Genomic DNA, 60948 nt, shown 5'->3' with positions numbered 1-60948 from the left:
AACAGCTCACAGGGGTGGCAGGCTGCATTTTATTCATTGTTAATTTAAACACCCTTCAAGTCCTCTCTTGAAGTGCCGCTCAGAAAAAGAAACGTGTTGTCGAAGAAGCCCTGCATGCTCCACCCCCCTCCTGAGAGACTGAGTAGCATAGAAAATGAGTTGTAAAGCAGGGGCAGCTTCCCTTGGGAGGAAAGGAAAGGGGCCAGTGCAGACCTCTCATGGCTGGCTTGGCATCGAGTGATGACACACCCTGGGTGCCTGAAGGTGACAGAGCTGCTTCAGGGGCAAGAGTCCAGACCCCAAGTCCACACTGCCCAGCCCACCGGGTGTCAGGAATGGCTTCGTTAGCCCCTCTACCCCTTAGGAGGAGGTTTCTGAGTTTCCAAGGCCAGGGTTATTCAACTGCTGCAGCAAACAGAGCCCTGCAGCTGCCCTAAGTCGCAGTCTGGATGTGCTTTCCAGGCGGTGATGTGGAATTGTGCTTTTTATTTTTTAGTGTAAAAGGTTACAGTAAGATGAAACTGCATGGCCCACAGCTCCTCCGCGGCCTCGGTGGACTGTCTTCTGCCTCGGTTCCCCAGGGGGGCTCAGCCACCCTTCACCCCAGAGCCTGCAGGAGGAGGGCTCTGCTGGACAGCCTGAGGGATGGAGACTTCGGGTCAACTGCTGCTCAGGACGCGGCTTGGTTTTGGATGCTGGCTTCTGTGTAAAACAAACACATGCACATGGTACATAAAGCTCCGCCAAGGTAGAGAGGGGCTTTCCAGGCCCTAGCAGATCTCTAGGGAATCAAACATGAGCAATCTTTCTTCTTAAAGCAGCCCAGACTGACTTTTCCTTGCAGAGAAGGGCTAATAGCTCTTTGTAAGGCTGATTGATGTGTGTGCGGGTGCACGTGTGCATGGTACTGTTTGAATGCCCGGGGCTGTCTGACTTTTTCCACAGGCTGAGGGCTGAGACTCCCTGAGCCTTAGGACTCCTTCACCAGGCCTGGGCCTCCGGCTTCACTCAGAGAATGAAGGAATCTGATCACTCACCTTTAGCAAGCAGGTGCACCTTGGTGGCTTCTTAACCTGCCTGCTCAACTCTGAGAGGGCCCAGTACCAAGACCCTGGCTTCTGCATGGTCACAGCTGAATGGCAAGGGCTTCTTGGAGTCATGCTGCCTTGATAGGAGCCCCACAGTCCAGCCTGAGATGGGTGAGTGTGAGCCTGAGGTTAGGAACACTTCCCAGAGCCTGTGCAAGTTGCAGATTGCAGTGAGCTGTGGGGCGTGAGAGCCCTTGGCATCTGGCAGAATAGAGCCCTTCTCAGCCCAAGGTTGGAATCTGCATGAAGGAAAGGGGTCCCTATCAACGTCATTGTTCCTGAAATGATGTGAAGACCCCATCCCATCCCTACTTCTCAGTGAAGGACCTCAAGCAGGATATTTAACTACTCGTCCTTTAGGGGTATGTCTAATGCTCCATCAAGTCCTCTGACCCAGCTTTTCAAGGCAGCAGCCCTGAGCCTTTTGAAGGGAAGGACGACATTGTGCTATATCATCCAATGTCACTGAGATTGGGGTCAAGGGATGGGGACTTGAGGGAAAATGCACACGTGGCCCTGGGTCCTGAGCTACCACTGTACCTTGGAGGATTAATGTTTCTCTGGGAAGATGTGAGGCTTATGGCTCCTTTACATATTTGCTCAGCTGCCCCCAATTGCCTCCCTCCAAAGCCAAAGCGTAGGAAAGGAAGTGAAAACAGCTAAGGCTGTAACATAAGTAACTTAGGATAGACTGTAGGAAGCGCTATTGACAGAGGAGATTGCCAAGGAATGTTTTGTATTTCTCTTCTCTGTAGGCAGTTCCTGGTCCCTCCAGAAGGGGCAGGATTCCATTAGGGCTGTGCACTGGTCGCTGGGTTGGAGACTTGGTGACTGGGCCTTTGGCTCTCTGTGCTGTTGCTGGGGCTGGGGCTGCCTTCCACTACATAGGCAACTATTTTGCCTGTAGATTGAGTCCTCATGTCCAGTTGCCTCTACCATGGGGATCTTTACTTCCTCCTCTGGATAGCTCAGATCTCCAAGTTATTTCCCGTTGCCTAGGTGACATCTCTAATTGGATGCCTTTTAATGGTTTTTTCTTTAAAAGAGATGAACCTGGCACTTTATTTCCATGTCCTGCTAACATGTGCCTCTGAGCACATGCAGTCCCCTTCTATGAATGCAGCCAGCATCCAGACGGGTGCTCACAGGCCTGACCAGACAATCATGGTGGATCCCGGAAGCTGGGTTCTTGGAGGCGCTTACCCCTCAGGATTTAGCAAGACTCACTCCTCTCCTGGCCAGCCATACCTCACTGGTTTCATCTCAGATTAAGTCCCGTGTTTTAAAAACCAATCCCAACCCAAATTAGAAATTACCCAAAGTACCTGGAGAGTCACTCATTAAGATCCTAGCTATTTTTTTCCCTTCTTACCATAAACTGGAAGAGAAGAGAGGAGTTTGATATTTAACATGATTCTTAATGCTGTGTATAGGTGAGTGTGCACGTGTGCATGTTTGGGGGTAGGTATGTGTGTACAAGTGTCTGTACCTTTTGCCAGGGAGGGAGATGTCATAGCATCTCTGGAGCTGGTGGTGAGGTGGTGCTTTTCTAAGACTTCCCATCAGAAGTAGTATACAGCCCAAGCCACCATCCTTTCAATGAAGCCTGGGTAGACAGAGGGCTCTTCTGGGAGAATCTGTCCCTCATCTTGAGGATCATCCAGATCATAACTTCTTTTTTTTTTTCCCCTGGTGCTGGGGATTGAACCCAGGGCCTTGTGCTTGACAGGCAAGCACTCTACCAACTGAGCTGTATCCCCAGCCCCATAACTTTAATCCAAAAATTACTCCAATCCATGGATTCCCCCTGTCTTCCTCCACCTTCAATGAAGACTGTACATGAAAAAAACAAAAACAAAAACTGACTTGATTATTGAGGGGCACTCAGGATTTTGAATGGAACCCTGCCATTACAAACCCCCAAATACATTTGCAGGATGGCTACTGTGGGTTTATGTTGGCACAGGCCCTGGGTTCCCAAAGGTGTAGCTGGCAGAGCCCTGACTTGGGAGGAGGAGGGGCAGCTAGGGGGCCATGCTCTGCACCAACAGGCTCTCTAATAATGGTAAAATGTCAAACTGTCAACAGTTGTTAAAAAAAGAAGAAAATGACAACAACAAATCTTGTCTGTGAAGAGTCAGATATTCTTGGTTAATAATGAAGAGCATTCCTATATGAGGATGAAGCTTGTGAATGAAAGGAGGGTTGGGGGACTTAAGATGTGCCTTGGAGATCTGCCGGTTAAAGCAGAGCAGGGTTCCTGCAGCCTGAGCTCCCCTCCTGCAGCCCACCCTGGGCTTTCCACCATTAGAAGTAGCTGCCCGTGTGCTGTGCTAAGTGGACTAACTCCAGGCTGAGAAAGGCCAACTAAGCCCCTTACCATTTGCAATTTCCAAATCTGGGGGAAATGCCACAGTCTGCAAGTTGTGCTATGTTTCATCTCATTGCATAATACTACACCATTCTCAGTGTGTAGTGGCTGTTCTATATATATACATGGGGAGGCAACATATGGCTCTCCCCACCCCCACCTGTCAAAACTGTGACTATATCACTTCTGACGACCAGAAGGAAGCTGTTAGGCTGGGCCAGGATTCTAAATGCTGAGGAGGTAATTCGGAGCCATGAAAAGCTGCACCATATGCTTTGGGGTTGCCAGCTGCTTATGTGCATGGGGAAGGGTTTAGTGCCGGTCTGCAGACCCCGGGAATGGCATTCTCCTTGCTGCAGTGTGCACTGGATGAGGGGGTCTGGGGTGCCATTTTTTTTCCTCCCTGGAGAAAAATCTCTGGGGGCCATGGTTCTCCAAGAGGGGACTCACAAGGGACACAGGCTCCCCCAAAACCTGCCTTTGATAACATCAGGCCTGGCCAAATAGTATTTCTTTTTTAAAAAATAAAATTTTTTGGTTTCATTTTATTGGATAAAGATTAAGAAAGCGCCAGCTCTGAGAGAAGTGAAGCAAATCACGCCCGGCGGCCCGCAGCCTGGGGAGGGTCCACGGCGCTGGCAGGCGGGCGGGCGGTCTACCTGGAGGCGCTGGTCTCCGCCAGCCGGTTGTTCATGATGCCCAGCGCGCCCACGCCGCCTGAGAAGCCGTTCTGGCGCGTGTTGACGCACACGCTGCGCGGGTAGCCGTTGGCCGTCTCGGACAGCTGCTTCTGCAGCAGCGCCAGCGACACTTTGTTGGAGGCCGTGAGGTCGCGCATGGAGATGAGCTCGCCCGACAGGCGACGGCCCTCGGTATCGCTGTCGCGGGCCGCGGGGTCTGCGCCGAGCGCGGCCAGGCGGCGACGCAGCCGCGAGCCGGGTGTGATGGCGTTGCGCCGGGCCAGGGGCGCGCCGGGCGCCGGGCAGCAGTGCGCGCAGCAGCGGCAGCTCAGCTTGCGCAGCATCCAGTTGAGCACCTGCTTGATGAGGATGGAGATGACGTTGAAGAGGGAGTAGATGCAGCACACGCCGAGAAGGATGAAGAGGAAGTTGCCCAGGCGGTAGAGCCCCTGGTTCCGGTAGGCGGCGTGCTGGCTGCTCACCAGGTCCCCGAAGCCGATGGTGCTGAAGGTGACGAAGCAGAAGTAGAGCGAGTCCACGTAGTCCCAGCCCTCCACGCTGGTGTACATGGCCGAGGCGCAGCACGACAGCAGCACGGCGAACAGGCCCAGGATGAGCAGCACGTGGTACACTGAGGGCTTCCAGCCCGCCAGGCTGTCGGCCTCCGAGAGCGCCGAGCCGCGGCGGAAGGTGGCGGGCAGCAGGCCGCTGCGGCGCAGCTGGCGCTCCCTGCACGTGCGCATGATGAAGGCCAGCAGAGAGATGATGCGCTCCAGAAAGAGGTTGAAGAAAAGGATGGTCCCCGCGCAGCCAAAGAGCCCGTAGGCGATGAGGAAGGCCTTTCCACCCACTGTTGCAGGGGTGGTCATGCCGAAACCTGTGGAGACACAGAGCGGGTCAGCAAGGGCAGGTGGACCCTACCTGGGTGTGTGTGGCAGGAGAATGCAAGTACCCACTTGGCAGCCATTCTGAATGGCTCCACTTAGGTGTGTACTTTTCTCTCCTTTGGTGACACTAGATATGGTTCCTAATCTTGGCAGCCCCCAAACTATAAATGAACATGGTGAGGCAGAATAGTCACTAGGAAAGACTACTCAGGGCACACAAAGCAGAAACCACTGCTCAGACATGCCCAAAGGCCAACAAGTGACACCTGTTCTCCCACCTCCTTCACCATCTTTGGGGTTGCTCACTCTGGAACGAGACAGTGTGCTCAGGTAGCTACAGTTTATGGTCACTGGAAAAGGCTTTGTGAAGCCGACAAAAGGAAAGTGAGTCCACCCACAGCCTTCAGAGTGCCAGCGTGGCTCTGGCCCTGGTGGTCAGCTCCTACCCTTCCAAGGATCATTATCAATCACCCTTGCACACACTGTGGCCAAGGTGAAGGTTGGGGCCTAGCTGCTGACTGTGCATATGGGCTTTGTCCTGGGAGGTCTGACCTGTACCTGGGCAGCTGCTTATTGCTTTTAAATCTTATATAACTTTTAAGCTACCCACTTGTTTAAATCACAGGCTTTCAAGGAGTCTTTATCAATTGATTTCTACAGAAGGTCCCTTGGGTACTCACTCCTGACATCCAGGGCGAGCAGAGGCTGATCTACCCCAGCAACCTGAGCTCTGCCTGTGCTGGCTATGATCTCTTTGTGGGACCCAAGGGGAGGGGGCTGCTATTTGGAGTCTGAGCTGAAAATGGGCCCTCTGCCTAAGAAGCATGATAGCGCCTTCCGGTACCTCTGGCAGCAAAACTTCAGGGGCATTTCTGCCCAATTCATGCCCAATGGTAGGAGGCCAAGCTGCCAATGGAGTAGGCCAACGCTGGGAAATGGGTGGAGAAGAGTTTGGTTCCATTTGCCAGTTTTCCTAAGCAGACCAAGAAAACATCTCGTATAATACTTTCATAGTAAATTTCTTAAACCTGTATTCTAATCATTCTGCAGATTCCCTGGAGGAAATGCCTAAATTTCTGACTATGGTGTTCATCTTATGCTTACTGACTCAAATTCGGGGAAAATCCTACTATATTACCCATGTTAAAGAAGATGGGTTATGCTCCTACATCCAGACCTTGACCACAGAAGAGTGAAAAACAAAACAAACAAAAAACAGCAATGAAAACCAATCTCAAACTAGCAGTTTACCCAAGAACTTGATAGAGGGATTGCTATACTGTAAAGCCAAACTCAAGTCCTTGACTCATAAAGAAATCACCTCTGGACTGGGCATGGTGGTGCATGCCTGTAATCCCAGGCAAACGGGAGGTTGAGGCAGGAGAGTCAAAAGTTTGAGGCCGTCCTCACCGACTTAGTGAGACCTTCAGCATCTTAACAAGACCCTATCCAAAAACAAATGAAAAAGAACTGGGCATGTACCATGTAGGCCATAGATAAAGTGCCCCTGGGTTCAATCCTTAGCAAACACTCCCCCCAAAAGAAAGAAATCACCTCTAAATTTGTATGGCTACATGTGGAGCAGGACTATGTGTTTGTATTTTTAAAAAGTTCTAACTTGATAGCCAAAGTGTCTGGCAACATAAGGGAATACTATACAGCCATAAAAATACAAACCACAGCTACTTACAGCAACATGGATGAGTCTCACAAAAAGAATGTTAAACAAAAGAAGCTGGACACTTAAGAATACATTCTGCATTATTTCACTAATATAAAATCTAAGGTCAGGTAAAAACAAACTAAAATCCCAGATTTTTTTTTTTAGGGAAACAGACTTTGTTGGTCAAATTATCATTATTATTTGTGGTAGTGGGGATTGAACCCAGAGGTACTCTATCACTGAGCCATATCTGTATCCCTTTTTATTTTTGATTTTGAAACAGGGTCTCACAAAGTTGCCAAGATTGACTTTGAACTTGCCTCAGCCTCCTATTGTGAGATTACAGGTATGCACCATTGTGCCTGGCTTGATGTCAAATTATAAGAAAAAATGAAAGAGTGATTTTTTTTTTTTTTTTTTTTTTGGCAACAAGCATTGAACCCAGAGGCACTGAGACATATCCCCAGCCCTTTTAATATTTTACTTAGAGACAGGGTCTTGCTAAGTTGCTTAGGGCCTTGCTAAGTTGCTGAGACTAGACTTGAACTTGCCATCCTCCTGCCTTGGCCACTCAAGACACTGGGATTATAGGCACGGGCCACCATGCCCAGCTTTGAAAGAGTGATTTTGATAAAAGTCAGAGTTGGGGTTTCCTCTGGGGGTGGCAGGGAACATAGGGAATTTCTAGGGTGTTAGAAATGTTCTGCTGACCTGGTGGCAGTTACATGGTGCTAGCTGTGTAAAATTTAACTGTGTTTTATGAATTTTCTTGCACTCGTGATAAGAAAAACTTGTTAAAAATTTATAGACTGTGAGAACTGTAAGGGACCTTAATTCTGGTCTACCCCTCATTGTATGGGTGAAGAAGGAGGCCGGGCAAAGAGGAGTGACTTCCAGCTTGACTGGGCACCGCTGCCCTCCATTCGCCCTGTTCCAGCCAGTTGCTTAGACAGGGTACACAACACTGCTTCTGCTCACTGAGGGAAATCAACCTCTAGTAGAGGGATGGCTGGGTTAAATTCCTAAAGAAATGGAAAATCCTGAGCCTGGAACATTAATATTTTGCTTATGTTGAATTGAATGTTGTTGCAAATGTTGGATTGAATTTTCCTATATTTTTAGGATTTTCACTCACGGTCTCAAAGCCAAGGACAGTATGTGGTTTGTAACTCCCATTTTATTTATTTATTTTTTGGGGTGTGGGGATCGAACCCAGGGCCTTGTGCTTACAATGCAAGCACTCTACCAACTGAGCGATCTCCCCAGCCCCTGTAACTCCCATTTTAAAGAGAAAATTCCAGACACATCCTGGCTGACTTAGCAAATCAGCAAAATGGGTCTGCAGTCTAGTAACCCCAGCACCACCTCCAGGCTGGGCTGGAAGGCTAGAGATTATCCAGGGCTTGGCGGATGATGGGCATAGGTAGAGTTGAGGTGGTGGGGAGTACGGAGGCATCCTCCGCCCACCCCCAGGATGCAATGGTTTTTGGGGGACGTTGAGAACTTCTGGGGCCATAGTAAGAAGGGAACCAGGCAGCTTGACTCCCAGTGGAGAGCCAACTGAGCCACAGACACCCTCTGGCACCCAGGGCGCTGGAGCAGAATATGGAGAGAGCTCCAGGGGAACCAGAGAGTGTCTCCTGGAATCTGAAACTTTGCCTGCAAATTGGGTGAGAAGCTGATGGAGGTGGGTCCGGCCACAGAGGTAGGGGAGGAAGGGCAGGGAAGGGATCTGTGCTTCTAGGGTGCTGTAACTGGATTTTTTTAATTAATTTTTTTGGTACTGGGGATTGAACCCAGGGGTGCTCAACCACTGAGCCACATCCCCAGTCCTTTTAAAAATATTTTATTTAGAGACAGAGTCTTGCTGAGTTGCTTAGGGTCTTGCTAAGTTGCTGAGGCTGGCTTTGTACTCCTAAGATTATTTGTTTGTTTATTGTGGCATTATTAAACCCAGGGACACTCTATCACTCAGCTACATTCCTGGCCCTTCTTACTTTTTATTTTGAGACAGGGTCTCCCTAAGTTACCTGGGCTAGCCTTGACCTTGTGATCCTCCAGCCTCAGCCTCTAAGTAACTGGTATTACAGGCCTACCTCACCATGTCTCACTTGTAGTTTGGACCTTAAATATCCCTGAAAGGCCCGTATGTTAAAGGCCTTGTCCCCAGGGTGATGCTGCTGGGAGGTGGTGGAATCTTTGAGAAGCGGAGTCTTAGTTGGAGGTCTTTAGATCGTGGGGGCATGTCCTTGAAGGAGATGGTGGGACCCGGCCCCGTTCCTTCCTTTCGCTCCTTGGCCATGAAGTGAGCGTCCTTTTGTTTGTTTCTTTGGTTTTTGGTGCTCAGGACAGAACTCAGGGCCTTGTACATGCTAAGCACATGCCACACGACAGAGCTGGCTCCCTGGGTAAGCCGCTTTGCTCCACCGTGCTTTTCCACCACAATGTGCTGCCTCATCACAGGCCCGAAGCAGTGGAGCCAACGATTGAGGACTGAAGCCTACAAAACCGTGAGCCAAAACACACCATTTCTTTTTATAAGTTGATAAGTTTATGTATTTTGCTATTGTAACACAACGTTGAGGAGGGCTTGCAACCTCAGGATGCATGAGAGTGACAAAGTCGAGGACACTGGAAGGAAGAGATCTGGAGATTGTCCAGGAGGGCTGTATGCTGGAACAAGGGGCCTTAGCAGTAAGAGGTGAAGGGGCAGAGGGCTGGGGACCCTATGAGGGGGAATCACAGGAGAGACAATAGAAGGTGAACATCCACTCAAGGAATGGGGTGGTGGGCAGGGGACTCCAAAGGACCCATAGACAAGCTCCGTGAAAGGCATGCTGTCTAAACAGTGGGCACTGCAGCCCCACTTGCAAAAGCTGACAACAGTGGCTCCAGGGATGTAGGCCCAGGGCAAGCCTTACCATGCCCACCATGCACTGTAGGTCCTGCACCACAGGTCAGGCCAGAGCTGGGGAGGAGGCTAGGCTTCCATTAGCAGCAAATGTGCAGGTTGGAGTTAACATCCAAGGATGAACCTCAACCTCAGACTGGTGTTTAAAACTTGGGCTTCTAACACAGAGGTTGTTAAGGGATTGGAAGGGGAGTTCCTAAAGACGATAGATGAAGACAAAGCTGCATCCATCTTGGCCTGTTTAACAAAATGCTCCCATCTGGATTTGCTCTGCAGTGGGTTGAAGACCACCACCTAACAGTGCCACACACTGTGCCAGCCTCGCATGCACCATCTCACTTCATCTCCACAACCTGTGAAGGAGGCAGGCACCGCTCAACAGACGAGGAAACCACAGCTGGGAAATAGAGCAGAGGCTGAAGCCCCTGTCTGCTGACATCTATAGTCCATGCTGCCCACCACATAAGACTGTCCTCTCGGAGCAATCCAGGGACCTCCATTGCTCTTAGGAAACAAATTGCAGTCCTCCAGGGCTGCTACCAGGAGAGTATTTTCATGGGGGAGTGGTTGTTCCCAAGTCCTCTGTCCATTATGGCTCTTTTCACTGATCACTGCTGCTTCCTTGACCAGGATTGGGGCCCTGCTTTTCCCTCAATGCTCCTATCAACATGGGTCCATTGGCTGAGAGAATCTGGCCATTTAGATGAGAAGGACCCAGGGCCTAGGTGTAGCACACAGGAGAAGAGGATACTACAGCTCCTGGTTAACAGCCTGGGTGACCACAGTGTGGTACTCATCTGTCCCTTGGCATCCCCACAGTCCCGCCCTGCCTGACCTACTTCCACATAGCCAAGGCCATCTCTTCTACCACCAGGGGCATCCTCAGACTCTAGAATCCTCCATCCCTGGACTCCTAGCTTGTGCCTAAGGCCTCCTTTGAATTTGGGGATTCCCGTTGAAGATCTGCCTTTTGCCTAGATAACTGAACCTAGGAGATCTGCCTCTCCCCCCACCATTCTACCCCACCCCCTGCCATGTGGGGTGGCCTTATCAGTGCCTCAGCAAGATGACAATCCCAGGTATGCAGCTGTTAACCCCAATCTCCACCCATTCATTCCTTCAGCAAACATTTACCAAGGACCAAGGTTGGCGGAGGCAAGCTAGGTTCAAAGACATGATGCAAAGTCAGACAATGCTGCTCCTGTCCTCACAGAGGATATGGGCTGCCTGCTTGGAGGCCCCTTGCAACATTTTTTAGGGTTTTTTACCGACCCCATCTATGCTGCCAGCGGGCTCAGCCGTGAGACAGGGCACAGCTTTTCCCTGCTGTCCCACAGTTTTGGCTGGAATTTGTCTTGGGGTCTTGTGACTCTGGCTCAGCTTACATTCAGCACAACCTCTTGATCAAGTGGTGACCGCGGACCCCACGTGATGCCAGATGTGCGACCAGACATGGGGTATTCGCTGCCCACAACAAAGGGACAGTCAGGTTTGGAGTTTCTCTGATAAGAGTAGGAAGCAGAAAGTTTCTCTGCCTGATTCCTGAGGTCTGGCTCCTGTGCCTGCTTCTCCTCCTCTCTTTCCTGTATAGAGGCAGTTCAGCTCCGGGGACGAGGAGGGAATCGTCCATTCTCTTTCCCCATCAATATCAATAGGCACAGAGCTCAGGATGCCAGGGTCCTGGGTCAGGTCTGTGTGTGGTGCTACTGCCTAGTCAGTTGCTTCCCAGAGTTGGGGAGTACGCCCCCAAGCATTAACAACTTGTGGGAGTCTAGATCCGATCTAGAGAGAGGTCTTGAAGCTTCAGCCAGACAAAAGGCAAACCCTGCCACCCTGAGAATCTCCTCCTCCCAGTCACACCCTGCAGAGGTGTAATCTGTCCCTGGGTTCACACCACGCCTGCTATTTTGTTTATGCCACAATTGATCTGCCATTACAGTCTGCAAAGAGCAGACACTTGGGGGCTTTATTATGCCACTTTGACAAAAGCTGTGAAGTTGTTCCCACAGCCTGTCTGGTGCTGCCTTCGCAAATAGGCCCTGGTGACAGGGCCTTTGGAGTTCAGCTCAAGGAGCCTGGGAGTGAGACGGGATGCAGGTGCTGGTTTGCACTGTGCATCCCTGGGTGGCAGCCTCTGTGGGATACTTAGCATGCACCTCCTATCCAATCCTCCAACCTCCTACAGGGAAGGCACTGTTTCATCAACTGCTGAGCAAGCACGTGGGCCAAGAGATGAAGGTTGTCACCGATTTAGCTTGTAAGAGGCTGAGCCGCCCCTGAAGTCCATGCCCTTTCTGCTGGGCCAGACAGATGGGAAGTCTTGGCTCATTACCCTCTGGGTCCTTTTCCTGCTGGGCTCTGCACTGTCAACTCCAAGGGGGGATATATAATTTATAGTCCAATCTGAAGTATTTTTGAGAGTAAAACTGGCACTACTCATAATTGCCCCAGGACAGCATGTGTGAGCCAGGGCTGTGCCAAGCAATGAAGCTGTATAGTTAAAATGCAGATTTCAAAGTTGGTCCCACTCCAGAGGGTGTATTTAGTAGGTCAGAGAAGGGACTCAGGAATCTGCATTCTAATTCCCCAGATAAACCTGATGTAAATAAATTATTTTGAGATACGATGTTAATAAGGCATCCCTGATAACCCTCCTGGTTGGAATATGTCCAACTGCTACTATCTGACTTGAATTTCCATTGACCTAACACCCTAGTGGCAGACTTTGTATCATCTCCTAACAATCATTCCCCAACCCTTTACTGAGTAGCAAGCCAGGCTACTTGCAGAGCTGACCCAACTCCAGGAAAGAGCACGATTAGTCCAGGTTATCAGAATAATCCAGTCCCTTACCATGATTGGCTCAAGGATGGGAAGCCCAAGCCAATCAGTGCAGGGCATTTTTGTGGCTACAGAGATTGCCCTAGGAATTGGCATGTGACCTCCTTCAGGCCAAAGAGAAGAGAATTTTTCTGAGTTAAAGATTTCTCCCTCTTACCAGAGCTGTCTTGGACCCAGGGAGCAGGAGATGGTCCCAAGAATGACTGGCAGCCTTCAGGAGCCAGGAGGAGAACCAGCTTTAGCACGAAGCTGACACTATAGAAAGTGGATTGGGAGGGAGGCGATCTTGAGATCTTGATGGTCCTAGTATCTCGTCAAACAAGGAGACTTGTAGCTTGGTCTACCTCTGGAATCCCATCTCCATGAGCACATGAATCTCCTTTCCTCCTTCAGCTTTTTGTGGCACAAACCCAGACACATTCCAGGACACATTGATGGTTCAGGGACCTGGCTAAGCAGTCCAGTGTTCAGGAAAAGCACTAGACTAAATTCAGAAGTTTGAGTTCTGATGTGGCCTCCATCAGTGAAGTGATTGAAGCAAGTCACTATCACTTCTCTGAGCCTCGATTTTTTTTATCTGTAAACCTCCCAATGTGATCCTGTTTGTAATCTGCATACACTATGCCAAAATGTGTTCTTAGGATGAGAAAAAGATGGAATGGGGGTGAGGGGTGGAGAGAATTCCCCCGATTAAAGAAAGATGACTTAAAGTGAGACAAGTTTATTTGTTTTGGGACTTTTCAGAGTGCTTATGTGATGATGTACCCCATGTGATGTGTGGATTTTAACACTACCTGAGGTCCCCCAACTATGTTGACCAGAGTGTATTTGGTGTTTAGTGGTTAAGATCACTTTAATCTTTGGGAAATGCTGCACTTCACCCTCATGAAGAAGTAAGGATGATTCATGTTAAAACATAGGAGGATGTCTCACGTTTGAAAAAATCACTGTGACCCTGCAGTGCCTGAAACCGTGCCTGGTATGCAGAATGGGCACCAGCCACATTTGTTGAGTGAATAAATAGACATCTCATTCTACTTGTTTGGAGCAATGATTCTTAAATCAGTGTGCCTAGGACCCCCCTGAGGATCTCAGCTGAACAACCTGGATAATTCCAGACCTTTTAAGAGGCCAAGTGCTAAAGGATGCTAGGAAAAGTCATGAAAGGGTTGAAATGTGGAGGAAAGAGAGCTGACGCTGATGGAACCCTATGCTGAGCGCTTCACACATAGCAATTCATTGAATTCCTGCAACAACTCTAGGAGGTGCTGACCATGTGATAGTCTCAAATCACAATGTATGTTACAATCAATGGCCTGAGTGGTTTATTTAGCAGCATTTAAAATTCTTCATGGGGGCTGGGGTTGTGGCTCAGTGGTAAAGCGCTTGCCTTACAAGTGTGAGGAACTGGGTTTCATCCTCAGCACCACATAAATATAAATTTAAAAAATAAAGATATTGTGTGCATTTACAACTAAAAAATATTTTTAAAAAATTCTTATGGTACATATAATGCTAATGCATTTATAATGGATGGGGTCTTAGATTTGATGAATGACAGTGAGTGTTCTTATCATCCCCATTTGTGAGATTTGTAAACTGGGTCTGTGTAATAGATAGACATTGAGGTCACCAAGTGGAGCAACGGGCACAGTGCATATCTGCGAATAGAGGAAGGAGCTTGTGTTGTGATAAGGGAAAGAGGCAGATACACAAGTTTGGCAGTTCTCAACTCTGGCTGCTTAACAGAATCACCTGGGGAATTTAAAACAATCCAAACCCTTTGGTGCAGCCAGATCAGTTAAGGAGAGAATCAAGGCTGAGGTCCTCCTGGTGGAGTGATTGGGAAAGACCTTGAAGATGGGGTGGGATTTCAAGAGCAAAGAAGAGAAACAGGACCTTGTGAAAGTCATTCCTGCTGTAAGTGCCGTGCACAGGGCCTGGGATGAGTGTGAGGTTTAGCCTGCCAGTACCCACATGTGGCTCAGCGTTCAGTAACTCTGGCTGATGGAGAGAGTGAATCTGTGGAAGAGGGAAACACTGGAGGAAGCTTCCATCCACCTTGCACTCAGCCTGAACCTGCCGGTATTTTGTGAGCACTGCCTGCCATCTCTAGGAGCTTCTCCAGCAACCCACCCTGCTTTGGAGAAACTAGGAAGCCCTGGGAACCTGCCCGTCAGGCCACAGGGGCACATTATTCTCTCTAACCCTCACCTTTTCCCTCTAAGATGGTCCGTGCTTGCTTATCTCTGAATGTTGTGAGGATTAAGGACACTCCTCCCGCAGGACTTGGGAAGTGTCTCCAAAGCACCAAGCTGAATTGGCAAAGCATGACCCATCACAGCCAAACTGCCCCAGGTGAAGCATACAAGGAACGGGCACATCCTGACATCGTGGAGGAATTTTGGTGGCAAGGAAAAAGCCCTGTGCACGTGCTCAAACCTGGCTCTACCTGTCTTGTCACCGCACCATGCCTCAGTTTCTCCACTTCCAGGCTCCCTTCCAGCTTTGGCCCCTGCACGGGGTAGGAGGCCTAGCTAGAGGTAGGCACCAAATTCAGTGAGTGTGTGTGTGTGTGTGTTTGTAGGGTGTATTTAAAAATGGGGCTGTTGGTGGAAAAGCTGCAACTGTAGGCTGCTCTATTTGTTGGCATTTATGGATTTGTCTAATTTGCAGCACTAGCTGGCTCATTCCCTGAGGGCAGAAGCCCGTGGTTGCCTTCCCTCCACAATAGGGGTGGGACTGGCGCTCCATCTCACCCTGCATGCTCAGAATAAAGACACCAGTCAGCAAGACATGTGGAGAAAGTGCCCCTTCCCCAGTTCTGCATGCATTTGGCTTGTTCTTTGAGGCCTCTGGGATGATTTTCTTTGTTTAATGACAGCAGGAGGGGAGGCGGGGATGGCTGAGGGGGCAGGAAGCTAGGAAAACAGGACTGAACTCAGCAGGTGCAGGCCAGTGATTTTTTTTTTCTTCTTTGGTGCTGGGGTCTTGCCCAGGGCCTCGTGCATGCGAAGCAAAAGCTCTACCACTGGCCACCCTCCCACAAACACATTGGCCGGTGATTTGTTAACATGGGAAGGGTTTTGATAAACTGTGGGCAAAGGCTAGTGACTCCCTCTGCATAACACAGCCTTCCTGCCGGCGGGGCTGCCTTCTACCCCCACTCTGTGCTTCATCTCTGGGATTAAGCTCTTCTCTCCTCACCAGAAATCATTCAGCAAAATGAGTTATTAAAAGCCGGTTAACTACTCCTGCCTCAGGGTAGCTCCCGCTTAACAACCTCGCCTGGGGAGCAGCTGTCAAGAGCAGGCCCGTGGAGCTGGCGGGAAGATGACTCATTTACAAGGCGCTGGGCTCCATCCTGCCCCCCAGATCTGTCTCTGCCTCTCTGATGACTAATCCTCTTCGGGGGATGAGATCACACCCCTTCTGCGCCTCCGCCCCCCAACAAAAAGAGCAGAGCCCTTAGCCCCAGCCCAGGACCCTGGGAGAAAACTGAATCCAAGACCAGAGAAGGCCTTTGATGGGACAAGACCTGGCAACAGGAGCCCTAACTAACTAGGAGCACTAACTAACTCAGATGCATATGCAGACGCTCCGGCCAGCCTCCTCTGCTCCTCACTCTTCCGTCTCAGGGCTGTAATGGGGCAGCACTGGGAAAAGCTCTGAGTTGGGGCCACCCCTCAGAAGGAGGTGCACTGGGCTTCGGGGAGAAAGCAGGTCCATCATCCCATGTCAGTACAATCACATTTACTCCAATGCTGTCGTAGAGGAGCAGGTTTTTAAAGAGGGTGGTTCTGGGAAGCAAGGAAGCCTGCTCTCAGTGGGAGTTCAACTCTTCTCAATCAGATCGGGTTTTATATCCCTGGAGAAGCAGACCCCAGTCACACCCATTCAACCACGAGCCCCATTGAGGGCCTCTATGTGCAGGCTGAGGGGACACATGGGGAAGACAGAGCCCTGACAGGCTAGATATGGAGGGTGGAGGAGCCCTCAGGGACAGCCTGCTAGTGCAGAGACCAGTCCTCAGGGGTCTGGCTCCATCTGACCGAGGTGTCCTGGAACTTGGCCTTCTCCCCGAGCCTTGTCCCACAGATAAGAAGGCATGATGAAACAAGCCTGTGATTTAAAGCTGCAGCTAGGGAAGAACCCTGGAGGATTCACAGAGAGCTTGGTGTTTGCCCTGCTAACCGGCTGACATGCCCTTCAACAGGCTGAAGGGCTGCCCCCCCGCACTTCAGTACCAGGGTCTCTGTTGGGGCCTGGCAGGGATTCACAGCTTCTGGACTGTGGTGGCAGAGTGAGGTTGAGGCTGAGGTGTGACCCTCCTCCCAGTGGGCCAGGCTGCTTCTGACTGTACAGTCTGCTCCCAGCTGACATGGCCGGGAAGGTAGACGCCTGGTGCACAGGAGGTGACGGGGGAGGGAACTGGAGTGATGGGGCTCCTTTCCCAGGCACCCTGCTGGCGTTCCTAAAGGTGCAGGCTCCAGGACAACTTGAGCAGGTGTCATCATTATACAGGCGAGGAAGCCAGAAATCAGAGAAGTCAGGTGATACGAGGGAAAGAACCAGAGTGCAGGTCCCAGGCCCCACAGCTGCAGCTCCTGCCATGACACCCTTTGAGGCCCCACCCAGCCTTAGGTTCAGAGAATGCAACTGTGATTCTGCTCTGAAACACGCCCCCAGTTGTACTGTGTGGGGCGGGGCAGGTCTTGGTGTGGTTAAAATGCCTGCCCTGAGTCTGCAGTCTGAGTTTGTACCACCTCCCAGGTGATAAAAGGTCATGGAAGGGGCTGGGGCTGTAGCTCAGTCACAGAGTGCTTGCCTCCCCTGTGTGAGGTACTGGGTTCAATCCTCAGCATCACATAAAAATAAAATAGAAAGACATTGTGTCCATCCACAACAACAACAAAAGACCACGGAAGCTGGAGGTTCAGAGCCGTTAATGACCTTGTTCAAGGTCACAGAAAACAGCACCACCAGGGTTGCCACTCAGGTCTGCCCAACTCCACATTTGTTCACTGCAGTTGCTTGGCCTTTAGCCCCTCTGCTTATGCACAGAGGCCCTGATGTCTGGGAGCGCTGTGCCTTTTTTAGGTACAGTCTGTACACAGCTGCACAGTGGCGTCACTGAAGCACAGCCCTGCTGGTGTCACTTTCCTGCTCAAGCCTCCCTGGGCTCCCATGACTCACCTTACCAAGTCAGGAGTGACTTACTTCCTTTTCCTTTCACCGCCTGACTCCTTTTCCTCACCTGGCAGCACTTTCAGCTCATCAGGCACTTGGTTAGGTGCAGCCTTCTGCCCCTGTCCTGTTGACTCTTGTCCCAGAGTACGATTTAGCCCTTTGTGTTTTACCCTGTTGCCTTGCCAGGAGAATGTGGCCCATGTCTTAGATGTTCTCCCACCGTCTACATCACAGGGGTGTGGGGGACAACTGCCACATTCCTGACAGAGCTGGCTCCTTGTCTAGTGACCACCAGGATGGTGGCTGCCATCTTGGTTTTAGTTTCATTCTTTTAGCATTTTTCTAAGATACGGGGGCAGGGAAGGAATACCATGACGAGTAATACTGCCCATGCTCCACAACCAGACACCACTAGGAAGACACCTGTGGTTGAACAATATTGGATTTATTGACTCATGGTGACAAGAGCTCATTACCCACCATGGGAGGCTGTGCAGCATCAGTAAGTGCTAATTCTGGGATTTGGGCTTGAGTTAGATGACGGGGGGAGGGCTCAAGGAAGCAGGCTTTACCCTGGATTGGATGCTGCCAGGGAGCAGGCTGATTCTCTGATTGGACACCTTAATAATTCTTGCCTAGAAGGTAGAACAACAGAGCATGGCCAATTACTCATATTAGCCATACAAGAAAATGTTCAGTCATTTTTGTGGCTTGGGGGATGTTCTTTTTTTTGGCCAGGGTTTGGAATTGAATATGGGAGGAAGTCTTGTTTTTAGCTCACTCCATCATGGCAGAACCTGACCTTGTCTGATGAAGGTGTTCTGTGGAATCCTCTGTGTCCTATATCTGAAGTGAGTGCCCAGCTCCTGGTTCTCAGGGACTGCCTTCATCTTTCTCCAAATGACTCTGCCCTCAGCATCCTTTCACAGCATCTTAGTGGATGCCATTCATTATGTTTTGTAAAGGATTCTTTCCCAGTCTTCCAATTTATTGGGTGATGGATGTACACGTGTGTGGTCCTGTACATATTCGATTCCATATGTGGAATGTGCTTCTAAGTTGGGGAAATATGGATTTTTATTTTGTTTCTTCTGTATGCTTTTATACGTATTTCACATTTTCTGTGGTACAAATGGGGTAGTTCCTATTTTTGAAACCATAACTTCACTCAACACACACTGCTATTTTTTTCAAATTAATGAATAAAAATGAATAAGGTTCCTGTCCTGAAGATAAACAATGACCACAGTATCTTAAGAGGGATGGCAGGGGAAGCAAGAGAAGAGGCCAGAAGGGCTTCCCAGCAGAGGTGCTGGAGCTGAGTAGTGAAGACCTCTTAGCCAAGCAGGTGGAGGTATTGGGGGACAGTGTTGGGACAATGATCAGGGTTCACATGGATAAGACTTCCCAGGGAGCATGTATGGTATGAGAAGAGTCCCTGGGGAATCCCAGCACTTAAAGGGTTAAAGCCTAAGGAGAAGGTGTCATTCATTTGACAATGTTTACCCAGGGCCTTCTGTGGGCCAGGCATTGTGTGCTAGGCCCTTGAGATTCATCAGTGATCCAAAGTTCCCTGCCCTCATGAAGCTTCCATTGCAGCATGGAAGATGGGCACAAAACTATGAATAATACACAAGTGAATTAGGTGGCATGACAAAAAATGCTACAGAAAACCAGACCCCCCCCCCCCCCCAAACAACAACAACAAAAAACCCAACCAGGCATAGGAGGTATGTTGTGGTCATTCTGTGGGGTGGATCAGGGCAGGTTTTATTACAGAAGTGACATTTGATCAAGGACTGGAAGAAGGTGACATCTAGGAGAGTCCCAATCAATAGCCAGAGCAAAGGTCCTGAAGCAGGAGGGCTAAGACAGAGAAAAGGGAAAAAGAAAGAAAATACTGCACAGAGAGGAGTCAGGAAGTCCCCTCTACCCGCCACACTTTCTCGGGTGGGGCAAAGCTCAGGTGATATGGATGCCCCAGGGAGAACACCTGTCATTCTTATTGCTTTTAGCATGAAAGATAAACAGATAAGCCAGTGGTTTTATATGTAATAAAGAAAGAAATATAATAAATATCCAAGCAAATTTCAAGCAATAACGGAGATGCTGAATATATTTGATAAATGTCTTTTTTTCCTCTGACAGCGGAATCTCATGCAATTTTCAAAGGAAATTAGATTATAACAACAGCCATCAACATTTTTAATAGCTCTGGACAGTGTGGAGCAAATTTCCCTGTCTTATCTAATTTAGTCATCACTATAACCCAGTAAAGACAATGTCATCACTGTCCCCATTTGGTAGATGAGGAAATTGAATCCATAAGAAATAATGTAGCTTACAGGACATGTAACTTCCTTGAACCTGAGCCAGCATTTGTCTCTCCCTTCCCAGCGCCATCTCTCAAGTCTAGAATCTTTCAATTACACGACAGCTATTTGAAGAAATATCAGTTTGTATTTTGTACTTGGTATTTTATGCTTTCCATCAAGGGTTATCTGTTAAAATTTTTAAGCGGAAGGATAAAAAAGCATGTTTCAGCTGCTGTGTGGACAATTGCAGAGGCAGGATCAGGGAGTCCAGTTCAAGGCTGCAGATGGCAAAGGCAGGGGTGGCCCAGACCAGGGCAAGAGCTGGAAGGGGCTAAGGAAGGGAGCCCAAGGAAGGGAGTTCAAGGAAGGCCACAAAACACCTAGAGGAACCTACAAGAAGCAGGTGGATTAAGAAGAAAGGGAGGGAGCAACTATGTGATGGAAGCACCCACTGGGAGCAGGGTTGGCGTCTGCAGGAGCAGGATAAGTAGTATCTGTGGCGTCCAAGATGGAGAATTCGTGCTAGAGCAAGGAATCCTTTGCCTACCTTTCAGGTGCAATGAAGAGGACAGGAATGGGCAAGATTGTTTCAGATTGTGACTGGAAGATGGGAATTTTATTTTAAAACATTCAATGGTGAAACATAGAGCAACAGCATAATGAAGTTTAAAGTCTTTGTTCTGAGTGAATTTATAGTGTATTGGGGAACAAAACAATGATTATTAAAGGTGCTACACAAGTCTTGGTGTATGAAAAAAAAAAAAAAGAAGAAGAAAGAAGGGGACAGAAACCTCTAGAAGGGTCTAGTAAGATGGAAACCTCTTGGTTCCCCTGGGATTTGGCAACTGGAAGGAAGCCAGCTGGAGGCCCGAGGGGAGGGGACGCAACCTCACAGATGTCAGACTGCACAGTGCTGCAGAAGGTGTTGGAAGGGGAAAAAATGGGTACAGATAAGCCTCTGCAACCACTTCCTGCTGAGGCCAAGGACACCCGACCAGGGAATTGCTCAGGACCAGGACAGTCACATGGCTTATTTTACTTCAGAAAGGTTGAGTACCCTGCCCTTGTTTCAGGGTACAGTGGCTAAATCATAGGCTCTGGGCTTTGGATCCAAGCAGCCTCCATTACTCTCTTCAGCAAGCACTCACTAGGCTCGGTTTCCTCTTCTATCAAACGGAGACGGTAAGACCTCAAAGGCACTGGAGAGTTAGTTGGGCAGTTCTTTGAGTGCTTGGCACAGAGTAAACCTCAGTGTCACAGCTCATCAGCTCACTGTGCAGGGTAGGCACCCTGCAAACGGCAGCGTGGGCAGGAAGGAGAAGGCCTCCCTGGGCAGCCTCCATGAACCACAATGGACCACCTGTCAGCTCCTCATCTGTGCCCTCACCTGCGACTCACTTTCCCAGCATTAGGAAGATGTGCCAATCATGAGGTGAGGTCCCATGCTAAGGGGCTCGAGTCTGGTCTGGGATGTGAGAGGGCACAGGCTCACCCCTCCCCTCGGGGTTTGCATGAGAGCCTGGCGACCATGGGCAGTGGGTCTCCCCTGGCGGGAACTTCAAATGCCATCTCTGTATTTAGACAGGCAAGTCAGAAAACAGCAACTGTGGACTGTGGTGTCATGTCCTTGCTCCCGAAAGAAATGTCTTCTCTATGATTAAGTGTTACCCCTTCTGCTTTATGAAGGGATAGTAGAGACATTCATTTCAAGACCATTCTGTCTTCTGCAAATCCAAAAAAAGCCATTTTGCCCACTAGCTGGGTGTGGTGGTGCATGTCTATAATCCCAGTGACTTGGGAGGCTGAGGCAGGAGGACCATGAGTTTAAAGCCAGCCCCAGCAATGTAGTGAGGCCCTAAGCAACTTAGTGAGACCCTATCTCAAAAAAAAAAATTTTTTTTTAAATTTTTTAAAGCCTGGGGATGTGGTTCAGTGGTTAAGTGGCCCTGGGTTCAATCCCTGGTATTAAAAAAAAAAAAAAAATCCATGAGATTGGGGCTTGGGTATAGCTCAATTGTAGAGCATGTCCTTAGCAGGCACAAGGCCCCGAGTTTCATCCCCAAGGGGGGAAAAAAAAATCCAAGATTCCTTCCTCCTGGAACTTGGTATCCGAAGCATTGGTTTCCAAGGGCACTTGTTCACTTGCTTCCTTTATGGAACCCAGGCTGGGCTCCCTTGTGCCCAGTTTGATGGTTCCAGTGGGAAGCTCAAGCCAGTGAGCAATGGATTGCTGTTGTGCAGTGTCCCAGATGTGATCCATCTCTCACTCCTTTTTTTTATTTTTTGGACTAGGGATTGAACCCAGGGGCACTTTATCACTGAGCTATATCCCCAGCCCTTTTTATTTTTTGAGACAGGTGTAGCTAAGTTGCTGAGGCTTGCCTGGAATTCGTGATCCTCCTGCATCAGCTTCCCAAGTAGCTGGGGTTAGAGGCCTGCTCCACCACACCTGGTGTCTAAACACCTGCCTTTTAAGCCATCCAGTCAAGGTGCTGCTACAGCAGCCAAGCGAAGCCATGCAGCGTGCTTGCTGGACTGCAGAAGTGCCACATCCCTGCACCCTCTCTCATTTGTTTCCTGCAGCAGTAGAGGCAGCAGGAAGCCCAGGATGCGAAGCTTAGTTCCTGAGCTGATGGGGAGGCTGTGTTTATATTTATCCTGCTAACTGCAGGGGACTGTTTATACCCAGAGAAATAACCTCCTCTGCAAGATGGGAGCAGGCAAGCAACCAGCTGCTTCCGTGAGTCCGACTGGGCTCAGGTTCTCCTGCCACCTCCCCCCAGGCTTGCTCTGATGCTGGTCTCCTTACCCCATCTGTGGGGTGGGCTTGGGGTCCAGTCTTCCTGGAGATACTGGGATACACTGTGTGCCACAAGCACCCTGGCCCCACGCAGGGTAGCCCAATGACTACTGCCTTGAGAAACAAGTCAAGGTTTTGGTCTCTTTTACCTTCAACACAATACCAGATACTTAGCAGGTGCTCAATAAACAGAAAAACAAAGACTTTTTTACTTTTTAAAAATTAGTCTACTTATACCTTAACAAGTCTGTTAAATGCCTCAGCTGCCCACCCTACTTTCTTTCTTTCTTTTTTATTTTTTGGTACTGGGAATTGAACCCAGGCATGCATAATTACTGAGCCATATCCTCAGTCTTTTTTTTTGTTTTGTTTTGTTTTTTACTTTTTGTTATTTTGAGACTGAGTCTTGCTAAGTGGTTTAGGGCCTCACTAAGTTGCTGAGGCTGGCTTTGAACTCATGATCCTCTTGCCTCAGCCTCCCAAGTTGCTGGGATGACAGGCACGCACCACCATGCCTAGCTCCACCCTCCTTCCTTGTTCCCTTTCCTGGGAGCTCTGAGAGGAAGGGCTCCTGAGATGGGTTCTGGCAACCTAGGCTTGTTCTGGGGTCTTGCAGCAAGGGGACTTTCAGGTACCTGTAAGAGATAATAGCTGGGTCCTCAACATACTGCCTAGATTTTTGTTTTATTGGAGAAATCACTGCCACACGGTGACCCTTGAGATGCTCAGCAGGGATGGTGTGAGGTTAGAGTACCCAGGCCAAGTGAGCTGAGGGCACGGGGGCTCTTTTAGCCTTTGAATGTGCGGGAAGTCAACGCCGGCCAGAGCGACAAGGAAGAAAAGACATGCCAAAGCTTACAGGTTTCAGGGCGGGCTAGTGGATAAATACACGGGTCAGTTCACACACTGACACGGACGGTGCTCTATTTTTTAAAAAGTTATTTGAGGTGGCACCTTGACTTGAGCAGATGTGTGCACACCACTGTGAAAAAGAGCCATCAGGATACCTTGTCACAGACCCATCACCACCACCATAACCAACAGCAGCAACGACCTCTACAACCAGTGCAGATGACACTACGTTTTTTTCCCTAGGTCTGATCACTGTGCTGTGACGCTTTCTTCACCCAGCTTTGTGCAGATTTTGCGGTTTACAGATCATTTTCACACACGGCTTATTTGCCTTTTTCAGGTTTCAGAAGCACATTCTGAGGCTCAGAAAGGCGTGGTCTCGGGTCACTTGGTGAGTGCGTGGTAGAGGTGGTGTCTGAATTCAGGGCAGGGACTCCACAGTGGCTGACCACCCTGTCTGGGGCATCTGTTGCAAGCTTGGCTGCACCGCTAGGTGCTTCTGCTCCTTGGCTGAATGCTGCCCCCACATCCCTCCAAAACAGCAGGTTGTGTCCCCCAAGGTGTGTGTTCTGTTGGATCTTTAGGGAAAAGAACAGAAGGCAGGATTGGGACAATTGTGAGGCCCTGGACGATATCCATGGACTGGTCTGTCAGGGCTCTAAAGGTGAGCAAGGGGCATGAGTCAGGTCCTCCTCTCCACTCTTAGAGCTCTGTAAAGGGACTTTTAATTAATTAATTAACTTTTGGTAGTACTGGGGATTGAACCCAGGGGCATATTACCACTGAGCTCTATCCCAGCCCCTTTTGAGACAGGGCCTCACTAAGTTGCCCATACTGGCCTAGAACTTGCAGTCCTCTTGCCTCAGCCCCTCAGAGCTGCTGGGATTACAAGCATGTGCCATTGTGTCAGGCTGATGTTTACAATTTTTAGTTGTCAATGGACCTTTATTTCATTTATTTATATGTGGTGCTGAGAATCGAACCCAGCGCCTCACACGTGCTAGGCAAGTGCTCTACCACTAAGCCACAACCCCAGCCCCTGATGTTTGCAATTTTTAAATCTGTTTCCTGTCCTTTTGCCAGGAGGGAGGCATTGCCCACTGAGGTTCAGTTCTCACAGTGATTCCGGTCTCGGGTGGAAAGAGGGCAGAGGTTCTTCCTCCTGAGGAGCCGGTCACTGCTCCTAGGAGTGGGGATTCCCCAGATGAGGTTCTGAGGTTCTAGGGTCTGGCTTCCTCAGCTTTTAGGGGCAGGTCAATAACTTTCTGTAAATGCACCTTCAATTTCACCTCTCTTTCTATGGGACAGGCTGCATGACCTCAGCAGAGCACTAAGAACAAGACAGTCCTCCACTGTGACATAAGATACAGACACCACACATTGGCCTCTTGAGCTGTGCCGGGCCTCTGCCTCGCCCTTCACATATGCGGGGTGTCTCAGGGACAAAACTACATCTAAGGGATTCTCCTCCTGTCAAACCTCGGGACAGTCTTGGCCAGTGATGCCTCCCTTTTGAAGAGCTGTCCCTTCATCAAGGACTCATCCTGGGGGATGCTGGAACCGCTACACCTAAGCCCATCCTGGTGATGGATATCAGGCATTGCTTGCTGTGAATAGCAAGCTGAGAAAAACTTCTTTCAGCCCTCCCCTCCCTGGCCCTAGCGATGGTCAGCACCATTGTTCCCAGAGTCCTTATTAAAACAGATGGGTTCTTTGTACTTTCCTCTCTGAGTAACTCATAGATTGCAAAAGCTATAATTTCCTGGGATTTGTTTAACATGCCCTTTGTTGGCAAATGTGGGCTCAGTATGAGCACTCTGTAATTTTCTAGCTTCCTAAATGGACCCTCTGTAGCTAATATATACCATGCACAAACACAACCCACCCCCAGACTATCCAATTACTCACATGGTCTTCACCAAAGCCCTCCTGAGTGGGTCCCCTGAGCTGGAATCTGTGGGGTATATACTCATGCTTATGACACACTCTGGTGCATCGCCAAGGAATACTATGTACCTGGTGTTATGGTTTAGATGTGAGGTATCTCCCCAAAACTCATGTGTGAGACAATGCAAGAAACTTGAGAGGTGAAATGATTGGATTATGAGAGCTTAACTTTATGAGTGCATTAATCTACTTGAATGGATTAACTGGGTAGTCACTGTAGGCAGGTAGGTGTGACTGGAGGAGGTGGTCACTGGGGGTGTTCCTAGTGAGCAGAGCTCTCTTTCTTTCTCTGCTTCCTGATCCTCATGTCCAGAGCTGCTTTCTTCCTCCATCATGCCTTCAGCCCTGAAGTTCTGCCTCACGTCAGGCCCAGAGCAATGCAGTTGACAGTCTACGGAGTGAGACCTCTGAAACCATAGTCTCCAAATAAATTTTCCTCCTCTATGTTGTTCTCACTAGGTCTTTTGGTCACAGCGGTAATATGTCAAAACAGGAAAAGAAAGACCCCAAATTTTTATCCAGAAAAGAAGACTCAAAGGCAAATCCCTGTAGTGTTATTTCAGTGGTGGAAACATGAGGCTTTTCTCCCTTTTGCTTTGTGCTTTCTTTTTTAAATGTTCTATAATAAGCACATATTATTTTAATGAACTGAACACAAGTCATTTTGTCATTGGTTTTTAAAGGCAGGGTCTAATAGTCTGGGTTGGGAGGGAGGTAATACCTGCGTGAGGAGATGGCAAGGTGGTGGGGGGTCGGATTATCAGTGCAGAAACCAAACGAAGCGGCAGGGTCAGTGAAGCCCAAATAATCAGGTAGCTCTGGTGAGGAAGTGGCCCTGGAATGCTTTGTGGATTCTGGATAGTGAAGGGGGAGGGAAGGACAGAGGTAACATTGTGAATAGAGGCTGGAGGTGGGTGGTACCAGGTCTGTGGACCTTGGCTAGAGCTGAGGCTGCAGCGAGAGCAACATTAGCTTTGCTCACGCTTGGAAGGGCTGGGGACAGTTCGTGGAGCACTGAAAAGCAAAGGAGGGTCGCCTGGAGGAAACCAGAGAAACTGCCATCAAGGAGGCCTGGACACAGATGGCATTCACAGCCAGCTTTAGGTCTCTAAACTCCTCAGGCAGTACTAACTTTGGGTGGTGGTGGAGGGGGGCAGGACCAGCCATGGGACTGGGGACACCTGGGTTAGGATCTCAGTTGCTATTTGTGAGCTCTTCAATCTCAGAAAGCCATTGAGTCCCTCTTTACCCATTTCCTCATCTGCACACGATGACATGAATCGTCCCCCCTCCTCAGGACAGTGGTGAGGACTGGAGCAAAGTGTGTAAAGCATTTAGCATAGTGTCAACACCTTGAATGCCCCACACCAGGTGTGACCAGCAGAGAGCAAGAAGCAGAATTTCCAAAGACAAAGGATAAGGATGGATGAGGAAGAGCAGGTGGTAGAATAAAACCCCCAGAATGAATTTGACTTAACTTCCTTTGTTTTCTCTGGGCAAATAATTGGCTTAGGGCTGAGGTCAGCTGGCATCGTCTCTGGGTACCTCGGGCAGGATGCCACCTGGCAGTAATCTCCTGAGACAGGGATAGTTATGGACAGGAAAGAGCTGTCAGGAAGCAAGCTTCCTCAGTTCCTCAGAGCAGAAACCAATGCTTTCCCAGGGCCTGGCGCTGTGGGTCCCAGTGATCTGGCTTGGACTCCCACAGAGACTCTGCAGTTACTGCAAAGCAGTGCCAAGCTACTTGCTCACCCAGCATTGTCTACTGCCTTAAATTTCTCCTGCATGCTTAAACTGTTAATTTCCAATTACACGTAAGTGGTTTTATGATGAGCAAAAGATGTACTCAAAGTTCTACTGAATTAATTCAGAAGACTTTGTGGGTCAGTATGTATTTTCCCTATTAATTAATGGACCCTAGAAGTACATATAACTTCTACCATCAGGTGCTGTGAAAATATTTGTAGCCTTTCTCTTTTGGGTGATGTTGAGGATTAAACTCAGAGTCTCACTCTTGCTAGGTAAACACTATCAATGAATTATGTCCCCAGTCCTATTTTTAGCTTTTAAAGTGATGTTCACATTAGCTAGGTGCAGTGGCACATGGTTATAATCCCAGTAATTTGGGAGGTTGAGACAGGAGGATTGCAAGTTCAAGGCCAGACTTAGCAACAAGACCCTAAGCAACTTAATGAGAGACTCTATCTCAAAATAAAAAAAATAAAAAGACCTGGGGATGTGGCTCAGTGCAAATTGCCCCTGGGTTAAATCCCCAGTACAGAAAAAAAAAAAAAAAAAAAGAAAGAAAGAAAGAAAGAAAGATTTAATGTTATATTTGAAAAGGTTGGGAGACTTGTGTTTGAAGATGATCATTTAATCACCTGAATTTATCTATTCTCCCTATTAAAATGATGATTTAAAAAAAAAAAAAAAACATAAAGATGTAAACCAGCAACAACACAGAGAATGGGGTAGGAACCACCATGTAGAAATGACTGACTACTCCACCTGCCGGCCCAAAGAGAAAGCTGGCAGTCCACAAGGCCACCTATGTGCACCAAGCTTCCAGGCAAAATTTCTGTTTTTAATTCCCCTCCCCTCCCCCAACCCCTGCCTGCCTGCCTGATACTGGGGATTGAAATCTGGAGCTTTCTACCACTAAACTGCATCCCCAGCTCTTTTAATGTTTTAATTTTGAGACAGGGGTTCCACTAAGTTGCTTAGGGACTCGCTAAGTTACCAAGTCTGGCTTCAAACTTGTGATCCTTCTGCCTTAGCTTCCTGGGTCACTGGGATTGCAGGTGTGCACTACCATGCCCAGCTCATTTTAAATTTTTAAACAAAAGTGGACAGCCCATCTCTTTTGGATCTCTTTAAGAGCTCTGGGCCTCAGTCTTCAGCTCTCATCTCTTGTGGCTTCCACAGTCACATGCTGGGTTCCAAACTTGACTGCCATTGGAATTACCTGAGAGTTGTACATCATGCTAATTTCTAAGTCCCGCCCCCAGAGAGGATGGTGCAATTGGTTGGAAGGGCTTTGGGCACAACCTGGGCATCAAGATTTCCCTGGGTTCGGTCCTCAGCACCACATAAAGACAAATAAATAAAAATAAAGGTTCAACCACAACTAAATATACATAAAAGACTTTCAAAAACTTGTTGGTCTTGGCAGGTTTTAAATAACACACAAGTGGTTCTCACCTCTGGCCCACATTAGAAACATCTGGAGACCTTCCAAAATGTTCAATTCCCAGGCCTGTCCCCCAGAGATTCTGACTGAATAAGCCTCAGGTGAGGTCTGAATATTGTTTTGTGTGGTTTTTCTGTTTCTTGGGTGATTTAAGTATAGTGCTGTAACCAGTATTAAGGTTGCATACCAGTGATCTATAGTAAAGAAAATCCTAATTTTGCATTTCAGTCCCAACCTACCCTTGAGTTCTCAACTTGCATAACAATTTATCCAACTGGTATCCAGCTTGTAAGTTCCATAATCATCTCTAAATTAAAATTAAAATCTTGAATCTCAGCACCTCTCAGTCCTCCCGCTCCTAGGTCCCACTTCAGCCTTCCCTCTCTGTAACTGACAAATCCATCTTTCCAGTTTGGGTCAAAAGTCTTTTTTGATTTTATTTTATTTTTCCCAGTACTGGGAATCGAACCCATGCACACTAGGCAAGCTCTACCACTGAGTTATATCCCCAGCTCTTCCCCGATTCTTTTCTTTCTCTCACTTCTCACATCTGACCCATTAACAAACCTTGCCACTCTACTTTCAAAACATCTAATTACGCTCTCACTTCAGGCCAGGAGGGATTCTGAATGCAGGGCTCTCTCCCACCATAATCAACTAGAAAACTGGACGAAATCTGGATTATTCTTCCGATGCTGGAAAACAGGCCGCATAGAACTATGATCCCTGAGAGGAGGAAAACAAACATGGTGGTCCTACACTGCTCTGGTTTTCTACCTGGAGGCAGTTTTCAGAGGATGACGGAGGGGGACCCAAACAGTGCCTCATGTCTTTAGACCAGTTGAATGGAGGAGACGGAGATTTAAGCTCAGGGAGGACAACACACCTGAGCTATCCTGGGAGTAGCATGCTGGAGAAGAGGGAACTACCAAAAGAAAGTTCCAGAAATCTTCAGGGATTCCCTTGAATCTTTGCAGGTGTCAGTAAAACTCCTCAGACCAGGAAACAAAACCAATTTACCTAACTTAAGCAAGGTCTTGGGTTCAATCCCAAATATCACAAAAAAAATCAAAACAAAACCTTAAAAATAAGCCTGGTTCCTGATCTATAAGTAACTCAACGATCTGCCAGAACATAGCCCGAACCCGGGGGCTGGGAATGTAGCTCAGTGGTAGAGTGCCTGCCTGGCAGGCTTGAAACTCTGGATTAAATTCACACTGAAAAGTAAAACGAAACAACAAAACAAGTAAAAGTCCAAGCCTGTTCAAAGAAGTACAAAATAATCCAGCATCAAGAATGTGTACTCAATGTACATATATGATTACATGATTGGTATCAATCTACATCGTGCACAACCACAGAAGTGAAATGATGTACCCCATTTGTGTACAATGAATCAAAATGCAGTCTGTAAAAAATAAATAAATAATTAAAAAAATAAAATACCATGTATAATTATAATGTTCTAGTAGAAAAAGTAAATAGAAATTGTTTTTAAAGTAAAAAAGAAAATAAAACTAAAATTCTATTCTGCAGTTAAAAAAAAAAAGAATGTTTATTCAGGGCTGGGGTTGTAGCTCAGAGGTAGAAAGCTTGCCTAGCATTCATGAAGCACTGGGTTTGATTCTCAGCACCACATACAGATAAATAAGATAAAGGTCCATCAATAACTAAAACAATATTTTAAAAGAATATAGATTCATGGGCTGGGGAATATAACTCGGTTAAGTGCTTGCCTCACATGCACAAGGCCCTGGATTCAATCTCCAGCACCATAAAAAAAAAAAAAAGAATATATATATTCATAATGTTCTATTCTATTCTCCAATAAAAAAAATGATCAAACCTGCTTGTGGAACATGTGACCCTCAAGAGAAAAAAAAATAATAGAAACAGATCCAGAAATGCCAGAGATTATAGGGAATAAGCAACGACATTTAGATACCTGTTATAAACATGCTATTATAAACGTGCTCAAGATTTGAGGAAAAAGATAAACTTAATAAGGAGAGAAATGGAAAAAATAACATCCAAAATGAATATTTTACTGAATAGGACTAACAACTAGTGAGACTGTAGAAAAAATATTGAACTTGAGGACAGCAATAGAAAATACCCAAAATAAAGTACCGTAACTTAAACAAAGACTGAGAAAAAGAAAGAAGGAAGCCTCAGCTTCTGGGACACTATAAAGTAGACCAATATGTATGTAATTGGAACCCAAAAGATCAGACAATGTCACCCTCTTCTTGGGACTTCCAGTGGCTCCTGTTTCACTAAGGGTACAATCCAAAGGCCTTGACAGGCTAGAGTCCTGCCTACGTGATCTAATGTCTGGCAACTGCGCTGACTTTACATTTGAGCACTGCTGCAAACACCATCCCAACCACGCCAGCCTCCTGGCTGCTCCTGCTTGGGGACGCGGGCTTTGACCGGGACATTCTCCTCCCAGGAAGCTATATGGTTCACTCCCTTGCTCCACAGTCTTCACTCCAAGGTTATATCAGAGACACCCTTTCAAACCCCTAATCAAAAACAGCACCCCCGCTTCCACCACTCTTCTCTTACTCTGCTTTTTTCTTTTTTTGTAGCATTTATCACCAGCCAATAGTTACTTATCACTTATTCATTCATTTCTTTGTTTATTAACTATCTCCCATAATTGCAATGTTCTGTACTATGGGGGACTTTGTTTACATGTTCATTGATAAATTCCTGGGGATTCCTTCCTTCCTTCCTTCCTTCCTTCCTTCCTCCCTCCCTCCCTTCCTTCCTTCCTTCCTTCCTCTTTCTTTCAACCAGGTATTAAACCCAAGTGCACTTAACTGCTGAGCCACATCTCCAGTCGTTTTTATTTTTTATTTTGATTCAGGGTCTCAATGATAAGTTGCTTAGGGCCTTGTTAAATCACTGAGGCTGGCTTTGAACTTGTGATCCTCCTTCCTCAACCTCTAGATTCACTGGGATTACAGGCACGCACCACTGCACCCAGCTTCCCTGGGGTTTTTTAGCAGTTTCCAGCACACAGTGGGTACCCAGTAAATATTCACTGAATACAGTGATAAATAGGGATCGTGTTTTCTGGATGTTGACTGAAACTCAGGGCTTGGTAAATGTTCTAGAAAATGTAGATGGGAAAATATGCAATGGAGAAAAGATAGCCTCTTTAACAAATGGTGCTGGGAAAACTGGAAAACCATAGGCAACAGAATGAAATTAAACCCCTATCTCTCACCCTGCACAAAACTCAACTCAAAATGGAGCAAGGACCTCGGAATCAGACCAGAGACCCTGCATCTTATAGAAGAAAAAGTAGGTCCAAATCTTCAACATGTCAGCTTAGGATCAGACTTCCTTAACAGGACTCCCATAGCACAAGAAATAAAAGCAAGAATCAACAACTGGGATAGATTCAAACTAAAAAGCTTTCTCTCAGCAAAGGAAACTATCAGTAATGTGAAGAGAGAGCTTACAGAGTGGGAGAAAATCTTTGCCACTCATACTTCAGATAGAGCACTAATTTCCAGAATATATAAAGAACTCAAAAAACTCTACACTAAGAATACAAATAATCCAATCAACAAATGGGCTAAGGAAATGAACAGACACTTCACAGAAGAAGATGTACAAGCAATCAACAGATATATGAAAAAATGTTTACCATCTTTAATAATAAGAGAAATGCAAATCAAAACTACCCTAAGATTCCATCTCACCCCAATTAGAATGGTGATTATCAAGACACAAGCAACAATAGGTGTTGGTGAGGATGTGGGGAAAAAGGTACACTCATACATTGCTGGTGGGACTGCAAATTAGTGCAGCCACTCTGGAAAGCAGTGTGGAGATTCCTTAGAAAGCTTGGAATGGAACCACCATTTGACCCAGCTATCCCACTCCTTGGCCTATACCCAAAGGACTTAAAATCAGCATACTACAGAGACACAGCCACATCAATGTTCATTGCTGCTCAATTCACCATAGCCAGACTGTGGAACCAACCTAGATGTCCTTCAGTTGATGAATGGATAAAGAAACTGTTGCATATATGTACAATGGAATATTACTCTGCCATAAAGAATGATAAAATTATGGCATTTGCAGGCAAATGGATGAAATTGGAGAATATCATGTTAAGTGAGATAAGTCAATCTCAAAAAACCAAAGGACGAATGATCTCGCTGATAAGCAGATGATGACATATAATGGGGGGTGGGAGGGGTTAGCGTTAGGGTTAGGGTTAGGGTTAAGGAGGGGGGCAAGAATGGAAGAAGGAAGGACTGTATAGAGGGAAAAGGGGTTGGGGGAGGGAAAAATAACAGAATGAATCAAACAACATTACCCTATGTAAACTTATGATTACACAAATAGTATGCCTTTACTCCATGTACAGAGAAACAACATGTATCCCATTTGTTTACAATACAAAAATTATGAAATTTATTGTAAAGCGAACAATATATGGAAAACATTTTTATCCACTGCAAACTGCTACTATATATGTGTATTTATAAAATACCCTTGTTTTCTAAAACAATATAGGAGAATTTAAAAAGTGGGTAGATTGTTATGTTTTCATAGAATAATTGCTATAAGTAAATTTCTTCCTTTCTTATCTCTTAAATTAAAAAAAAATGTAGATGGGAGATCAGTAACACACACACTCTCTCTCTCTTTGCATGGCCATACCTCAAGATTTTCTGGAGCTCTCTAGTTTGAGACTCCTTCATTCCCAAAACCATTTTGATGCTGGTCCTGAGGAAGGCAGGGTATTGGTTTCAGGCTCAGCTCTGGTCACAGACTGCCCTGTGCATAGGTCAAAGGACTGAGAAAAGCTCTGGATGATGTCTCTCATTACAGTGGCTTCAAGGGGCAGCCTGGAAACATCACAAGGAGGCAGGGCCCTGTGGCTTTTTCTGTCCTGTAATAGAGTCACAGGGCCTCTCCCTGCGGGGTCTGTTTCGCCCCCTTCCTCCCTCTTCACTTCTGGGTGAGGGCAGGGTCAGGAGCTGGGATAGAATTAATCATTGTATCAGCTAGGAATCTGCAGCTAGGGTGCCCTCCAGTCACAAACAGAAGAACTTTTATGGAAAAACATTAAAAAAGAAATAAAGTAGAGGTTTAGATGAAGGTGAAGGAGATTCTAGGGACAAAGATGCCATGAATTAAGGTCACTGCTTAATGATCTTGCTACATCACCTTCCAGCCCCAGCACCTTTCCCACTTGCAGGACACAGAAGGTTGCCCTCAGGCATTTCTGAGCAAGGAGGGAAGGCTACCTAGCCGAGCTGGCTTTGAAGGAGTGGCTTCTGCCTCCAGCCCAGCCTGAATTTACTCCCTTGGGGTTGCAACATCTTCAGCTTCATCCTGTCCATTATTTGACATGTACCTGCATCTCCAGATGTATTGCAGAGACCCCAGGCCCACTGCCAGCCCCTTTCTCTGGCCCTCCATTTGTGGCTTTGATGTCAAGAATGGAGGAAAAAAGAGCAAGAAGATCTAGAATTTGCCAAGATCACGTGGAGTCACTAGGGAGTGCTAGTCAATAAATCATACATTGAAAACGTCTTTAGCTCCTTCTCTTCTGCTCATTTCTAAAGGCCACATGACCCTCCAGCTCCAATCCCTAGTCTCCTCTACCCAGTTCACTCTGCATGCAAAGATTCAGCATCCTGGGCTGCCACATAAGCCAACTAAAGGCTGTTTATGGACCCCCGGTTTCCCCATGACCTGTGATGTCCTCCCCACAATGTCACTGTGAGAAAGACTTTTTTAAAGATCTCAAGTCTAATGAGCTTGTAAGGCCAGATTTCACTAACTGTTCAAAGTGTGTACACCAGTACCCATAAAATAAATGACCACCAAGGGTTCACAAGCCACTGAGAGCTCATGAAGCAATACACACTGGTCATCCTCTTGAATGAATTGGGAATCTGTAAGGAGCAAAGTTAAATGTGTGACATTCTGTGTGCTGTGCAACTTACAAAAAACAACTTGTGCTGTGTAACTTGCAAAAAAATAACTTGAGTGCTCTGTGCTGTAATGAGGTAATGATGTGGTGTTGCTCCAAGGTAAGAATGACGTTGCCCCCAAGTTGGAGACACGTGCAACTGACCCCGAGTAAGATAACTAACTTCCCTCAGACCAAGACCGGCTGGCGGGGTCTGATAAAAAGGGTTTAAAAGGATTCATGATGAGCCTAGCTCCAGTCCCTGTTTTACATCAATGACGCCAATGTTGCGCCAAGCCTGAAGGGGACTCACTGACTTGCTTGTTGCTTGATGGACCATCCATCATCCTGACCGTGACCGAGACATTCCTGTGGAAGTGACAGTGGAGCTGCCCGTGTGCATCCTGCCTGAGACGTCTCTGTCCGGCCTGCCTGCCGTGACCTCTCCACCCTCCTGGCCGATCGGGACTCGGGCCGGAGGGAGCTCCCCAGCGAGATCTCCTGAGCTGTCTTCCTGACCTCTGGGAGTCGCTGCCCTTCGACTCAAGACACGTCACACAGGAGTGGACCTTAGGAACAGGTCTCAGTAAGGAGTGAGTCTTGTTGATTCGGGGCTTTTAATAATTTAGTGATTAAGTTGTGTGTGATATTGGTATGACTAAAAGTTAGAATAACTATAAATAATTGTGTGATCAGCATCAAATAAAAGCCAATTGATTTTAGACCAAATTTACTCTCCTTGACTCCTCCTTGCTGCTCGTGACAGAATCACACTGCAATTTAGAGCTCAGTAGACAAACCTAGTCCCAATTCCTCAAGGACTTAACTACCAGTAGAGGCATGGAAGTTCTTGACAAAGTGAGGGGACAGCTGGCAGTGAACTGATTTAAATGTTGGAGGTAAACAGCCAAGACAGAGGACAACTTAGGCTAACTAAATTGCCTGACACAATGGCATAACCACATGGTGACTACACAGCCAGAATCCTTTCCTAAAACACTCATCATGGGGCTGGGGAGATAGCTCAGTCGATAGAGTGCTTGCCTTGTAAGCATAAAGCCCTGGGTTCGATCCCCAGCACCCAAAAAAAAAACAAAACCACTCATCGTCATCCTGTATCCTGCTCAAGAACTTACAATGGTTCCCGACCGCCCCAACTCCAAATCTAAACATTTCTGCCTGCCCTTCCAGCCTCTCCAATATGACCACAATCTAGTAAGACAATCTCATGTCATGGTCCTGACAGGCCTGGGAGGTGGCATCAGGAGTAGGAAAGAGAAAAGACTGACCTCAAGGACCTTGGCCAGGGTCCAGTTTTGCTACTCACTGTGTGATCAGCCGAAATGTCTATTAATAAAAACACGAGCCCACATTACAGTGCTCATTAAATACAAGGGCCAGACAACCATTGTCTACATTCATTGTCTCCTATAATTTTCCCAACAACCCTGTGAGATGGTTGCTATTATTATTCCCATTTTATAGGTGTTAAAACTGAAGTTTTGGAAGTTCATTCATTTATTCTACAAACGCCTCAGGGAGTATCATTTTTAGCTTTAGACATTGAAGCTTAAAGGCAATTAGGAAGAAGTCAGCCATGCTATGACTCATGAGGAGGGTCTCCTGGGAGCAGGAAACAAGCACAAATGTCCTGAGGTCTAATAAGAAGCCCAGGGTAGCTGTTACGAATTGAGCAAAGGGGAAAGCAAGACCAGGGCCTTGTAGGTCAGGGTGAAGAACCAGACTTTGTGCAAGATCTCGGCTCCTGCGTGGAAACAGGTTGTCAAGAAGCAGAGAGGAAGCTGGGGGATTGGCAAGTTGCCCCAGTTGATGATGAGGGGCTGACCCCAGCAGACTGGTAGTGATGGGCAGGGAGAGAAGCAGAGGGAATCAGACGTGTTTTGCCAATTGAGCTGACGAGATTTGATGACGGATTCGACATAGAAGGTTTGAAGAAAGCGGAATGGAGACAACGCCTTGTGTTGGTAACACTTATTGAGATGAAGACTGAGAGGGGAAGAGTTAAGAGTGGGATAGGGCAAGAATCTAGACTTTTCTTCTGGTCTTTCAAGGTTTTGATACACATTATAGATATCCATGTGGAGACATCAAGGAGGCAGTTGGACCTGCAGTTTGGGCACTTAGTGTAGAAAACTAAGTGTCATCAGCAGATAGATGAGGTTTAAAGCCATGGGGATGGAGGGGATCTGAGTTTGCCATTCCCAAATATGTCACTGTGGCATCGGGATTATTTCTGAGCTGCAGGCAATTGAGAAAGCGGAGAGGGGGGGGGGGGAGACTAAAACAAACAAAAACCCTCTTTTCTCTCTCCCATCTGCCTGAAGTCAGGGTATAAATTACCCTTTGTGAAGGTGCCTTACCTCTCTTCTGTCCTAGAAAAGAATGAATTTTTGTTGTGTGTGTGTGTGCAGGCAATTCAATCCAGGATCTTACTCATACTAAGTTTGCACTCCATCACTGAGCTGTATCTCCAGCCCTGAAAATGACTTCTTCTTCTTCTTTTTTTTTTTTTTTAACTGCAATTAAACCCAGAGGCACTCAGTCCTTTTAATATTTATTTATTTATTTTTGGTAGCAGGGATTGAACCCAGGATCTCTTAACCATGGAGCCACTCCTTCAATCCTTTTTATTTTTTGAGACAGGGTCTCACCAAAATGCCCTGGCTGACCTCAAACTTGCAATCCTCCTGACTCAGCCTCCCCGATAGCTGGGACTACAGGTGTGCACAACACCCAGCTGAGAATGACTCTTAATCACTGAAGACACTGTTTTTACCCCAGAGATTGAGTCTGGATAACAGACCTCACTAAAATAACCCTGAACCCTGACTGTGTCACTCCGTATTTATCTTTCCTAACTCACCACTCCTGGTAACCCAAACTCCTTTTCCTTTATCTTGTAATATCTCCACAATCTGCCACAGTTACAATGGTATCTGAGCCCTCGGGCTGAACTATGACTCTGTACTTCACCTCTTCCTATGAAGCCCCTATGTGTACACAATAAACCTTCATTCCTGTTTATTTTTTTTTTTTAAGATTTAATTAGCAGGGCCCTCCTTGCAAAAATTAGGGAGGTAAAGGAAAGAAGTTCTTCCTCTTCCCCAGGTGAGAAGAGGTTGAGAGAGACCAGAGAGAAGGGTCTGAAGGCTGAGCATGGAGCCACCAACAATGAGAGGTCACACAAGGCAGGGACCCAGCACAAGAGATGGAGGAAAGTAACCGGTGAGGATCAAGGAGAGCAGAAGAAAAGAGGATTTGGGGAAAGAGACATGGTGAACCACGTCAAATGTCACTCACATGTTGAGCAAAATAAAGACAGGGAAGTCATCAAAGTGTTCTTCAGGAAGGAGGCTGCTGGGGACCTTACAAGGACAAACTCAGTGGGGAGGTGGGCTGGACTCCTGATTGGCACGGATCCAGGAGATGGGGAGGTGAGGAAGGGAAATGCCAACTACTCCTTTGGAATGTTTTCCTGCAAAGAGGAGAAATAAATAGGAAATTAGCTGGAAGATGATATGGGGGTCGAGAGAGGTTAAGAAGGAAAAGAAACATGTTTGCATACTGATAAATTATAGCTTAATAATGCACGGGGAGGAGTAGGTTAATGACAGAAACATAGCCTGTGAGAAATTCAGAGGGGACAGGACCCAGTGAAGCTGACACTTCAAGTGAGTGATCCATTCCCTGTCATTGGAGAGGATGCAGCTCTGCATGGAGGGAGGACTTGGGATGTGAAGACAAGGCAGTCTCTGTCCAATTACTTTGTTTTCCCAATGAAATGTGAACAAAGGTCACTAGACAGGAGTGAAGGCCATGGAAGGCTAATGGTGGGAAGGGGGAGCAGTGGCAAGTTGACATCGTAGCAAATACAGCAGGAGGCTGCCAGAGTGGACTGTCCAGCTGGTAAGACGGGATCACTAAAGCTGGACCAGTTGGCATCTTCACATGGTTTTCTCTAGACACATTCGGCTGCTTGGGTTCAGGTGAAGAATAGCTGGGAAATTGGCAGAGCAGGCACAGGGGTACAACAGAGGAAGAGAGGGACAAAAAAATTTGAGGTCCCTAGAGAACACTGGGTTAGAAAAGAAATGATGGCCTAAAGACGATAGAAACAGAAAAGTGGGCGTGTTAACGAACTGTAGGTCTGTGGCCAAATGACCATCGTAATGGAGGCAAGAGAGTATGGAGCTGGAAGGATGGGAGGTGGAGGTCAGAATGTGTGATGTTTGGAGTCAAAAACTTTGAAGGAAACTGGGCGTGGTGGTGCATGCCTGTAATCCCATCAACACAGAGGCTGAGGCAAGAGGATCACACGTTTGAGGCCAGCCTTGGCAACCTGATAAGAACTTCAGCAACTGAGACCCTGTCTCCAATTAAAAGTTAAAAAAAGAAGGAAAAAAAGAAAAAAAAAAAAAAAAAAGGCTGGGGCTGTAGCTCAGAGGTAAAGTGCCCCTGGGTTCAGATCCCATTATCAAACAATAACAAAAAGAACCTTTGGAGGCTGGAGTTGTGGCTCAGTGGTAGAGCACTTGCCTGGCATGTGTGAGGCCCTGGGTTCAAGCCTCATATAAATAAATAAATAAATAAATAAATAAATAAATAAATAAATAAATAAAATACAGGTCCATTGATAACTAAAAAGTATTTTAAAAAAAGAACCTTTGAAGGTGGTACAGGTTCTGATAATTGCAAGAACCAAATGATCTACTGGAGCAGGATGGAGAAAAACATCGCTATAGATGAGGTGGTCAAGTGGATCAGGTCTTGGGTTGGTCATTTGTGGGGGACTGGAGAGGGAGAAGAGGAACTCAGTGATGTGGCTCTCAGTGAATGAGCAGATGTGTGCTGGCAACCAAATGACAGAGCTGAAATTCAAACCCAGGATCCTGATCTTCAGCACTTTCCCTAAGCACTAGGTACACTGCAAGTTGCCTCTGGTGATGCAGATGTCTTTACTTTTTCTTTTATTTCTTCTTCTTTTCTTTTTCTTTCTTTTTCTTTTTCTTTTCTTTTTTTTTTGTGGCATTGGGTTTGAACCCAGGAGTGCTTTACCACTGAGCTATATCCCCAGCCCTTTTTATTTTTTTTAAACAGGATCTCACTGAATTGCCCAGGCTGGCCTCAAACTTGCAATTCTCCTGCCTCAGCTTCTGGGTCTCTGGGATTACCAGTGTGCAAAAATCATGCTGGGCAGACTTCTTCATTCTTAAAATGGAGGCATGAATAACCCATACCTGCCTGGCTGCACAGTCCACATCAAGGAGTGTTGGAAGGCAATTTTCCTGTGTTGGTATACAACCCAGCTGCTGGATTGTTCCAGGAGGCTGGAACCACTGCAGTCAGTACAAGGTGTCTACCCACTTCCATCTCGTTATATGCCCTTTTGAACTGTCCAGAGTCATGAGTACTGTTCGTTAATTTGATGTGAGGGACTGAGGATGCCTTAGGGCTTAGGAGCTAGACTTTATGCAGTTGCTGCATTACTGACACACTGGTTGCAAGTAACATCTCTATCTATCTATCTATCTATCTATCTATCTATCTATCTATCTATATCTTTTTTTGCAATGTGTGGCCTTGACCCCAGGGCCTCATGCATGCTAGGCAAGTGTGCTACCACTGAGCTACATACCCAGCCCTACATCTCACTTTAAGTGCTCTGGGTTACCTGATTACACATAAACGACCCGGAGTGAATCCCTCAAAACTGGATGCTTCTTTTACAAAGAGAATCATCCTCTGGTTTATAAGTAGAGGTTTTCATATTTTACTTTTACTTAAACAGGTGCCTAAGTAGAGTTGAAAATCTTGGCCATTTATTCAAATCTACATTCATTCCAAAACTATCTCTAGAGCTCCTGTGCCATCATACCTGGTGCTAGGTGCTGAAGAACAGGCAACAGAGAGAGGGTCCTCGTTGTTCAGGAACCCAGAATCTGGCAACAGAGGCAGATGCCACACAAGTAAGTATGCATCATACAACAGGAAGCGGGTGGTGGAGTGAAGGAGAGGGCCTTGGCAGGGTCCAGTGTCCCAACGTTTGTGCTGATGTGGGCAGTGCCCTCGTCCTGCCTGTCACCAGGGTAGCCAGACCTCTTTCAGGATTGGCTCACATACCATCTCAGCTTCCACTTTTGGCTTTCCATTTTAGGGGTGAACCCCACAATCCAAAACTGCAAGGCCTCCAAACTGCACTCTGCCCCTCTATGGCCAAGCCACCAGCATGAGCAGAGTCCTGTGTGTCTTCCTTTCCCTTTCAGGCCTGGGCTGTCCCCACGGCATTTCTGGCAGGTCCTACTGATAGCAGCTAAGCAGACTCTCACAAGGTGCTCAGAATTCAGAACACTTGGCAGCAGGGAAAGAGACCGTGGCCATTTGGAATGAATTAGGAAGAAGTCATGCGGAGAGCAATTTGGGGTTTGCGTTGGTCTCAACTGTAACTTTCCAGAAAGCTGGGACACCCAATTCCAATAAAAGCTTTCCCAAGTATTTCTGGAGACATGGTGGAGGTGCTGGGCTGTGTGGGTGGGGGTGGCTTTTCTTGGTTTGTAGAATTGCATTTCTTTACTGATAAAACTTCCATCAAATTTATGAACCTATATCTAGTTTCTGAGGGGTGCATCTGGGGCAGGTGAAAGAGGTGAAAGAGGTGCTGGGGGCTCAGAAGTAGAAATGCTGGGGTTGGGGCTTATGGCCGAGGGATGCTGCAGACACTAGAGCCAGATGGGGAATCTAAGTCAGTGAGAGAAACGGGACCAGAAGCTAGTCCTCCTTGTTCAGAATGGAACTATGTCCATCACACCCTGGGGCTGTCAAGAGCTGAGCTTGGGATCATCGGCTTTGGTTTCACTCCAGGGATTCTGGCTTGGCCAGGCATCCTCACTTCTTTGGGGCCCCAGGCAGGATCAGGACAGGAACCCTGCTAACACAGAGAGCACTGCCAGCCAGGGGAGCCCCAGAATGGATGAGCTGGCTGCCCTGCTATGTATCTGCCAGTCACCGAGAGACCATTAAACCAGTGGCCCAGCACAAGGGCCAGAGCACGGCCAGGCCCTCTAGTCACAGGGGCAGGGGGCACTAGGAGGTTCCTGGAGACCTGCCTGGGCCCAGCTTAGTCAGTTGTTTCTCCAGCAGTCCAAGGTTTTCAGTTATTCCTTCATCCCATCCATCCAACGATCGCCAGCCCTGTGCCAAGCATTATGCTCCGTGACTGTCAGAAACTGCCCCAGTGTTCTACCTCCACCTCCAGACAGGGGCCCACGTCACGGTAGTCACTGGATGCATGGCTGCTACTGTGATTGTATTTCATTAAGTGTAGCCGTGATCAGCACTACTCAGACAGAGCTGCTGACCTGGAGGAAGAGAAGAAACTTCTTTTCTTGCACACCCACTATGTGCTAGGTCCCCTGCCAGCTTCTGACACACTTTATCCCACCGCACAGAAGCTTTTATTAGAGTTGGAGGGCCCTAGCAGCACCCTGGCTCCTGCCCCCAACGGGGCTGTGTACTGCAGCAAGTAATTGGCACATGTCTGGGGCAGTAGGAGAGGCCTCATAGCAGGTCCCTTGCTAGTGGCTCCATTTGATCTGGGCCTTGAAGACCAAGTTCAAAGCTCATCAGGTTGAAAATGGGGAGAGAGGGAAGGGCATTGCAGGTGGAGAGACCGGCATGCACAGCAGCCTGGGGGGCCAAGGGGCCTGGAGGGCGAGTGCAAGGGCTGTGGGGGAGAGTTGGGGGTTGAGGTACTATGAGGTGGGGAGGCAGAGGTACACTGGCTGACACTTGCTTTCATGTCTTCCCCATGTCTGCCAGAAACCTTGCGCAAAAGCTCCCTCAAACCAAGCAGCCATCAGGAAGCTGAGTCCTGAGTTGGTCACGTCCTCAGACCTTCCTCATGGGTGTAGGAACTTCTGGTTATTTGGTTTTCTGTCCTGTCTCTTCATGCCCCTTGCTGCTCATCCCAAGTGCGAAGTTGTGGGACCTTAGGTCACGGGGTCCCCTCTAGGCGGGAACTCAGTGCAATGGGCTTCCAAAATCCCTGTCAACACAAACTCCCAGAATGCTGGTGAGCTCTGCATGCAGCACCATGCTATCTGCTTAGCAGCCTCCTCCCAGAGAGGCACTGGGCTGTGAAGGATGGAAGCAGGAAGCCCTTACTGCAGTGTAGCCATGGGGGCCGCAGAGGAGCACAGCATAGCCAGATCCCACAGTCCCCAAACTGTACTTCAGCCCTTCCTGACACCCCCTCCCCCTCATCTGCCCAGCACAGCCCAGACTGGGTTGAGATTCTTCCTACTATGGTAGTGTACAATTCAGAGACATCAGAGAAGATCCTGGGCAGTCAGAAGACCCATTCCTCTATTCTGCCATTGACTGACTTGCTGTGTGATGCCAAGAAAGTCACTTGGCTTCTCTGAGCCTGTCTCTTCATCTGTGAAGTGGGATATCATCTTCTTTGCAGTCTTAGGGTTTGGGGGAGGTTTCTGGGAAAACAGAGATAAAAACAGGAGACTGGCCCTAATAACACATGACATAAATAAGATTTATGAGTCAATGAGAATGTTACACCCTTCACTCCCAGAACACAAGCCCTGGCTGCTGGTGTGGTAGTCTGGAAAGGGGAGAGGCTGGCAGGCCCTACAGACTCTTCCTGCCCCAGAGGGGTCCTGATTGGAAATGAGGCCCTGAGCTATCTCCACCCACCAAGGGAGCAGTGGGAGCCTGGGGTGAAGGGTACAGCAGCGCCATCCTCCAGAGGCCTTCACCCGGTGGTCCTGACACCAATCGCAACTCAGGAAATATGGCAGGGCCTGCCCCCTGGCCTCTCTGCCGCTCTCAGCTTCATGACCTCATCTGAAGCCTACCAAGAAGGTAGTCTTCCAAGCAGCCCAGATACACCTGGGAAACAAGGAGGGTGGGCAGGGCGTGGCCAGGCAGGGCTCTGCTCTGGGGCTGGGATGGGTCTGTGGTCGGGGGAGGTGGCAGAGAATCCCTGGATGACCCTGGCTTAACCCAGCACTCGATTGCTCTTTCAGTCATTTGCCAGATCTTTAAAATTATTAAAAAGCACCACCCGTGTGAGGAATGATAAAGTCACTGTAGTTGAGGACTCAAAAAAAAATGCATTTTAAAAAGCACCCATCTGCCTGCACGGTGCCACATGCCGGTAATCCCAGCAACTCAAGAGGCTGAGGCAGGAAGATCTCAAGTTCAAGGTCAGCCTGGGCAATTTAGCAAGACCCTATCTCAAAATTAAAAAAAAAAAAAAAATGGACTGGGGAGGTAACTAACAGGTAAGTACCCTTCATTCAATTTTCAGCACTATGGTTAAATAAATAAAATTAAGTACCCTTTCCAGGCCAGTTATGTAACAGCATAGGACAGAAACAGTAGGAGAGACAGTGGCCAGAGTGCAGCAGATGCCACACTGCAGGGGTGGCAGAGATGCAGCGGGCCCTGTGCAGGGTGGTGTGGCCAGGGTGGGCTGCTGAGGATGAGGAGTGCTCTGGTCTCCCCCTGTACAGAGAGGTAGCACGGGGCTGACCAGCGGGGTGTGCCCAGCTCTGGGGACCTGCCGCTTCTGCAGGTTTACCAAGCAGGCACACGTGGATTAGCTCTTTCAGTCTTTTACCCTATGGGACAAGAAGCATCTTTACTTCATAAAGGAGGAAAGTGAGGCAAGGAGTTCACCCCTCACAGGAGCACACAGCTTGTCACTGGCAGGATCAGGCCTGGAACCCCAGCAGGCAGGTTGCACAGCTGGTGTGTCAGAGTCCACACCAGCCCACACTGGGACATCTGAGTGAACAGTCCCCCAAGACATGACAGAAGTAGGATGGAAGGAACCCAAGAGACCGTGGGCACTCCCCCTTTAGGGGACGGAGAAACAGAACGGGTATTCGCAAGACACAGTGATGGATCCCGTGCGTCACTGGTGAGCAGCAAAAGCCAGGACTGGGTTGGGCCCCGACCCACTGCTGCTTCCCTACATCCTGCTGTAAAGTATGGTCTGGTGTCCAGCAGCCTGGACATTGCTGGGAGCCTATGAGGAATGTGGAACTGCAGGTTCCACGACAGAACCTTCAGGGAGGTACCAGGATCCAAGGTGATTCACCTGCATGCTATGGTTTGACAAGCACAGATAATGCTACCCTACCTTTCTAGTCTGCAACGGCTTACTGACTGTGAGTATAAAGACACTATCTAAACATTGTAAAATCTGAAATTTCAAGATTATGGACACTCCATGGAAGCCACCTCATAATGAATCCTCTGTGACCCAGAGGAAACAGATGGAGCAAGTTCCTTCAAAGGGCCCAGGCCCACCTGTCACCAGGGACCTGCTACTAATGAGGCAGGAGCTAGAGATTGCCCAGCCCCAGGGAGGTGACACTCTCAGGAAGGATCTAGATCATCCTCCACCACAGCTGGCCACCAGAGGGTGCCCAGTTGTCCTGAAGGAAGCACTAGACCTGGTAGTTGCTAGGGCGTAGCAGGAGTTAGGGCAGAACTTCCTGGGGCCAGAGCTCACGGCAGAAGTGGCAGACATGAGTTGGCTTGGGGTGGGGGCTGGGGGCTCCAATTCCCTGCTTCCCCTCCACCGGCACCTCCCCAGTACTGTGATTTGGTGTTTCTCAATCCCATGGAAAGTGTGGTGCTCCGTAGCTTCAAACTCCTCCACCCCTCCCTAGATAGGGAGTCTGACTCGCTCTGATCCTCAGAGGCAGGGTCCCTGCCCAGTACAGCCTCCTTGGGCTCTGCACACATTCTGTGTGCTGGCTGCTGGCTGGCACCCAGTCCAGAGCTCCAGAGGGCAGTGGAGCTGGACCGCAGCAAGGAAGGGTGGTAGGAAGCTTAGGGAAGATCAGGGGCTGGGGCAACCCCAGAATAGACCAGTGGCTCTCTCCCAGTTCCTCTGAGTCTGAGACAGTCAAGCAAGGGGAGGGAAGTCCCACTTGAGTTGGAACTTTACCATCAAACACTGACCCAACACTGCCCCACAGCCTCCAAATAGAGACTCTTATACCTAAGTTCGCCTCCAGGTCACTTGGCTTTGAGGCTCTTGGGCACCCACACCTCACTCTCAGCAAGCTCTTCCCTTCCTTCACGTGCAGCTGAATGCCTGCCCCTCAGGACAACCTCAGCGGATTCTGTACTTGTCTCCCTGTGAGCAGTGTGTGAAGAAGTTATCTGTGTGCGAGTGTGCCTTGAGGGGTGGGGCGGGGCAGGGATTCATCCTTCTCCAGCTATATGGACAAAACACTTCCGGGGCAAGGTGGGAGCTCAAGCTCTCAGCTAATGACCTTCCTGCTTGCTGTGTAACATTGGGTGACCTCTTCCCCTCTCTGAATCTTGTGTAAAGTGAAGAATGAGGGAAAATTGGCCCTCACTGGGCTGGTCTTGGAGGAGCTCTGGAAATGACTTTGGGGAGAGGATGGCATCTGAGGAGCTGCCCTGTTGTTGGGGCTCCAGCCCTCACCCCTACTTGGCAGCTCTGCAGTGTTTCTATAATGGGCTGCTCTCTGGCTTTTGTTGGCAAAGTGTTCTAGATGCTTGGGGCAAGTTCTGGAGAGTTTTTACGGTGCTTCCAGTTGGAATACTCTAGGGGCATACTTTTGCTCCATTTGGCCCAATTCTGGGTCCTTCAAGGGTGGGGTCCTTGAGCATAGTCAGGACTGAGTGGAAGGATGCTGCTCCTCAGCTGGCTTTGCCCAGGGGTAGTGGCAGATCATTCCTGGGAATGAGGAGATGGGCGGGAGGAGCATCCAGGTACCCCTCTTGTCTTAGTCTTTGATGGCCTGGCAGCTGCGCTGTCTATTTCTCCTCCTCTCCCCTCGCCACTCACCTAAACCTTCCTAACAGGAACAGCTCTCATTAAAGCCAACACCACAGGCTTGCTCAGGAGGCAGCTGTGCCCCTGGAACTGAGCATGACCCTGGAGATAACCTAGTGGATTTGTGGTCTGCTTCCATGCAGCAATTAGCTGGGTAGCTGTCCAGTCTCTGACAGGTTTTGTGGAGGCAGAGGCTCAGTTTAGGAGAGACCAGACAGTCCCTTGCTTCAAAAGGGCTGAACACAAACACTGTGAAGACAGCAGTGCCCACTGACTCAGCAATTTCACTGCTGGAAACTCATTCCAAGGAGGAACTACAGAAAGAAAAGCCATATGCATAAAGATGATCACTGTGGCATTTCTCAAAATAGCCCTACACTGGGAACCACCCAGCTACCCAGCAACAGGGGCAGTGAATTACAGAACATAGACTAGATGGAATATTATGCACCCACTAAAATCAGCATGTGAAGGCCACATGGAAACATGGAACCAACATTGATAAAATTTTATAAAAAGGGAAGCAGTTCAGCTTAGCTCCCTTTCTTTTCCCTAAATAAAGGCATGACAAGGAATTGTAGGGGAACCTGAGAAATGAAAAGAGTTGTGTTAGGGCAGTAGAATTATAAGTGACTTGTTCTCTGGTTCACTTAAGTAATTATTGAGTGTTTACTATGTGCTGGGTGCTGAGGATGAGGCAGTGAATGGAAATGCACTCCATCTCCAGCTTCAAATGCAATGTTTTTTCCTAAATATCCTTCAAATCTGTCACAGTATCACTCTTTCAATTAAAAAAAATTTTTTAGGGCTGGGGATATAGCTCAGTTGGTTGAGTGCTTGCCTCTCAAGCACAAGGCCCTGGGTTCAAATCCCCAGTACCGCCAAAAAAAAAAAAAAAAAAAAAAAAATTAAAAACTACTTAACAAGAGAAATAAGTGAGGAAATGTGCTTCCTCCTTCTGGGTAAGGTATTTCATTCCAGGTATCAGAGCCATCTCCAGCTGGGTTACATACATGTTAGAAGAAACCCAAAGGTCTATGTGGTAGTGACATTTCAGTCTTACAATGTTTTAGTTTCCTCTGCAGCAAAAACAGTTTTTTCCCCTTAAACCCATGTTAAAAAAAAAAAAAAAAAAAAAAAAAAAAAGGAAAAAGTTAGGACTTGTTACTAATCTCGTGGTTGAATAATTAAGTGTGCCTAATTCTGAAAGTAGCAAGCTAAATTATGCAGTGCCAAAAGCGACAACTCTCATACCTCCACCATCCCGTCTATACCAGCGTGGTTTTAGCTTTACAGCTGAAAAGCATTGCCAGAAAACCTAATAAAAGGAAGCAAAAATATTTCTGTTTCTATCAAGCTGCCATTTGAGAAAGACTTTAAAATATGTTCTTCCCTATGTGTAAATCTGACAGCAGATGCATAATTAAAACCCCAGTGGAGAGCTTCTTTTTAATCTTTTCAAAGTAAACCAATAAAACATCCTTTAGGATGTGAAATGATGGATTCATACTCTTTGGATGGTTCTGAATATCTCTGAGCTGGAGTGATACCTTCAAGAACATAGTCGAGAACTAGAAGAATGCAAGCCACCGTCTTCATCTTTAGTTCACCGTACTCGCAAAAGATGCAGATAATGACATGCCAAAGGCCACACATTCATCTGCAATGACTTATGCTTGTCTTGGATGTTTGTTAAATGGAGGAATGAATGAATGGATTCATTCACATTAAAACAAACTTCATTTCAAGCCCCCAGGAATATGTCACATAGCACAAGTGGGAGAAATAATTACCCAGGATTTCAGTTCTATGTAAGCAATCAGTATGAATAATTTAGACCATGAAATGGATTTTTAATCTTGCTTGAATTACTCAGATTGACTTGTTCTCTCTCTCTCTCTCTCTCTCTCTCTCTCTCTCTCTCTTTTTGGTACTAGGGATTGAACTGAGGGGCACTTTGTCACCAGCCCTTTTTATTTTTTGAGATACAATCTTCCTAAGCTGCTTATGGCCTTGCTAAATTGCTGAGGCTGGCCTTGAACTTATGATCCTCCTGCCTCAGCCCCTCTGGGTTGTACCACCAGGCCCAGCCCCACAGAGCTTTCTAATCTGTCTAACCTGTAAAGTCAGAGGCTGTGGCTTGGTCTGTAGTCCCAGTTACTTGGAAGGCTAAGGCAATAGGATTACTAGTTCAAGGCCAGCCTGGGCAAGTTAGCCAAATCTTGCTTTTAAAAAAAAAATCTCTTTCTGACCCATAAGATTTGTGTGATCCAGTTTTCTCTGGATTAATCAGTGGCTGGTCTGACCAACAGAAGAGTCCCTACCCTAGAGTCAGGCACACAGACACAAACATATTCATATTAAATACTCCAGTCTCAATAATGTTCCCACTGGGCTGGGGTTGTGGCTCAGTGGTAGAACGCTTGCCTCACATGTGTGAGGCACTGAGTTAATTCTTAGCACCACATGAAAATAAATTAAAAAAATAATAATAAAGGTCCATTACCAACTAAAAAAAATGTTAAAAAAAAGAATGTTTCCACTAATTGTATGCATGAAATTGATGGACTACACAATGAATAATTTGAATTCTGGACCTAGGTAACACCCTCATTAACTGTGTGACCTTAGACATGTCCCTTTACATTGTGCCACATGGGCTTAGACCAAAAGTGCCTTTACTCTAATCATCTTTAGTGAGGACGTTAACATAAGCTACCAACCCACAGTCCATGTTGGACTATGCTTTAACCTTTCCCATATAAAGTAAGCTTTAGCCTTCTACACTATGGCTCTGGGCCTGACTCATACAACACAATGCATTTATGGAATGAATGAAGGTTTTCTATACTAAAGACTTGATGAATACTTTAGTGGGGTCTATACAACACACAAAAAATAAATTTCCTGTATTGATTAGGCAATATAAATGGTTGAACCAAATCATTTTGGCCCCCTGAATTCTACATTGCTTCATGAACCACACATACTGTGATATTCATTGATCAAATGAAACAAAGTATTAGCTAATTTTCCTTTTTACTGGACGAAGTGGCAGATAGAGAATCCTAACTGCCCATTTGGACTGTGAATTCGTAAAAAGATCAGTAATAATAATGTATCTGAAGACTTGGACATTTAAGGGAAGGGAAAGGAACTATGTAAGCAGAAGAGAAACTCACATATGTAGCTTTAATTAAACTCATCCAGGGCTGGGTGTAGCTTAGTGGTAGAGCACTTTCCTAGGGTGTGCAAGGTCCTGGGTTTAATCCCCAGCACTGGCGGGGAAAAAGATCTCATCCAAGTGCATTTTGCAAAGAGAATGTTGAAATGAAATCATGCTAAACAGATATTCAGTGGAACTTATCTGACTGACTGAAGTGATCAATTGAAACCACTACCCAAGAATGTCACAGTAGGTGGACAACTGGCATAGACCCTACTACTTGTGCGGCTGTGTTGGTCTCCCTGTAGAGGGCTAGTTCAATCCTGAGCGGTTCAGAGGCTGGTTTGAATGTTTCCCTGCAGATTTTGGAAGCAATGTGCTTGGTCATTCATAACGCAGCCACATGCTTCAGTGTAGCCCTCCTACACTGCTTGCCTACATCTCAAAACACAAATCAAAAAAGAGAACATTGTTCCTTTCCACTTGAGGAAAGAATAGCCAATTTTGCCAGTAGATTAAAGGCTGCATGGAACAAATTTCTAACACAGTGACTTGATTTTGTGCACAGAACTGAGAGAAGCTTAGAAGCCATGGCTGAACTCCGAATCACTCCGAATCAGAGGGGCTGTGAATGGAAGATTGATGGGAAATCATCAGAGAGGTACACAGACCATGGGTCACGGGCCACTCTCTTTGCATTGACTCAAATCCATATGGGAAGAGGACACTGCCAATAGCTTCCCCTTTAGCCTGTAGGTTCCATTAGGAAGCTAGAACATGACACTGGGGAAAAGATGCTGTGACCACCCAACATGTTCACAGGTGTGTCTTTGGGTGGAAGAAAGCAAAAGGGTGTGTTTATAAGAGGAAAAGCACAAGTCAACGAGCTATGAAAGCATGATGTCATACTCCAGGGCTAAGCATCTTTAGTACTTTAAAAGCACTTAAAAAAAAACTCTAGTTGCTATAGCAACTTGATGCAGCTCTTAAAAGGGGATTTTTTGAGGGGGTCATTTTTTTTTATCTTCAATCACCATAACAACATGATATAGCTTTTAAAAGGTATTTTTATCCAATTTGTGTATGCTTTGGACCCTGGCCATATTTGCCTTTTCTATTTAAAATAATCAAATCAAGCATGACACATGAAAAAAATCATTGAAGACAAGGAAGCCTTACACAGACTTTACATATACACTCAGAGAGGTAATTCTTGCTGCTCATATCCTGCATGTGGATGCACCCTCTCTCCCTGCCTCCAAGCAGCCATGCACTTGACTTCCACTGATCAATTAGTCCAAGCCCCCCTGCTCTTAGCTGGCATACCAAACCACCCCAGAACCCACCCAAGGAAGGTATGTCCATGAACCCACTCATTTCTCAGGCTCAGTAAATAACAGCCCCCTCCTCCAAAACTGCACCACCAGGAGGCAGTGCCTTGGAGTGATAGTGTGACCAGCCATGGGCCTTCTCCCTCCCATGGACTCAAACAGGAGCTGGTGGCTCACACACCAAGTCTTGCCAAAGTGAAAAGCTTGTATTTCTTCTACACTCTATACAGGGAATCAGTGGGGATGAGGGGTTGTGTTTCCCACAATGCCCAAGGAAAGGAGTGGGGTGGAGAAAGTGAAGCAGGCATGGGGCAAAGAGGTGGAGCAGGCAGCAGTGGTGACTCCAGAATCTCTCTCCAGGAGGAGCTCAGAGCTGCAATCTAGCTAAACAGGCAGGAATGGAGGCTCACGGCAGTATCTACACATTTTTCATAAGGCTGAGAAAACATGAACTATTTACGCTGAAAGTGGCAAGAAGGGTTAATGAAAAGTTCAGGGGAATCGTCCCGGCTCCTGGCTACCCACTTGGCGCCACTACCGGCTGGAAAAAGTGGTGAGGGGAAAAAAGAAAAGAAAAAAAATTGGAGGAGAGGCTGGGGGTGTGGGAAGGAGAAAACCAAGAAGGGAGGGGAGTGCAGAACCAAAGTCCTGGCCTCTGACTAACGGGCTTTTCACTGTGTGGGGGTGGGGAGTGTAAACTGCAGAAGTGGATGGGAAAAAGATCCAGGGAAAGTTATTCTGGGCCAGGGGTCACCCTCCACAGGGTAGAAGCCGCTTAAAGGAGAACAAGAGGTAAAGGAAGAGAGTGAGAAATAAGAGGAAATGAAAACGCTGAGAGTGAAGGGAAAAAGGTGTTTATAAAATATCTGGGTGAGGACACTGAGGTCCGGGGTGGTGTGGGAAATAGTAAGGTACCGGTGGCACTTAACACATGATCTCACAAATTCTCTTATTGAGGAGAAAATTGAGACGCCGAGATTAGGATATGGAGCCTGCAAGTGCTAAAGCTCAGGCGACCCGGGTCTGCCTGGCGTCTGAGTGAGGCTCTCCCCATTCAGCAACACTGCCAAGAGAGTCACCGCTGGGTGAACACCAAAGATGGGCCGTTCGGCCACCTTATGCACCGACTAGGTAAGAAGAGAGAGGGATAGGAGAAGGGCAATGGGCGGAAAGGAGAAGGCGAGACAAAAGTAGGCAATGGGGCATTAGAAGGGAAGGGAGGAGTCGCGGACAGAGCCGCTGAAAAGTGGAAAGGTCAGCAAGTGAAAGGCGCTCAGAAGAAGCGCGCGGGGCGCGCCGCTCACCTATGGTCGACACCACGGTGCCCACGAAGTAGAAGGCGCCCGGGAAGTCCCAGCGCGGGCGCAGCGCGTCGGCTCGGACACCCGCGGCCAGGGCCGCCTCGTAGTGCCGGAGGAAGGCGCGCAGCTCTGGTTCCGCCACGCCGTGCGCCGCGCTGAAGTTGCGCAGCGTGGCGCCCCAGCGCGCCCGCGCCTCCGCTTCGCCAGGGCTCTCCAGCGCGGAGAAGACTGTGGCGCCCGCTACCAGGTATAGGCCGATGAGCGCCGCCAGCAGCACGAAGCGACCGGTGTCCTCGTTGAGGTGCGAACGGCGGCAGCAGCAGCAGCAGCAGGAGGGGCGCGGCAGGCGGCGGCGACAGCGACGGGGAGGGGGTCGGGGGCTGCGGGAGGACATGGTCCGGAGCTCAGCCCCGGGGCCGGGGCGGCGCTTGGAGCCCGGGCCGCGACATCCCCCCCGCAGGAACAGAAGCGCGAGGATGGTGGCCAGGGGTCGGGGGCAGCCGCAGAGCCCCTTTGCAGCGTTCCCAGATTCCGGACGGCCGGGCGCCTCCGCCTTCTCCCGGGCGCTCAGGCCACGCACGGGTTCCGCGGCCCAGCGGGCGCCAGGACTGGGGCGCTCCTTTCCGCGCCCCGACGCCTCACCGGCTCCCGCGGCTCCTTACCCGCCGCCCCCTGGGCGCGGGACTCCGCTGCTAGGCCCCTGCCGCCCTGTGGCCGGCGTCCGCGGGGCCCCGGGCCTCATACTCCTCTCCAGACAGGCCGCGGACTGTGCGCCGGGCGGGCGGTGGAGCTTGGGTGCCTAGGACTGGGACGCGGTCGCAGGGCGCGGAAATAGCCCCCAGGGGCGTCCCATGAGGCTTTCTGGATTCGGTGGCTCCTAGGCGCAGGCTGCGCGGGCAGTTCTGCTCCGGCCCCCGGGGCTGCGCTGGCGGCGACGGCTTCCGAGCCTCAGAGCTGAGCGGAGTCCGGGAAAGCGCTCCCTTCCCAGCTCCAGCCGAAGAGCCGCCCGGCAAGGAGAGGCGGAGTCACTGGAGCCCGGGGCGGGGTGTTGGGGAGGGGTGGGTATGGAAGGGAGGGAGGGGTGGAGAGATGAGCCTCTGGGACATCTCCGGGTCGTTCTGGTGGCACCAATGCGGGACACCGGAGCAGGTGTCCGACTGCGGTGCTTCTTACCACCCCGCTAGGGAACCACGTCCTATCCCTCCCTGCCTTTCGGCTTCGAAATCTCTCCCTTATCTCAAACCATCGAGAAACTTTGCTCAACTTGATATTGCTTTGAGGTCTCAGAGGCTGGGGGCTCACGAAGTGAATCCCAGATACTGGGTTCTTGGGCTCCGGTCCGAAGTTTACGTTTCCTTCTCTCACTCCTTTGCCCTGGATCCAGCCGCAGCGCCAGGACTCAGAGGAGTCTTTTGGGGGAAATGACACTGCTTAGGAAGAAGGTTGAGGCAGTCACGGGGCTCCGAGCGGCCGGGGAACGAGGGTATTTGCTCCCCCTTCCGACCCGGCGGTCGGCCGGCGTCAGCACCGCGGACAGCGCATCGTTGCCGCAGCCGCTGGGCGGGCAGCATCAGTGCTGCGGGGGCCGGCTGAGGCGGGCTGGGCGGCTCGCCCCCGCTGCGCCTTGTTCCCCGAATCCTCCTTGTTTTTCTTTTACCTCCCATATGTCCCCTATCCCGAGGCAGGTGCGGTCGCCAAAGCAGAGTGCTGACAGGGTGGAGACGCTGCGGAACAGAGACGAAGGAGGAGTCAGGCGCGGATGGGGGACTGAGGGTTACCAGAGCCGGAGACGCACAGGCCCGGCGGGCTGCAGGGTCTCCTCTCGCTACCCCAGCTTACCAACCCCTCCAGCCCGGGGTGGGAGAGCGTGGATATGACCCTGGCTGCCGTAGAGGGGTAAAGAAGATTAGGAGAAGCTAGCTTGAGGCTCCCCCGCGGCTGGTGCGGGCAAGGGTGTGCTGTGGAGCGCCCGGGGGAAAAAGGTCGCCCCCTCCGCTCCACCGCGGCGGGGAAAGACAGCGGGCGTTTGGCTGTGCCTGGGGCTCCTCTCCGACACAAGTTGACTTGGCTGGGTCCACAAAGTTCTGAGAGAGGAACGCCCTTGCTGCAGGCGGAAAACCATCCTCTTTGAGTACCTTTCTGCCCTCTCCCGCCCTTGTTCGGGCAGTGGATAGAAGTGAAGACCTGATGATGATACAAAACAGATTAAAAAATAAAGACAAAAATAAAGATAACGGTGGGGATAGGGCTTAGCTATTCCAAGTGGATGAACTGTGGCAAAATTCAGAGCTGCCCCTGCCCCAGTCCCAATCCGAAGCCGTCTGAACATCACAGGAAAACTCAAAGTTAAGGTCCACTCAGTCGTGGTCACAGCATCAGTTCCCTATGGATCAAGGTGCTCATTGTGGTCTCTGAATAAGTTTCCAGCACTGACTGAGCATTTTCCAGCCTTGAAATTAGGGTCTTGTGCCTGATCCTTCACCAGAGGCAGATTAAGGTGGGCTGGAGCCTGAGGTGGTGGGAAAATTCAGAGGTCTCTGACTTGGGATGTGTATTATGCCAAGCAGGGGCATTGGAGACTTGGATCTTCCCAGAAATGCTGCTCCAGTGCTTGGATGGAGCCGACTGCGTTCTCCTCTGTGTTAGTGCAGATGCCCACCACCACCGTATTTAGAGCTGAACTTCCTGGCCCTGGATGACATGGGGCTAGTTTTGCAGTGATCTTTTTAGGATGGGGCAGGGAAGCCCTTGTGTGAGGAGGAGAAATCTGAGCCCACTCCTCTATTTCTGTAGTCCAGTGGGAGCCTTATATACACACAAATTATTGTCATTACGGACCTTTATTTATTTAGTGGTGCTAGGGATTGAACCCAGGGTCTTGTGCACGTGAGGCAAGCACTCTACTAACTGATCTATATCCCCAGCCCCATGGTTATTGTCAACAGCTTTCTTCCAAGCATTTGCCTCCCCTGGGCTCTCCACAGCAGTGCCCTAGGTCTTGTCCCACACAGGTCCTGTTCCTTCCCCCTAGTCCCTCACACATACTATCCCAGTGGGCAGTGAGGACAGACTAACCATGAACCTCTGGGACTGAATTCCACTTGGCTGAAAGAAGCCCTGTGAGGTATCGCATCAAGAGTTGACCCTTGAGCCTCCAGATACAGCTGAAGGGCATTGTCAGACCTCTGAAAGGCTGTTCTTGCCCCAGCTCCCAGATCAGGGACACTGCTTTGCTGCAGTGTTCTGGGACCAGCTTCTTGCCCAGTTGGCAAAGGGCCTGCCTGTCCTCAAATTTGTTATTCTAACTTGATTAAGAGCAAACCCCTGGCATAAATTTCAACTCTGAATGACCTAATCAATTTATGTAATAGGGAAATGATGAGTACCTGCACATAGACCTGGTTCCTTTAGGGAACTAGCCCCATAATGAATGTGATTTTTACCCACTGGATCAATATTTAAGCCATTGACTGCTGGATGGCTATCCTCAAAACATTTACTTCTTCCCTGAAATGCTACAACAGTCTTCTAAGGGTAGAGCTAGCTAGTGTAGATGTCTCCTCACGTAGGTCCATTCTGCTGCACCAGCCAGTCATTGCTGTGATCATACCTATCTGATTTGAAAATGTGTCTCAAGTCTCTAAACCAGTCTCCAGTGGTTCCCCCAAACTCTAGAGGCTGCCATTCAAAGCCCTTAATGACATGATTCCCAACAAATCATTCCTACTATAACAAAATTAGAGACTGCTTTTGCTATAGAATACTAACTCTTCACTTAGACTTACAGATGCCCAATGAATAACTAAAATTTTTATTAGCTCCTCTAATACAGGATGAAAGGATAAAAGCTTGGAATCTCTGCCTTCATTTTGCATTTGTTCTCTTTGCTACCTTAAACTTTGGGTCAGATTTCTGCTTACTTCTATAGGTAGACAAATTATTCATTTAAGGAGTGTTTGTAAAGCTGGTAATCCTCATCATGGTTGAAGACACTAAGATAAGAGTAACTAAGATGTTCCCAAGATATTTTTTATATTCTCAAGATTTGAAGGCATAGCATAATCAATAGAGTATCAGCTGCCAACTTTTATATCTTGTACCAGACATCTGTAATGGTGTTTGCAAGTCTCCAGTCAGGGCCTTAATGCTGAAGGAACGAACTGAATCTTGCCCTTCTGACCTGTTTCTTCTCAGAGTCATTCTCTCCTATAGTCACCTTGGATTCTAACACAACAGATGTGATTGGTAAACATCCCATGACAGGAGTTGAAACCACACCCAACGCTGTTTGAAGAGGTGTCCTGTGAGCCTGTGTGCCTTTGACCTGCAACAGCCACACTTCTGGATGTCCATGACTTCTGCACTGCTGTCCAGTCTTACACAAATAGCTCCCATGGAACCCTAATTCTTTTTTCTTTGGTTCCTGGAATTGAACCCAGGAGCATTAGCCACTTAGTCACATCCCCAGTCCTTTAGAGATGGTCTGACTAAGTTGTCCAGGCTGGCCTGGAATTGCTGCAGTCCCCCCTTGGTCTCTCCTGAGTCTCTGGGGATTACAGGCTTGAGCCACCATGCCCAGCCTAGTGTAAGCTAATTCTTCAGATCAAAATAAGACTACCATGTTAGGAGTGGGACGGGTAGAGAAAATTCTGGTCTTATGTACCCTACTCTGCTCCGCCACTAAACAGGCAGGCTGGGATGAAAAGGGAGCCTGGTTTCCTCTAGAGGCTGTGACTCCTAACTCTAGCCTATTTTCTATATGCCTAATTTCTAGTGGCCAATGGTTTTGACATTAATGTTTCCAATTTGGGAAATTTTCAATCCTAACTCTTCAACTACAAAGGGAATTCTGGATTTTTATAGACTTTAGATGTTCTCTGGGTTCCCGTGTGCCTTCAATCCTGTTACCAGTGAGTCCCCAGAGGGGACTGAGAATGCAGGGCCTTGCCGGAGCTTAAGCATTGCTGAGATCTGCATGGGAAGATGGCTCTCTGCAATAGATACCCTCCAACCTCAACCAAGCAGTTGGCATTACAGGCATGCGCTACAACCCAGGTCGACGATATGTTTAATAAACTGTTTTCTTGAGAAAAAAACAAAAAAACAAGAAACACCCAAACCAGGTGTGGTGGCACATGCCTGTAATCCCAGTGGCTTAGGAGACTGAGGCAGGAAGATAGCAGGGTCAAAGGCAGCCTCAGCAACTTAGCAAGGCCCTAAGCAACTTAGTGAGACCTTATCTCAAAATAAAAAATAAAATAGGGTTGGGGATGTAGCTCCATAATAAAATATCCTTGGGTTAAATCCCTGGTCCCAAACAAACAACAACAACCAAAAAAGATGCCCAGGCAGCAACAAGTTTCTTACCACTGACAAGGCTCTGCTTGACCATCTGGAAACAATGATCAATCAGACCAGTTTCACCACGATTACTAGACTGTGCATACTTCTCCCCCATCCCAACTTTTTTTTTAAATTTATTTTTATTGTAAACAAATGGGATACATGTTGTTTCTGTTTGTACAGGAGTAACAGCATACCATTAGCATAATCATACATTTACATAGGGTAATGATGTTTGATTCATTCTGTTATTTTTTCCTTCTCCCCCACCCCTCCCACCCCTCTTTTCCCACTATACAGTCCCTCCTTCCTCCATTCTTGCACCCCTCCCACCCCCCATTATGTGTCATCATCCGCTTATCAGTGAGATCATTCGTCCTTTGGATTTTTGAGATTGGCTTATCTCAGCATGATATTCTCCAATTTCATCCATTTACCTGCAAATGCCATAATTTTATTATTCTTTATAGCTGAGTAATATTCCATTGTATATATATATATATATATATATATATATACATTGTGTATATGATATATATATATATCACAGTTTCTTTATCCATTCATCAATTGAAGGATATCTAGGTTGGTTCCACAGTCTGGCTACTGTGAATTGAGCAGCTATGAACATTGATGTGGCTATATCTCTGTAGTATGGTGATTTTAAGTCCTTTGGGTATAGGCCGAGGAGTGGGATAGCTGGGTCAAATGGTAGGTCCATTCCAAGTTTTCTAAGGAATCTCCACACTGCTTTCCAGAGTGGCTGCACTAATTTGCAGTCCCACCAGCAATGTATGAGTGTACCTTTTTCCCCACATCCTCGCCAACACCTATTGTTGCTTGTATTCTTGATAATCACCATTCTAATTGGGGTGAGATGGAATCTTAGGGTAGTTTTGATTTGCATTTCTCTTATCATTAAAGATGGTGAACATTTTTTCATATGTTTGTTGATTGCATGTAGATCTTCTGTGAAGTGTCTGTTCATATCCTTAGCTCATTTGTTGATTGGGTTATTTGTATTCTTGGTGTAGAGTTTTTTGAGTTCTTTATATATTCTGGAAATTAGTGCTCTATCTGAAGTATGAGTGGCAAAGATATTCTCCCACTCTGTAGGCTCTCTTTTTGCATTCCTGATAGTTTCCTTTGCTGAGAGAAAGCTATTTAGTTTGAATCTGTCCCCGTAATTGATTCTTGCTTTTATTTCTTGTGCTATGGGAGTGCTGTTAAGGAAGTCTGATCCTAAGTCAACAAGGTGAAGATTTGGACCTACTTTTTCTTCTGTAGATGCAGGCTTTCTAGTCTGATTTCAAGGTCCTTGATCCATTGTGAGTTGATTTTTGTGCAGGGTGAGAGATAAAGGTTTAGTTTCATTCTGTTGCATATGGATTTCCAGTTTTCCAGCACCATTTGTTGAAGAGGCTATCTTTTCTCCATTGCATATTTTTGGCACCTTTGTCTAATATGAGAAAATTGTATTTATTTGGGTTTGTGTCCATGTCCTCTATTCTGTACCATTGATCTACCTGTCTATTTTGGTGCCAATACCATGCTGTTTTTGTTACTATTGCTTTGTAGTATAGTTGAAGGTCTGGTATTGTGATACTCCCTGTTTCATTCTTCCTGCTAAGGATTGTTTTAGCTATTCTGGGTTTCTTATTCTTCCAGATGAATTTCATGATTGCTTGCTCTATTTCTGTAAGGTACGTCATTGGAATTTTAATTGGAATTGCATTGAATCTGTATAGCACTTTTGGTAGTATGGCCGTTTTGACAATATTAATTCTGCCTATCCAAGAACATGGGAGATCTTTCCATCTTCTAAGATCTTCCTTAATTTCCTTCTTCAGTGTTTTGTAGTTTTCATTGTAGAGATCTTTTACGACTTTGCTTAGATTGATTCCTAAGTATTTTGTGTTTTTTGAGGCTATTGCAAATGGAGTTGTTTTCCTCATTTCCCTTTCAGCTGTTTCGTCGCTTGCATATAAAAATGCTTTACATTTATGTGTGTTGATTTTATAGCCTGCTATTTTGCTGAATTCATTGATGAGGTCTAGAAGTTTTCTGGAGGAGGTTTTGGATCCTCTAAATATAGAATCATGTCATCCGCAAATAGTGACAGCTTAAGTTTCTCTTTTCCTATTCGTATCCCTTTAATTTCTTTGGTCTGCCTAATTGCTCTGGCTAGAGTTTCGAGGACAATGTTGAATAGAAGTGGTGAAAGAGGACATCCCTGTCTTGTTCCCATTTTTAAAGGGAATGGTTTCAGTTTTTCTCCATTAAGAATGATGTTGGCCACGGGCTTAGCATAAATAGCCTTTACAATGTTCAGGTATGTTCCCACTATCCCTATTTTTTCTAGTGTTTTGAGCATGAAGAGGTGTTGTATTTTGTCAAATGCTTTTTCTGTGTCAATTGAAATAACTATATGATTTTTATCCTTAAGTCTATTGACATGATGGATTATGTTTATTGATTTACGGATGTTAAACCATCCTTGCATTCCAGGGATGAACCCCACTTGATCGTGGTGCACAATTTTCTTAATATGTTTTTGGATATGGTTTGCCAATATTTTAAGGTTGGTTAATATGCTTAAGGATCTTTGCATCTATATTCATCAAGGATATTGGTCTAAAATTTTCTTTCCTTGATGTGTCTTTGCCTGGTTTGGGTATGAGGGTGATATTAGCTTCATAGAATGAGTTTGGTAAGGTACCTCCTTTTCTATTTCCTGGAATACTTTGAGAAGTATTGGAATGAAGGTCTTGTAGAACTTGGCTGAGAATCTGTCTGGTCCTGGGCTTTTCTTGGATGGTAGCTTTTTAATGGCTTCTTCTATTTCATTGCTTGATATTGATCTGTTTAAATTGTGTATGTCCTCCTGGTTCGGGAGGAGCATATGTCTCTAGAAATTTGTCAATGTCTTTGGTATTTTCTATTTTGTTGGAATATAGATTTTCAAAGTAGCTTCTCATTATGTACTGTATCTCAGTGGTGTCTGTTGTGATATTTCCTTTTTCATCACGAATTTTAGTAATTTGAGTTTTCTCTTTCCTTCTCTTTGTTAGTGTGGCTAAGGGTTTGTCTATTTTGTTTACTTTCTCAAAGAACCAACCTTTTGTTTTGTCAATTTTTTGAATAGTTTCTTTTGTTTCAATTTCATTGATTTCAGTCTGACTTTAATTATTTCCTGTCTTCTACTAATTTGCTCTTATTCTGCTCTTCTTTTTCTAGGGCTTTGAGCTGTAATGTTAGGTCATTT

General features: G+C 47.5%; 1 protein-coding gene and 1 long non-coding RNA gene across 2 annotated transcripts; one reads left to right on the top strand and one right to left on the bottom strand.

The window, feature by feature from the left end:
• Positions 1–522: 522 nt before the first annotated feature.
• Positions 523–53369, bottom strand: KCNK12 (potassium two pore domain channel subfamily K member 12). Its single transcript, XM_079111634.1, has 3 exons — positions 52344–53369; positions 4119–5016; positions 523–702 (listed from the first exon to the last, which is right to left on the bottom strand). The coding sequence occupies exons 1-3, from the start codon at positions 52732–52734 to the stop codon at positions 660–662; spliced, it is 1332 nt and encodes a 443-aa protein (XP_078967760.1). The 5' UTR covers positions 52735–53369; the 3' UTR covers positions 523–659.
• On the top strand, positions 4930–13267 carry LOC306644592. Its single transcript, XR_013759417.1, has 4 exons — positions 4930–5035; positions 9037–9199; positions 9877–10679; positions 13186–13267. It is a non-coding gene; the product is annotated as an uncharacterized lncRNA (long non-coding RNA).
• Positions 53370–60948: the final 7579 nt, after the last annotated feature.

This window comes from Sciurus vulgaris (genome assembly GCF_902686455.1).
Source record: "Sciurus vulgaris genome assembly, chromosome: 14".
Classification (NCBI taxonomy): Eukaryota; Metazoa; Chordata; class Mammalia; order Rodentia; family Sciuridae; genus Sciurus; species Sciurus vulgaris.
This window is presented reverse-complemented; position numbering and strand designations above follow the sequence as displayed.

What these genes read in the sequence shown, in the direction of transcription:
- KCNK12 (XM_079111634.1), bottom strand. Translation starts at nt 52,734, where the DNA reads ATGTCCTCCCGCAGCCCCCGACCCCCTCCCCGTCGCTGTCGCCGCCGC. An exon ending in CACCGTGGTGTCGACCATAG is followed by an intron (nt 5,017 to 52,343) that starts GTGAGCGGCGCG and finishes GTGTCTCCACAG; the next exon opens with GTTTCGGCATGACCACCCCT. An exon ending in GCGGAGACCAGCGCCTCCAG is followed by an intron (nt 703 to 4,118) that starts GTAGACCGCCCG and finishes TGTTTTACACAG; the next exon opens with AAGCCAGCATCCAAAACCAA.